Here is a 71,694-nt window from a genome sequence, read left to right on the forward strand (position 1 = left end):
TACTAAGTGGGATGGGAAGGAACAATGTAAGGGCCACAAAGTTGGGCTATCAGTTTGCTGTTATTCCTTCATTTGCTGACAATTCTGTAGTCTAAAACTAAAGCTTTCTTCCTCACCCAGAGAGAAAGTGCAAACTCGTCCTTGAGTCTTAGATGGGTAGCAATAATGGTTTCATGCTTCTGCCGCACTCTTTTGGATTAATGGCCGACTCAGGGAGCTTCAGGAAGCAAGAGATCCTTCATTGTATCTGAGGGCATCCTCAGTGAGCATTTTCCATCACTTCGCACAACACTCACTTGGGAAACCTAGGGAACTTAACAAGTAGCTTCCCCCTTAGGCGACCCTCGGAGACACTTCCGGCCTCAAATGCTCTTGTATCTCAGAGGAAGCTTCCCTTCAGACTCTGCACCTGACCCTTCCTTGCTTCAGCCCTGTGTCTACAAAAGAAAGAAGGAGCAGAAAGCTACAAGCATAGTGACACAGACACTGCAGAGAGCTCAAGGTGCGTATACACACAGACAGACACACGGACAGTCATCACCGTCCCTACACAGTCACACAAATATCAACATCCACCCACCCCATACCGCCCTCCACACCCAGCCTGCTAGCTCCGATCTTACCCTATAGGGACGAAGGCCAAAGAGCGATTTCTTCCACCTACAAGAAAAACCTGACTTTTCACGGTAGCGATGCACGACACCGGAATTCGATCCGTTACTTCCGGCGCGGTGGACCCTGGGAAATACAGTCCCTGCGGCGGGACTCCGGGAAGCTCAGTTCTCTGACGTTCCGGGAGATCCGGTCCTGCTACTTGGGCCAGCCCACCTGGGAGCTGTGCCCGGTGGTTTCAGGGATTTTTCCAAAAAGGCATAGCCTTAAAAGCTCCCGGGTGGTGCTCAAAAGGTACTTCGGGTTCTGCGCGCCACTGATGGAACTGAAGGGGATGGAACTGACTTGATTATGCCTTGCCTGAGTCCCACTGAATGGGATTCCACCTCGCTGTGCTCTGGTGGCGACTATGGTAAATTTGAAAAGACTGAACTAAAGAATTGTTGGTTTAAAACGTGGTAGTCTGAAAGCGATTTCAGAGAGCCAGATGTTCTGCACCCTCACAGAGTACAGTGTCCCTGTTATCTAGATGGAAAAATGTGAATGAGGAACACATCCGTATTTATCAGGAGAGCTGTGTTGGTTAGACAGTAATTTACCTCACGTGGGAGGGTGAAAACAATGAGCATTTGAAAATAAGTCAGACCCAACCAAGTATTAACTAGAGAAAATATGTCCAAGTTCAATAACCTAGCAGATTAAAAGTGACCATCCTCACGATAATGAAAAGAAGACTCAGGTTGGTTTGATAATCGAGAGCAGACTGGGGACACACAACACTGCCAGCATAAATGAAGAAGGCAAGTCGTCAAGCCAAAATAAACACGGCTGGGTATGGTGAGACATTCCTTTTAATCCCAGCAATGGGGAAGCCCAGCAAGCTACATGTCTGAGACTGAAGCCAATTAGAAGTACATAGTGAAACCCTCCTAAAGACTAAGATAAACTAAAAGTACTCCTAATAGCGCAGCTTCAGACACGGAAGGGGAAAGCCTGGTGAGTAATAAGGTAGTAGTAAGGAACGACTGCCAAGTCCACCATCACATTGAGATGGTTTCGATCTCAGTAAGGAATAGGACAGAGAAAAGCAACCGTGCATAGTTGAATTAGACAGCATATCAAAATGGAGACAGTTAAAATTTAATGGAATCCACACGCCATGAAGTTATGGCTTTCATTTACACACCTATAGCAAAAATGGCTCTTATTCTCTTTTGAATACCATACTTGTGTACAAGACCCATTTAGACTCTATACACACACACACAAAACTACTTCTGTGAGTGCATCTGTTGGTTAACTATAGATTGATGTCATCTTGTTATTGATTCTTGCAGGCAACGGTGTTTCAAAACAACTTCTCTGACTTCTATCTTAGTTTTCAAACCCTTGCCTTTCTTGACCTCCCTAAATAAGCCTATGTTCTGTTGTATGTACATCTTCCATATTGCAGTCTTCTGATGGTTCCTGAGTTGTCTTTAAGACATTTATTCTTTGTTTTTATTAATATTGACACAACCTACTTGTCTCAGTTTTATGCAACACTCCTTCCAATGACAAGAGAATTCTTACATGCACAGGGAACGTTTATTGACATAAGCTATATATTCTGGGCTATAAAACAAGTCTCAATAAATGTAAACGAATCTAAGTCATGCACATGATGTTTGGTTTTTGTTTGTTTGTTTGGTTGATTGGGTTTTTTTGTTTTCGTTTTTTTGTTTGTTTGTTTGTTTTTGGTTTTTTTTTTTTTTTTTTTTTTTTTTTTTTTTTTTTTTTTGGTTTTTCGAGACAGGGTTTCTCTGTATAGCCTTTGGCTGTCCTGGAACTCACTCTGTAGACCAGGCTGGCCTCAAACTCAGAAATCCGCCTGCCTCTGCCTCCCAAGCGCTGGGATTAAAGGCGTGCGCCACCACCGCCCGGCAGCACATGATGTTTAACAAATGAAATTAGATTAAAAATCAAGGACAGATGGCTGTATGGTAATGTATTAATTTTCCTGTTCTTAGGGCAAATAGCTGAGAAAGCAATGGAAGGAAGGAAATGTTCCTTGTTGCTCTTGGTTCTAGTGTTCACTCCTTCAATGCAAGAAGAGGTCATGGTGGGAGGAGCTTGGGGCTGATCTTCACACTGTCTGCAGTAGCAAGGGAGAGTGGCATGCTCATTTTCAGCCTGCTTTCTCCAAATTATGTAGCCTAGGATATCGCTTTCAAGGTGTGTCTTCTTACCTCACAGATCATCCCTTACTGACACATCCGGAGGCTAACTCATCCTCAGAGTCATGGCTAGTGGCTCCTCCCCCAGGGAATTCTAGATCCTGCCAAGCTGACAATATCACAGACATGTTTTCTAAGATACTAGAACCTTGAAAGTATATTAGTAATAAAATAACTGAAATTGTATAATGTTTGAGTTATCCCTTTATGGAATATAATTTTCGGTTACCTGATGTCTTTGTTAGGGTTTTACTGCTGTGAACAGACACCATGACCAAGGCAACTCTTGTAAAAGATAACATTTAATTGGGGCTGGCTTACAGATTCTTAGGTTCAGTCCAGTATCATCAAGGCAGGCATAGTGATGGAGGAGCTGAGAGTTCTCCATCTTCATTCACTGGCAGACAGAAGACTGGCTTCCAGGAAGCTAGGACAAGGATTTTAAAGCCCACCCCCACAGTGATAGTCCTACTCTAACAAGGCCACACCTCCAAATAGTGACACTACCTGGGGCAAACATATTCAAACCACCTCATCTCCCATGGAATAAAAATAACAGGTATGAATGGTGTGAGACCAAAATGAAGTCATTTATATCAGGCTCTGGATGGATGGAACCTCAAGGTCAAGAAGGGAGGTTGTAGCCATGAGTTGAGAATGTCTATGTTCCCTTCCACCTTCCTGGCTTCACATTCTTCTAAATGTATTCCATGTGAGTGAGCCACGCCTCTCCACAGTAGAGACAGATTTCCATCCTGGATGGATCTTGTGTGTGTATGTGAGTTTATGTCTCATGTCTACTTTGGAGGCCAAAAGTGGACATCTAATCCCATGCAGAGATGTACAGTATGAGCTATAGTATGTGGGTGTCAGGTGCTCTCACCACTGAGAAATCTCTCCAACTGTAAAATAAAATTAAGTTTCAAACACTGGACAAATGTTTGAAGGATTAAGAGCATGTATTGCTCTTCTAGTGGGACCTGAATTCAATCCCCAACACCCACATCAGGTGGCTTCCACTTGTCTGTAACTCCAACTCTAGATCTGACTGACCTGTTCTGGCTTCTGTCTGCACACACACATACATATGTCATGCATTTACACCGAGGAACAGCTGATTTTAAAAAAAAAAAAACTCTAAAGATATTTAGGGAGCTAGAGAGATACATCAGCAGTTAAGGGCACTGACTGTTCTTTTAGAGGATCCAGGTTCAATTCTCAGAAACCACAGGATGGCTCACAAACAACTTAACCTCCAGTCCTAGGAGATCCAAAACCTCTTCTGGCCTCTGTAGGTACAAGGTTTGCTGGTGGCCCACAGACATACAAGCATGCAAAACACACTACACACATAAAACTACCTTTAAGGAATTTAATTATAAAAAGGAAATAACAGTGACAATTCTATTTCATTCAGTGTGGAGAAACCCGGGTGTCTACAGATGCTGAAACTGGTTACAGACACCAGTCACTGAGTGATGGTGTCTGAGGATGTGGTGATGGGTGTAGCCTTCCACACTCAGACTGGAACAGGGATCCTGGAAATCCTTCCACTTGCCTCCTTCACATGGACCCTCTTTTTAGAAGACATGAATTGAGGCCATCAGAGAAAATAACCAACCATCCTGTGTTGGCCAGTATCCTTTAGATTCCTTGGGCAGGAATCCTACAGAGCATGGAGACATGCTTAGAGATGTGGACTCCACGAAGTTGACCGGTGGAGGCAACAGCCACACTAATGTCTCATGGGTCCAGGGCTGGCGCTCCTGGCTAGCGATGCCACAGTCAGAGCAGGAACTTAGAGCAGAAACATGGCGGTGGCTCATGAGCTAGCTGAAGCCGCCCTGTTTTTTAAAATTCTCCCGCTACAAGTGGCGCACCAACTTCAGGCAAGAATTCACTAGAAATTTAAGATGATTTACCTGAGAGCTATAGTTGTATTTTTTTTTATTTGTTTTAAAAGGTGATGGGGGCTGGAGAGATGGCTCAGTGGTTAAGAGCACTGACTGCTCTTCCAGAGGTCCTGAGTTCAATTCCCGGCAACCACATGGTGGCTCACAACCATCTGTCATGAGAACCGATGCACTCTTCTGGTGTGTCTGATGGCAGCTACAGTGTACTCATATAAGTAAAATAAATAAATCTAAAAAAAAAAAGTTGTTTAAAAAAAAGTGAGTAAGTAGCGCTAGGACAAGTCACATGGGACAAGTCCTGTGACTCCAGCACCGCTGTGACTCCAGCACCGGGGTGGGGGTGGGGGTGGGGAGGGGGGGGACTTTGAAACAAAAGAAACTGCTTGCAGGCTGAGGTCCTCTGCTGTGGAAATTGTAGGCTGCTTTTTGTTAGGAAAAGAATCTCTCTGCCTACTTTTAGGGCAGAAAGTTTTAAACTGTGATTATAATTAAGATTATTTGCTTTTAAGATAGATTTAGAAACAGTTCTGTCCGATTCACATGGGGTATCTGGCCTGCAGTTCAGAACAAAGATAGGGAAAATCTGTCTGTGGCTCTAGGCAGAGACCTACAGAAAGATGTATACAAGTTGGCTGCTCTGAGTCAGAGAGTTGGAGTAAGAATAAGCCTTCATATTGGGGCAAACTGATTTAGCTGTAAATTTCTTTTTTTTTTTTCTTTTTTTTTTTGGTTTGGTTTTTTGAGACAGGGTTTCTCTGTGTATCCCTGGCTGTCCTGGAACTCACTCTGTAGACCACGCTGGCCTCGAACTCAGAAATCTGCCTCCCAAGTGCTGGGATTAAAGGCGTGCGCCACCACTGCCCTGTGACTGTGAATTTATAATATAAAGATTATTTGCTTTTAGAAAAGATAAACAGATTTGTCTGACTCGCGTGGGGATTTTTGCCTGCGGTTCAGAAGTAAGATAGGGAAAACTAGTCACTGACTCTGTTGGACTCTACCGCAGAAGCACTCACAGACAGCGGATTCGATGCAATAACAAGAGGTTTATTGATTGATAACCAGTGCACTGGGGTTCCCTCGAATGCAGGCAAGCCAAAGCTAATACTGAAGACCCCCAAACTCAGGAGACCCTTCCTCAAGTCTCTGAAAATCACAACCACCCAAAAGTCACAAGAAACCATACCTGGATGCAATCAGCAGAGGTTTATTAGGGAAGGAAGCTGGCAGCCAGCAGTCAAACTGCACACTGCGCAGGAGTAGAGTTTGACAAAGCCAGTCAGTCTGAGAAGGGTTTTTAAAGGGAAAAACCACAAACCAGGGGAGTGGGAAGGGGGATGAGGGATTGTCAAGGATACATAACATAAAAATAGTGGAACATTTCAGAGAAACCCACCCTGAATGGTTAATGGCCATGGAAATTACTCAGTACACTCATTCTTCTCAAAAATGTGGTTTTACCATGTCACTGTGCCCTACCCTGTCATTACCAACTATTTCAGGTTAACTATTTCTCACTTGTCATAGCCCCACCTAGATGACTTGTATCTTTTTCTGTGGTCAGGAATATGTCTTCTTGCTTTGGGCCTTTCCCACTCTGAGGCTTGAGGAATGTTAATCTAGCAAGTGTCCTCTGGTTCAGGGATAATGCCCTCCACCCAGAATGTGTCTCGAGGCAGTGACAGTAAGGGCCTGAAATCTTACATCCAGTTCTGCGTTCTGGAACCTGCACTCTTTCTGCTCAGGTCTAAGGGCAAAGAAAAAGCCTGCATATATTTCACAAAATGGTCTTTATAATTTTTCACTCTACAATACCATTAGCTAATACCATTATCATGAGGGCAGTTTTACAATTACCTCTTAAACAATAACCACAAAGGCTGATCTCAAACACCCATTCTTAGTCTTAACCATTCTTAGTTACCAGTCTCTAGTTAACTAAGATTTGCACATTATCTTTATGACAATGAGTGTTAAGCTAAGTGGCTTCTGTTTACCCAGGTGTTTGGGCCCTTCTCCTGGAGTGTATGTGTCTTTGGAATCTGCTCCTCCCAGGATGTGTCCTGAGGCAGTTAATTTTTAAGTTTAAACCGAAACCTGAGATTCTTTTTAATTTTAAGTTTAAACTGCCGGGCGGTGGTGGCGCACGCCTTTAATCCCAGCACTTGGGAGGCAGAGGCAGGCGGATTTCTGAGTTCGAGGCCAGCCTGGTCGACAGAGTGAGTTCCAGGACAGCCAGGGCTACACAGAGAAACCCTGTCTCGAAAAACCAAAAAAAAAAAAAAAAAAAAAAAAAAAAAAAAAGTTTAAACTGAGACCTGAAATTCCTACAACTCCAGGTAGTGGCTATCATTGCCTGCTTTGATCAGGTATTAAAATCTGTGGCTCCTGGTGGAGAGACCTACAGATGGGTGATATAACTAGAAGGCTGAAGATATGTTACTCTAATTTCTCTTACAGGATACTCGGGTTCTGTCTAATGTGGGCTCCATGGGAATTCTGGGTTTCAATCCTGCTTGGCAAAATAGGAAAGGCCTAAGAATAGGCATATCCAGTACTTTACTTCATTTGTTTTAGATTGTTTTAATTTTCAAAATGGGTGTTATTTTCAGTTTTGTCGTTATACTTTTCCTCTGGAAAAGAGGTCAATATAAAGGTTTTTCTAAGCCGGGCAGTGGTGGCATACGCCTTTAATCCTAGCACTTGGGTGGCAGAAGCAGGCGGATTTCTGAGTTTGAGGCCAGCCTGGTCTACAGAGTGAGTCCAGGACAGCCAGGACTACACAGAGAAACCCTGTCTTGAAAAAATAACCAAAAAAAAAAAAAAATCAAAGGTGGGTGTGGAGTAGGGAGGGAGAGTGTGATTAGATTCAAGTTTAGGACATATACAATTCCAAACTTATTGATTTACTTTTTTTTAAATTTACAATAGTCTGAAAGTGATATTCATTCAACAAAAAATTGCAGTTATAATTTAGAATTTGGATCTTTATCTAGACTAGAGTTGGACTGGAAAGGTGTCTTAGCAGTTCAGAGCACATACTCTCTTGCAAAGGATCCGAGTTTATTTACCATTATCCATATTAGGCAGCTCACAATAACCTGTAACTATAGATCCAGGGAATCTGATGCCCTCTTCTGGCCTCTGTGTGTACCTGCATTCATGTGCACATAACCCCAAACAGATACCAAAACATAAACAAATATAAGTTGGGTTTATATGCAGTTTTTCTTTGTGCAGAGACAGTGAGCATTAATTACCAAGCAACCAGGCTGTCATATAGAGTATCTCAATAGTATCTGAGCACTCACTGTGTTGCTGGTTATGGTGGTTTGTAGGTGTGGTGGTTTGAATATGGATGTCCCACCCCAAAGACTCATGTATATGATGCCTAGTCACCAGAAAGTGGAACTCTTAAAAGATTAGAGTATGTGACCTTGTTGGAGGCTGTGTGTCACTGGGGGTGGGCTTTGACATTTCAAAAGCTCATGTGAGATCTCTCTCCTCCTCTCTCTTTTTCTGTTTATGAATCAAGATGTAGCTTTCAACCACTGTTCTAGCACTCACCTACTTCCTGCCATGCCACATGTCCAACCATGATGACAATGGACTAATCCTCTGAAACTGTAAACAAGTCCCCAATTAAATGCCCTCTCCTATAGGAGTTGCCTTGATTACGGTGTTTCTTCTTCTTTGAAATCAAGAAGCATCTGTATGGTCCAATATAGGGGATAAAATATTGGAAAAAGCTTCCTCAGATGTATTAGATTTAGTTAACATAGATTTCCAAGTTCTTCATATAAGAATGAAATAGAGGCATGAAAGAAAGAGACAATTAGGGGGCATGGGAAAAGAAAGATTCCCTTCACCCTGTAATATGACATGGAATCTGAAATTTTTTTTTTTTTTTTTTGGTTTTTTGAGACAGGGCTTCTCTGTGTAGCCCTGGCTGTCCTGGAACTCACTCTGTAGACCAGGCTGGCCTCGAACTCAGAAATCCACCTGCCTCTGCCTCCCAAGTGCTGGAATTAAAGGTGCGCCACCACCTCCCAGTGGAATCTGAATATTTTAACTGCCATAATCTGCACAGGATAAGGATTGACCTAACTGGGGCAACCAGTAATAACGAAATGACAGATACACATCCAGGAAAGCTGTGATCTGAGGGGCCAGATGCTCTAATGGATCAGCATAAACAACAACCCAGAAAATGTTGTGGGGAGTCCACTAGAGAAGACTACTGGATGTGAGTTTAAGGAAATACAGAGTCTTTATTAGCCAGCCAATGACAACACAGGATGTATGAGATCCCAATGTGATGGGGTCCACTTAGATCCAAAACAACTCAAAACACCAGGTCAAAGCAGATGACAAAAATTTATCGTAATCAAGCCACTACTGACTGATCCAGGCCACAGAACAGACCCCACAGCCGAACTGCCATCTTACCCCCATAAACATCTGTGCCAAGATACAATTATATTTTTTTTCACCAATCAGGATTTAGGGATATAGTCTTTCCTTATGTGTTTGATCTACATCAACCAATACAGAAAATAGGTTTTACAATCCAACCAATCAAATCCTTTTTATTCTTTTGTGGTTAGGAACAGTTATATTTTGGGGAACAAAAGATGAATATCAGAAATTGTGGGTAAGGAACAGTCATGTTTTGGAAATGAAAAGATGAATACAGGAAGCTGGTCAGCTACTGGGGAGCACCCAGATACCGTCAGCTATTGGGGAGCACCCAGATACCGTCAGCTACTGGGGAGCACCCAGATACCGTCAGGCCTGGGAACTTGAACTTAGTTTCATTTGTTATTAGTAATGGAGTCTGAAAACAAAATGGCAGTACTTAGGATACTTTTTTGCTTGTTCCCAACAAGTGTAGCCCAGAGCCTTTCTCAGGGTGAGTTTTAAAACCATGACCTGGGTTGACATACTTCAGTTATCAAGAACAGTTAGCCACAAACAGAACTACAAAAGCCAAAATGCAAGGTTACTACATTTGGAGACTTTCCCAGAACTATGGACTTTGATAGATTAGGCCTTAGTTTTTGTTTGACAAATGGTACAAACTATATACACAGTTTTATTGCCTGAAAGGCAATAAAACTTCCATGATGGAGTCGATGGTGACAAGGTCTGGGATCCGCCTAAGGTCTGGTGCCAAGTTTCATTTCCCACTGGTCTTGAAGACCCCCAAATTAGGGAGACCCTTACTCAAGCCTCAGGAAATCTCGGCCACCCAAGAACTCTCGCAAGACACCGTACCTGGATGCAAACAGCAGAGGTTTATTAGGGAAATAAGCCGGTGGTCAAACTGCAAGCTCTCTAGCAAGAGCAAGCAAGGTTTGGCCTGAGTGATGGGTACGGGGTCTTTTAAAGAGCAAAACCACAAACCAGGGGAGTGGGGAGGGGGTGAGAGGTTGCCAAGGATACATAACATAAGAATAGTGATACATTCCAAAGAAACCCACCCTAAAAGGTTAATGGCCATGGAAATTACCCAGTACAATCATTTTCTCAAAAATGTGGTTTCACAAAGTCACTGCCCTACCTTGTCATTTATCAACTATTTATTCTCACTAGCTCCAGCTGTAAAGCCACAGCTCTGTCACTGTGTTTTTACCACCTGAATGACTTTCACTCCTTACAGCCAGTTCCTGGAACTGGCCTGGCTTGTTTCAGAGAAAATTTTCCATGTCCCTAAAAGAACTTAAAAGGCATCTATATATGTATATATCCTATAAAAATGATTTTTATAATTTTTCATTCTTCAGTCTTAGTGCATTGGTCAAATTGTGAATTGACACTATACCAAAAGAGGTATAGTTCGTCTTAAGGACAATTAATGTGACTAAATTAATGCTTACATTACATTTTTTACATTACATTTTACTACATAACTTACATAATTGGTCACACATTTTAAGTCTCAGAACCCTACTATCATCTAGTCAGAATGAGAAGTACAGGCCCAACCAGTGCTGATAGCAGTTAGCCAGGAGCAAGAGAGAGGACTGGTACCAATTGTCTCTGTGGTTTTTTTTTTTTTTTTTTTTTTTTTTTTTTTGGTAGGTTTTTGTGTTTGTTTGGTTTTTGTTTGTTTGGTTTGCTTGCTTTGATTGTTTGTTTTACCACATGCCGGCCGGTCTTATGTCAACTTTGCACAAACTAGCTTTATCTGAAAGGAGAGACTCTTAGTTGAAAGGAGAGACTCTTAGTTGAAAAAAAGCCTCCATATGATTCTGCTGTCAGGCATTTTCTTAGTTACTGTTAGAGGATGATTTTGCACGCTGTGTGTTCAGATGCTAATTTCTGTGACCAGAGATCTGATTGCCGTCTGAACGTTGCCATTGTCATTACCACCATTGTCATTACCAGTCAAGCATTTCCTTTCTTTATGTTGTGCAAAAATTATTTTTCATCACCTCTGATTGGTTAATAAAGACCTGATCTGTAGGCTTAGATTTTTCAAAACCTACTCTAATTACAGTTCTTTAATGCTTCAACCTCCCTTTTAGCCCATCACCCACCAGAGTGTACTGGCCAGGAACAAAGTGGAACAGTTCTGGGGGGGTGGGGGAAGGGAAGAGGTGTTAGTGAGGATGATTATAGGAAAGACTGAAAAGAAGACTCAGAGACAAAGGTTAGAAATCTGGAGGACTGTGCAGTCAGTACTGCAGCAGCCTCGAGTTTAATTCTCTTAGGCTTTATATACTTTACAGTATCGTGGGAAACAGGGCCACAAGGTAACAGAAACAATTTCCTAAAATGTACACAAGACATTCCTTTCCATCCCGAAAGCCTCTGTTCTTTCCAATAAGGTCAATAGACTCTCATCCCCTCACCTTGAGCCCCAAGGGCACCTTCTCTTTTCACTCCGTGTCTCAGCAGGCTGGGAAATTTGCCAACAGGCCCTGACCTACCTTGACTCTGCCTGGTAGGCAGACTTTTTCTCTTTTTTCTCTGCTTCAGAGAAGTGGCAAAATGGTTCCCAACACCAGAGGTAGGAGAAAAGAAATGTTAATAGGAAATGAAGTTGTGGACCTGTTTAGAAATAGTTCTTTGGGGCAATTCTAATCTTTGTTGTCAGCAGTCCAGTCTACTAGCAAAACAAGCACATATCAGCAGTGGCAGTCCAGCCCGTTTGGCAAACACCAAACACGACTCAGTAGCAGTAGCTTGATCCAGAAGAAGTTGCAAGGTTCCCCCTATTGGCATAAGTCCACAGAAACAGCAAAAAGCAACTGGAACACCGTCAGAAGGTCTCTGGTGCATTTTTATGACGTCAAGACAAGTGAAGATCAGTGAAGAAAGCAAGGTGAACCAATGCCAGAGACCAACCTAAGTGAAGCCCAACGATGACCAGCAAAGAGTTGCAAGAGTGTCATTCGTTGTCTGTTGGGTTAGACTTATACTCTTTCCAAACGTCACACGTTTCTCAAACATGTTCCAGCAAAATATCACGTGCCCTCTCACTGGGCAGCTTGCAGAAAAACACCACGTCTGTTCTCAGCAAAACATCCTCTCACTTGTCTGCTTCAGCAAAACATCCTCACATAAAACAGCTTCCAGAAAAACATCACATGGTACAACTGATTCTCCAACAAAACCCAAAATTCCCACTTCACTCATCAGCCAGTAGCTGGGCAGTAGAGAAGAAGCAGAGAGAGGAGAGAGTCTCTAGTGAGGATTAGAGAGAAGAGGCAACTGTATGAAGAAGATTCACCATGAGCAGATTCCAGAAAGCATTTGCCATGAGCAGATAGCCAGGGGAGTCGCCATTAAGACACAGAAGGACCAGGAGTAGCCAGGGCAAGACTTAAGATGTCATGTAACCAGGTAAGTGGCTGGATAATAGATAGCTTTAAACAGGTTAGAACAGGCTTAGTATAGATAAGTATCTGCCTATCTATGGTGCTATGGTAACATATATTCATATGTTAATAAATATAAGGTCTCAATATCATTATTTGGGAACTAGAACAGACATAGAAAAACCCCCTGAAATACTTTTACAAGTTTACAAGTCATTGATGGGAGAGGGCACAGCCCATTGTGGATGGTGCCATCCCAGGGCTGATGGTTTGGGGTGTAAGCTTAGATTTTTCAAAACCTAATTAATTTTGGTTGTTAAATGCTTCAATCTCCCTTCTAGCCCACTGATCATAGGTAGGGAAGAAAGAAGGTTAATAGGAAAAGAAGGTTGTGGACCTATTTATTTACCTTGGGGGCAGTTCCACTCTTCATTTTCAGGATACCAGCAGTCCAGTCCAATAGCAAACACCAAACATGAATCAATACTGATGGCAGATCCAGCAAAAATAGCAAGGCTCTGCCAGATTGGCATGAGGTAGCAGAAGTGGCCAGAATCAGCCAGAAACCACAAGAAGTTCTTTGGTGCATTTCTTTCTACAAAGTGAAGACCAGTGAAGACCAGTGAAGACCAGTGAAGACCAGTGAAGACCAGTGAAGACCAGTGAAGACCAGTGAAGTGTTGCACCGTGTTGTAACAAAGCAAGAGCATCCTCTCACTGTTTGTAAGGTTCTACTTTATATCACATGTCCTCTCAAGTGTCCATTCTCAGCAAAACATCATATGCCTTCTTATAAGACAGCTTCCAGAAAAACATCACGTGATACAACTGAGTTCATAAAGATACCAGAAATTTCCATTTTATATACTCCTTTTGTGTTTTTTAAAATTGTCTTTTTTCTCTAACATTAATGATCCACACACAATAGAAATAAGTATGAGAACCATGAAACTAGAACTTTATATCACATTTTAAGTAAGCTGCTTGTGTACAACATATTAGACGATAGTCAAACAAAGCAACCTTCCATTTCTATCAAGATACATTAATCTATGCCATAGTAAAATAATTTTTTCATTGTTCAGCATGAAAATGAGCATTTTCTTTCCTTTAAAAAAAAACTTTGTTAAATTACTTCATTTATTTACATTCCAAAAGTTGCCCCCCTTCCTGGTCCCCCTTCCCTGAGTTCCTCATCCCTTTCCCCTTCCCCCTACCTCTGAAAGGGTGCTCCCCCACCCGCCTACCCACCACGACCTCACCCACACCAGCATCCCTCTTCCCTGGGGCATCGTTTCCAAAGAATTAAGTGCATCCTTTTCCACTGAGGCCATACAAGGCAGTCCTCTGCTACACATGTACCAGGGTCACGAACCAGCCCATGTGTGCTCCTTGGTTTTTGGCTTAGTCTCTGGGTGCTCTGAGGGGTCTGGGTTAGTTGACACTGTTGTTCTTCCTATGGGGTTGCAATCCCCTTCAGCTCCTTCAGTCCTTCCTTATTGGTCCCTTCCATATTGGTCCCCAACCTCAATCCAATGGTTGACTGTAAGTATCTGCATTTGTCTCAGTCAGTTGCTGGTAGAGCCTCTCCAAGGACAACCATGCCAGGCTGCTGCCTGCACGTTCAATATGGATTCAGTAATAGTGTCCATATTTGGTGTATGCATATGGGTTGGATCCCAAGTTGGGCTGGTCACTGGGTGGCCTTTCTTTCACTCTCTGATCCAATCTGCCCCTGCGTTTCCTTTAAACAGGAACAATTCTGGGCTGAAATTTCTGAAGATGAAGGTGCCCTGTCTCAACTGGGAGCCTTGTCTCTCTACTGGAGGTGGTCTCTATCTCCCTATTGTTGGGCATTTTTGGCTAAGGTCATTCCTATTGAGTCCTGGCAGCCTCTCACATCCCAGGGCTTGGAGACATTCTAGAGGTTCCCCTGTCCCCTAACTCCCACTGCTGCATATTTCAATTCATTCTCCTGGCCCTCTGGGCATTCTTCTCTCTCCCCATACCTAATCCTGCCCTTCCTTCTCCCCTCCCCTCTCCCACCCTATTTCCTTCCTCCCTCTGCCTCCCATGATTATTTTATTCTACTTATAAATGGGTTTCAGGTATCCACACTTGGGCCTTCCTTCTTGTTAAGCTTCCTACTGTTTGTGAGTTGTATCATGGGTATTCTGAACTTTTTGGCTAATATCCACTTATCAGTGGGTACATACCATGCATGTCATTTTGCATCTGGGTTACTTCACTCAGGATGACATTTTCTAGTTCCATCCATTTGCCTTCAAAATTCATGATGTCTTTGTTTTTAATAGCTGAATAGTATTCCATTGTGTAAATGAATCACATTTTCTTTATCCATTCCTCAGTTGACGGACATCTGTGTTGATCCCAGCTTCTTGCTATTACAAATAAGACTGCTATGAACATAGTGGAGCATGTGTCCTTGTGGTATGGTGGAACAATTTTTGGGTATATTCCCAGGAGTGATATAGCTGGGTCTTCAGGTTGAGCTATTTCCAATCTTCTGAGAAACCATCAGACTGATTTCCAGAGTGGTTGTATCAGTTTTCAATCTCACTAGCAATGGAGAAGTGTTCCTCTTTCTCCATATCCTCAACATTATGGTCTTAGTGATTCTGATTGGTATAAGGGGAATCCCAAGGTTGTTTTGATTTGCATTTCCCTGGTGATTAAGGATGTTGAACATTTTTTTAAGTGCTTATCAGCCATTCAAGATTTCTCTGTTAAGAATTCTCTGTCTAGTTCTATACCCCATTTTTAACTGGGTTATTTGAGTTTTTGGAGTCTAACTTCTTGAGGTTTTTTTTTTTTTTTTGTATATTTTGGATATTAGCCCTCTATCAGATGTAGGATTAGTGTTTTCCCAATTTGTAGGTTGGTGTTTATCCTATTGACAGTGTCCTTTGCCTTACAGAGGCTTTTCAGTTTCATTTGTAATTGTTGATCTTGGAGCCTGAGCCATTGGTGTTCTGTTCAGGAAAATTTCCCCTGTGTCAACGTTTTCAAAGCTCTTTCCCACTTTCTCTTCTATTAGATTCAGTGTATTTGGTTTTAAGTTGAGGTCCTTGATCCACTTGGATTTGAGCGTTGTACAAGGATATAAATATGGATCAATTTGCATCCTTCTACCTGCAGACCACCAATTAGACCAGCATCATTTGTTGAAGATGCTATATGGTTTTGGCTTCATTGTCAAAGATCAAGTGTCCATAGGTGTGTGGATTTATTTCTGGGCCTTCAATTCTATCTGTTGATCGACCTGTCTATCTCTATACCAATGCCATAAGGTTTTTAAACGACCATTTCTTTTTAGTACAGCTTGAGGTCAGGGATGGTGATTCCTCCAGAAGTTCTTTTATTGTTGAGAATTGTTTTCACTACCCTGTTTGTTTGTTTGTTTGTTTGTTGTTTTTCCATATGAAGTTCAGAATTGCTCTTTCCATGTCTGTGAAGAATTGAATTGGAATTTTGATGGGGGTTGCATTGAATATGTAGATTACTTTTCGTAGGATGGCCATTTTTACTATGTTAATCCTACCAAACCATGAGCATGGGAGGTCTTTCCATCTTCTGAGGTCTTCTTCAATTTCTTTCTTCAGAGACTCAAAGTTCTTGTTATACAGATTTTTTTACTTGTTTTGTTAGACTTACATCAAGATATTTGATATTTTTTATGACTATTGTGAAGGATGTTGTTTCCCTCTTTCCTTTTTCAGCCTGTTTATCATTTGTATAAAGGAAGGCTATTGATTTATATGAGTTAATTTTATATCCGCACTTTTCTGGAGTTGTTTATCAGCTATAGATGTTCTCTGATAGAATTTTTGGGGTCTCATATCATCTGAAAATAGTGATACCTTGACTTCTTTTACAGTTTGTATTCCCTTGATCTCCTTTTATTATCCTATTGATCTAGCTAGAACTTCTTGTACTATATTGAATAGATGGGGAGAGAGTGGGCAGCCTTGTCTTGTTCCTGATTTTAGTGGGATTGCTTCAAGTTTCTCTCCATTTAATTTGATATTGGCTGTTGGTTTGTGTGGGGAGCCAACAGAAGGCGGCTATCATCCTTGCAGCCATCTTGAGCCACATACCCTGACAAGAGACTGGATTACATCAGCCTATAACAGCTGAGCACACTCTGATAACATCTTGTTTTAGATACCCAGGATCTTCCCTTGGGTATGTGAGACTTAGAGATCAGATTTAGAGACAAGACCTAAGGTCATGACTTAAAGGTGTGACTTAGAGGCGTGGCTTAGAAGTAAGACATATAAAAGGAGAGAGGCAGACAGAAAAGTTCAGTACAACTTGGAGTAGGAATTAGGCACTTGAGTCTTGGCACTTGGAGGAAGAGCTTGGAATTAGACATTAGGCACTTAGCACTTGGAAGAAGTAACTTAGAACTTGGAGGCTCTAGGGACTAGGAACTAGGGACTAGGAACTCAAGACTTGGGACTTGGACTAGGAAGAGAGACTGAAGAATAAACAGGATTGAATTATACTCTGTCTGGTCTCCATTCTTCGAGTCCGTCCTCACTCTCTCTCTTGCTGAACCCCGACTCACGGACTGGAACAGCTTGGGGGCAGTGCTGGCTCTAACAGTTTAGCCCCCGAGGCTTTTGGCAGTGCGGGTTCCAACATTGATAGAGCAGTCCTTGACATTTTGGCCCCCAAACATGGGGTAGAGCAGTTCTCAACATTTCTGGCCCCCAAGCGTGGGGCAGCTCGGGCCTCGACAGGTTTGCTGAATGTTGATTTTATTATGTTTATGTGTGGGCCTTGAATTTCTGATCTCTTCAAGACTTTTAACATGAAGAGGTGTTGAATTTTGTCAAAGTCTTTTTCAGCATCAAATGAGATGATCATGTGGTTATTTTCTTTGAGTTTGTTTATATAGTGGATTACATTAATGGATTTTTGTATATTGAACCATCGCTGCATACCTGGAATGAAGCCTACTTGATCATGGTAAATGATAGTTTTGATGTGTTCTTGATTCAGTTTGTGAGAATTTTTTGCATCAATATTCATAAGCAAAATTGGTCTGAAGTTCTCTTTCTTTGTTGGGTCTTTGTGTGGTTTAGGTATCAGAGTAACTGTGGCTTTATAGAATGAATTAGGTAGTGTTACTTCTGTTTCTATTCTGGGGAATAGTTTGAGGAGTATTGGTATTAGCTCTTCTTTGAAGCTCTCATAGAATTCTGTGTTAAACCCAGCTGGCCCTGGCCTTTTTTTGGTTGAGAGACTTTGTAAATGACTGCCTGCTTGTATTTCCTTAGGGGTTATGGCACTGTTTCGATTTACCTGCTCTTGGTTTAACTTTTATATGTGGTATGTGTCTAAAATATTATCCATTTCATCTAGATTTTCCAGTTTTGTAGTAAGATCTGATGATTGCTTGAATTCCCTCAATTTCTGTTGTTGTGTCTCCCTTTTCATATCTGATTTTGTTGATTTAGATGCTGTCCCTGTGTCCTTTAGTTAGTTTGGCTAAGGGTTTATCTATCTTGTTTATTTTCTGAAAGAACCAGCTCTTGGTTTTGTTGATTCTTTGTCTTGTTCTCTTTGTGTTTAGTTGGTTGATTTCCACTGCAAGTTTGATTATTTCCTGCTGTCTACTCCTATTGGGTGTGCTTGCTTCTTTTTGTTCTAGAGCTTTCAGGTGTACTGTTAAGTTGCCAGTGTAGGATCTCTCCAATTTCTTTACAAGAACACTTAGTGCTATGAATTTTCCTCTTAGCATTGCTTTCATTGTGTGCCATAAATTTGGGTATGCTGTGTCTTCATTTTCACTGAATTCTGGAAAGTCTTTAATTTCTTTCTTTATTTCTTCCCTGACCAAGTTATCATTGAGTAGAGAGTTATTCAGTTTCCATGAGTATGTGGGCTTCTGTTGTTTTTAAAGTCTAGCCTTAGTCCATGGTGATCTCACAGGATGCATGGGATTATTTCAATCTTCTTGTATCTGTTGAGGTACATTTTGTGACTGATGATATGGTCAGTTTTGGAGAAGGTACCATGAGGTGCTGAGAAGAATTTATATTCTTTAGTTTTAAGGTGAGTTGTTCTGTATATATCTGTTAAATCTATTTGGTTCATAACTTCTATGTGTCTCTGTTTACTTTCTGTTTCAATGACCTGTCCATCAATGACCTGTCCATTGGTGAGAGTGAAGTATTGTAGTCTCCCACTATTGCAGTGTGAGGTTCATCATGTGTTTTGAGCTTTAGTAAAGTTTCTTTTATGAATGTGGGTGCCCTTGTATTTGGGCACACATGTTCAGAATTGAGACTTCATCTTGGTGTATTTTTTCTTTGGTGATTATGAAATGTTCTTCCCCATCTCATTTGATAGCTTTTGGCTGAAACTCTATTTTATTGAATATTAGAATGGCAACTCTTGGGACCATTTGCTGTCTTTCTCACTGAGGTATGTTTCTTGTATGCAGCAAAATGTTGAATCCTGCTTGCATCTCCTGTCTATTAGTCTATGTCTTTTTACTAGGGAATTTAGTCCATTGATGTTGAGTGATAGTAAAGACTGGTGATTGTTGCTTCCTATTATTTTTGTTGTTGAAGGTGTTATTATGTGTGTGCGATTCTCTTCTCTTGGGTTTGTTGTGAGATTATTAATTTCTTGTATTTTCTTTGGTGGAAATATTCTGCTTGCATCTGTGGCTCCTGCTATTTTTCCTAGGTTTTCCATCTCCAGGGTTGCCTCCATTTGTGATTTCTTTATTGTTTCTACTTCCATTTTTAGGTCTTTTACCGCTTTGTTTAAATCCTTCACCTGTTTGCCTGTGTTTTCCTGTATTTTTTAAGTGAGTTATTTATATCCTCCTTAAAGGTTTCTGTTATTTTCATGAGATGGGATTTTAGGTCAGCATCTTGCTTCTCAGGTGTGTTGGAGAATCCAGGGCTTACTGTGGTGGGAGAACTGGGTTCTGGTGGTGCCAAAACACATTGGCTTCTGCTGTTTATGTTCTTGTGCTTGCCCCCTAACCATCTGGTTATCTCTGCTGCTAACCTCTCCTGAGTGTCTCTGGAGTCTGCCTCCTTGGAGGCAAGTAGAGCTCTGTGACATGGATTAGAACAGACCTCCTGGGAGGCAGGCAGTGCTGTCTCTGTCTGGGGGCAGGAGGTGAGGGTTCCTGTGTCCCTGGTTGGAGCAGTCCTCCTGTGTCCTTGGTTAGGGCAGTTCTCCCATGACCTGTGTCCCTGGTTATAGCAGATCTCCTGAGAGATGGGCAGGCTGTGGGATGTGGGGGAGAAGCAGGCACACCAACTCTCCCCCCCCCCCAGCAGAGGAGTAGACAGGAAGGAAGATGGGGATCCAAGAGAGGGGAGGGGTCCCATGTCCATTGGGATCCGTTTGGGTGTCAGACTCACCTGTGCCCTGGGTTGCAGCAGATCTCCTGGGAGAACTGCAGATTGTGGGTGGGAAGAGGAACAGACATACTTATCTGCCCTGACTGAGGTGAAGACCAGAAGGGAGATAGGGTTTATGCAGAGGGGTGGGGTCTCATGTTTGCTGGGCTTTGTGGGATTCCCAGCTGGGGTGTTAATTTGGGTGGGGGGGTCTCACCTATCTTCCTGGTTGCAGCAGATTTCCTGGGATACCTGCAGACTGTGGGGTGGAGAGAGGGACAGACATGCAGACATGTCCTAGTGGAGTTGCAGACTGGAAGCCAAAGTAAAATATTTAAGACTAGTAGATTTATTTTTTTATTTTTGTTATTATTATTCCCTTTCTTCCTCCATTTCTCCATTATTAGATAGAAGAGAGTAATCCCTGATTTAAATTTATTTAGGTTCCTCCCTGACCACAACCATTATTATTTGTAAATCACCCCATAAAATGACAATATGTAACACATAAATTGACCAAAACCATCTACCCTGACTTAAGACACTATGATGACAGTCTTCTTGTAATTTCTTCTTGCTGAATTGGGGCAAAGAATTCCTTGGAGGGCCTAAAACAACAATGGAAAAAATGGTTAGTCTTAAGAAAGCTACCTGTAGCATTTTTCCAGTCTCTGTGTTGTCTAGTTTCTGTGTGATCGAAAGCCCTTTTGAATTTGATTTGCATGCATATTTTGGAGAAATTAGTAACTGAGACGGACTGTGAGAGTGAATAGCTATTTGCTATTAGACTATTTGCTTTGTGAAGACATTCATGTCTCAGCTTATAAGAGGTTTTCTATGGTCAGATCTAATCTTTATAATTTTTCTTGGTAACCATATGTTCTCATTTTCTATAGATATGTAAGCATAACCATGTCTTCATCTTAAAACTATTGCAGGTTTCTATTCTAATGTCATCACATCCTTATAGTATATTGGTTGACCTAGTTCCTCAGTTTTTTCAATAACCCAGTGTTTCTCAGCTGCTATTGTTCCTTTTTTTACCAACATTAAGAACATTGAGAATTAGCTGGGCAGTGGTGGCTCACGCCTTTAATCCCAGCACTTGGGAGGCAGGGGAATTTCTGAGTTCAAAGCCAGCCTGTTCTACAGAGTGAGTTCCAGGACAGCCAGGCCTACACAGAAAAACCCTGTCTCAAAAAACCAAAACCAAACCAAACCAAAACAAAAAACCCAAACAAACAAACAAACAAAAAGAACATTGAGAATTAATTAGTCTGCCCTGGGGGGTTTTACTCCTCCTTTTTGTTTAATAAGCATCTCTTTTAAGGTACAATTGACTCTTTCTACAATTGCTTGGCCTGTGGGATTGTTTAGTAAACCAATAATGTGTCTTATATTGTAATATGCAAAGAATTGCTTCATAGTATTTGATACATATGTAGGAGCATTAGCAGTCTTAACTCAGACAGGTATAATCATAATTGCCATTATTTCCAATAAATGTATATTTATACAATCAGATGTTTTAGAATGTAAAGCATTTGCCCATTGAAACCCTGAGTGCATGTCAATAATACAGTGTACATACCTTTGTTTTTAAAATTCTGCAAAATGGAAAACATCCATCAACCAGATGTCATTTCTTTCTCTTTCTTCTTCCTTTTTTCTTTCTTTTTTATTAGATATTTTATTTATTTACATTTCAGCTATCATCCCCTTTCCCCATTTCCCTTCCCTAGAAACCCCCTATCCCATTACCCCTCCTCCTTTTTGCTTTTATACCTTTTTAATTACATGCAAGTATTAAGGTCAGCTCTAGGTTGAGGAACTAGCAATACAATAGATGAAAAAGTCAAGTTACAAGCAAGACAATAAACACAAACAGTCAAAGAACAAGCAAGGCAATAAACAAAGTTCTGTGAATACTCCCGCGATCATTGTTTCTAAGGACTTATCAGGATGACCAAAATATCTGAGCCTACCAGATGTCATTTCTTTTGTTATCCCTAGGGTTACAACCAACAGGCAATGGGGGTTTGTCTGTATAGAGAACATGTAAGACTTTTTAAAATTTTTTTATATTTTTTTGTTTATTGCCAAGTAATAGAAAATATTTTCTTTGAACTTTTTCCATTAACATGCTGTTTCTCATGAAATTTTCAAGGTTTCTAACACTTGTCCTATTAGTCATTTCTTTGCCACTGGACCTGGAAAACATGTATGGAATCAAATATGAGTAATGTTGCTTGTTGTAATTGTATAAATAGCAAAGTTAATTCTGAGTTATCAGGAACAAATTCAGCAGTTTCTATATGCAAAACAACTCTTTTTGCATATAAAGAATCAGTGATGATGTAAAAAGATTCAGGATAATCTAGTAATACCATAAGGATTGCATACAATTCTGATTTTTGAACAGAGGTATATGGACTTTTGATTACCTTGCATATTTTGTCTGACTTATAACCTGCCATCTCCATCTTGTTTACAGCCAAATAAAATGTTGGTGCCTCTGGAATTGTACTCTTTACAATATGTTAAAGAATACAAATAGTTCTTTTTATAAAATATATGTTTGATTTTGGATATTTGTTATTAATTTCTCCCAAGTAATTACTACAATCTCTTTGCCAATCTTTATTGATCAGCCATAATGACATAATTTCATCATTAGTAATAGGTACTAGAATTTCAGGTGGATCTGTTTCTGACAATTGACATAGTTTTATTCTACATTTTATAATTAATTCAGAAATCTCTTCTATATATGTCTTCGATTTTTTACTTTGTTCATGAGCTAAGAAAGTCCATTCCAGGGCTGGAGAGATGGCTCAGTGGTTAAGAGCACTGACTGTTCTTCCAGAGGTCCTGAGTTCAATTCCCAGCAACCACATGGTGGCTCACAGCCATCTGTAATAAAATCTGGTGCCCTTTTCTTGTGTGTCTGAAGACAGCAACAATGTACTCACATACATAAAAGAAATCTTTAAAAAAAAAAAAAGAAAATCCATTTCATAATACTATTTTCCCTTTGCACAATGAGTCCAGTAGGGAAATGAGTTGAAGGTAAAATGACCAGAATATAATCAAGTTTAGAATCAATGCAATCCACATATGCCTCTTACAGCCTTTGTTCTTCAAGAGTCGACTCTTTATACTTCAGCTGTTAGACATTTTGGACTGTTTAAATTTGAATCTCCTTGCAATGTTTGAAACAAATTACTTAACTCCTAAGTAGTTAACCCAATTATAGACCTCAGCCAGTTAATATTTTTTACCAATTTTTGAAAATCATTAAGAGTTTGCAATTGATCCCTATGAACCATACCTTTTGTGGTCAATTTTTTTCTTGACTAATTTTGTAACCCAAATAATTAAGTGAATCTTCTCTTTGTATTTTTTTTCTGGAACAATCTGTAACCCACAGCATAGCAGAATTCTTTGTGTTTCCATAAACATTTTCTTTAAAGCATCTGTCAGAATCAGCCAACAAAGTGTCATCCATGTATTGATAAATATTAGACTGAGGAAATTGCCTATGAATTATTTCTAATAGTTGTTGCACAAAATATTGACATAAGGTTGGACTATTTAACATTCCCTGTGGAAGTAATTCCAATAGTATCTTTTTATTGGACCACTGTTTTTCAGAGTAGGTACTGAGAAACAAACCTTTCCTATTCTGCACATGCAAGGGTATTGTGAAAAAGTAATCCTCAAGTCAATTAGTATTATGGGCCATGCATGATCTTGGTTACAAAGAAGATAAAGGAAGTCCAGGCTATAAAGGACCAATTGGTTGAATTACTTTATTCACTGTTCTTAAATCCATTATCATCCTCCATTTTTCTGATTTTATTTTTACAACAAACACAGGGGAATTCTATGGGCTAGTAGACTCTTCTGTATGTTGAGCCTCAAGCTGTTCTTCTACCAGTTGTTCAAGTTGTAATTTTTCTTTTCTTATGGGCCATAGCTCTTGCCACATAGGTCTGTTTGATAACCATTTTAAGAGCAAGACTGTTGTTATGTCAGCAGTTGCCCTTTTTATCAATAGGAAACTCAATTCCTGTTATATCCTGTGTTTATGCAATGGGTACAGCTTGTGATTGTTCTTAATCACCCATATCAATACCTTTGCCAGGAGCATCTACCATATCATTTCTAATTTCCTCATTTGTTGTCCTTAGAATTGTAAGAATATTAATTTGAATACCCCATAGTTGTAAAAGAGCTCTTCCCCATGAATTTATGGGTATATCAGCCACATAAGGTCTCAACTTCCCTATTTGCCCTTTCTGGTCCTACACAGAGGACTAGACTACATTGGACACTTTGTCTTTTTCGTGATAATTTAGCAATTCCTATAAATTGTGTGTAAATCATCTGAAGTGGCCAATGTGGAGTCTAAGCCTTTTGGGAAAGTATAGTAACATCAGTCCCTATATCCATCAAACCTTCTATGTCAACACCATTCATTTGAACCATTAATTTGGGTCTCTGATCATTAACTACTGCTTTCCTGAACATGTATTTTTCCAGTACTCCCAAAATTCCCTATTCTTATTCTAGAGCAGCCTTGCCCTTGATGGAAGGAAACAACCATGATTGAGCAATTCTATTTCCTACAACAATTTGCATCTCCTTTTTCACATATGCCATAATTTTTTATTTCTTCCTTGCTATCCCCATCTACAATACCTGAATGCACAATAAATCCTTGAGAAGTCAATCCACTTCTTCCCAAGATTATTACCACTGTCCCTAAAAATAAAGAACTATAAACACCAGTGGTTAACATGTTGAAGACCCCCAAACTCGGGAGACCCTTCCTCAAGTCTCAGGAAATCACGACCACCCAAGAATCACAAGAAACCATACCTGGATGCAATCAGCAAAGGTTTGTTGGGGAGTTGGCTAACCAAAGTCAAAACTGCTTGTCCATGCAGGAACAGAATTTTGACAAAAGGCCAGCAAGCTGAGGGGTTTCTTTTATAGGGAAAGGGAGGAATTTTCACGAGGTTACACATGATTGGTTGTATTTTCGCACGGTTACACATGATTGGTTGCTTTACAAAGTTTGAACACCAACAGGTTGTAACACTGGAAAGACGGGGGAGGGGGGCAGAACCCAGAACAGTGGAACATTTCAGAGGAACCTACCCTAAACGATCATTACCAACTATTTCAGGTAAACTATTTTTCACTTCTTCCAGCTATAGTCCCACCTAGATGGCTTGCATCTTTCTCTGTGGTCAGGAATGCATCTTCCTGCCTTGGGATTTTTCCACTCACAGGTGGGGTCTATTCCCTGAGGCTTGAGGAATGTAATCCAGTAAGTGTCCTCTGATTCAGGGATAATGTCCTCCACCCAGAATGTGTCCTGGCGCAGTGAAGGTCTGAAATCTTATTTTCAGTTCCTCATTCTGGAACCTGCACTTTTTCTGCCCAGGTCTAAGGGCAAAGAAAAAGTCTACATATTTCATAAAATGGTCTTTATAATTTTTCACTCTACAATGTAACATTCAACTTTTGGGAATAATTTAAGAAAGCTATCTGTGGCCAGATCCAAGTTGCACTTCCTTCTGTAGCACATATAAGATCAAAAATACTTAGTTATGATTTTCTTGCCCACTTGGTACCTCCTGACTGGCCAAAGAAAGATGGCTCCTCTTGTTTGCTATGGGACCTCATGATAACAGGCCCCTCGGTTCCTTTCCCAATGGCAAAAAGTTTTTTGTATGTCTCTCTTGGATCTACAATCCTTAGACAAATGTTTGCCCTTTCCACAGTGGCTGCAATACCATGGAAACATTTGTGTTTCATAGTAGCCAGAATCTGCTTGTTCTCTTTTACAAATACCATATTCTCCAGAGTCAATGGATCTGCTATTTGAGCTCTGAATCTTTTAGCTTTACAGTTTCTAAGGAAATGCCAAATTCACCACAGTTTAACCATTGTGCATTTTGATTCCTGAGACTTCTAGCTATGGCTTGCCCTATGATATTGGCATGATGCTCCTGAATGACAATATCAGTTGTCTTCTTTATCCATTGTCTAGTGAGGCCCCTCATGCTTTCAATGGTCTAACTGCTCTCTTACATTCAGTTCTTACATTTTCAAATGCCAAGATTTCTATCAATGACTGCCTGGTTTCAGGGTCTGATATGATTCTATTTACAGCTGACCCCAGTCTATGTAATGTTGGGAGCCAACTTTTAGCAGAAAGCGGCTATCAGCTTTGCAGCCATCTTGAGCCATATACCCTGACATGAGACTTGTTTTACATCAGCCCACAATAGCTGAGCACACTCTGATAACATCTTGGTTTAGATACCCAGGGTCTTACCTTGGGTGTGTGAGATTAAAGGTGTGTGACTTAAAGGTGTGACTTAGAGATCAGATTTAGAGACAAGACCTAAGGGCATGATTAAAGGTGTGACTTAGAGGCATGGCTTAGAAGAGAGACATATAAAAGGCGAGAGGCAGACAGGAGAGTTGAGAACAATTTGGAGTAACAGAGATTCAGACACTAGGAGTAGGAGTAGACATTAGACACTCAGAAGAGAACAAGGAGGAGTACAACTAGGAACTAGAATGAGTACAACTAGGAACTAGGAACTCAAGACTTGGGACTTGGACTAGGAAGAGAGACTGAAGAATAAATTGGATTGAATCATACACTCTGTCTGGTCTCCATTCTTCGAGTCCGTTCGTTCTCTCTCTCTCTCTCTCTCTCTCTAGACCCTGACCCACAGACTGGAGCGGCAGCTTGGGCCGGGAAACAGTGGCCGCCAAGAGTGGAGTGGAGAGGGCCGCAACATTTTTGGCGCGGGAACAGGGACTAGTGCGGTTCTCAACATTTTTGGTTGCCTAAAGTGGGGCAGCTCGGGCCACAACAATGTAAGAAGTCAGTAAAAGCTTCTTTAAGACCCTGTATTACCTTAGAAAATGAGGTGGTATCCCCCGCTCAATTCCTTACTCATATCCCAAGCTCTTAAAGCTGCAACATGACATTGTTCAATTACAATATAATCAGATTATATTTGTTCTTATAGGTTAGCATAAAACCCTTCACCAAGCAATTTTTCTTTAGTAACATTTATCCCCCTTGCTTTATTATGTTGTTCATTTTTGTGGCTTCATGTTTCCATGATGATGACCATTGTAATTGTTGATCAGATTCCATCATAGCTGACACCAATCCCTTCCAATTTGGGGTTGGGGGGAAACTCTATGCTGTGTATCCCAGTTACTTAAATTTTTTTTAAACAAATGGATTATGCAAGTCATACAATACAATATCCTCTTTAAGATGGTTTAGATGTAACATTTCTATTGGATTCCATGTAAACTCATTATAAGCATGACCACCATCATTAGCAGGTATGTGCTGTACAAAGACTGGGAAGGCTGAAGGTGCCTGTGTAGCCCTAGGCAAATCCTCTGGCAATGAAAATACATTGAGCAGGGCTAGGTGGAGGTCTGCCTTCCAGCCTAGTTTGCTCCCCTCTTTCATCATATGGTAAATTCACAGTCTCAGACACCAAGCCTGAACCCTGTTGTTCTCCTCCCACTGGCTCTTTTTGCTTTCCAAGCACTTCTACCTCTATCTGGAAACTCTTTAAGTGCATATCCAACTCTGTAATCCTTCCTAAAACAAGAAAATTAAGTAAACATTCTGAGTTTTCAGCTGTCCCCCTAATCTTATTCAAAATACTATACATGAAAAACTATGGACCAAAACAAGAAAACCTGCTCTAGGAGCAAGGCAGGAAATCATCCAGCAACAGTAACTGTTGTTTTGCCAATCTCCTTAAACATTGCCAATCCACCAAAAACCTGCTGATTCCTCTACTTCATTAGAAACAGAGTTACCCATTATGCCTAAGCCATACCTTGGGCACCTCCTATAGGTTTAGATTTTTCAAAACCTACTTACGCCGGGCAGTGGTGGCACACGCCTTTAATCCCAGCACTTGGGAGGCATTTCTGAGTTCGAGGCCAGCCTGGTCTACGGAGTGAGTTCCAGGACATGGAGAAATCCTGTCTCGAAAAACCAAAATAAAATAAAATAAAATAAAACAAAAAACCTGGAAAAAAAAGAAAAAGGAAAATAAAAGAAAAGGGGGGAGTTATGGACCTGTTTAGAAGTAGTTACTTGGGGTGATTCCACTCTTCATTGTAAGAATACCAGCGGTCCAGTGCAAAGGCAAACACCAAAGGATTCAGCAGTAACAGCAAGATTTCACTGAATTGAAACAAGTCAAAATTGGAAACAAGTCAGCAGAAGCAGCCAGAATACCCCAAGAAGTTCTTTGTTGCATTTCTCTCTATGAAGTGAAGACCAGTGAAGACCAGTGAAGATCATCAAAGACCCATGAATCATTGCACAACATAACAATGTAAGAACATCCTCTGTGGGGTTCTATTTTTATTCTTTCTAAACATCACATGCCCTCTCAATGTCTGTTTTCAGAAAAACATCACATGCCCTCTGACAAGACAGCTTTCAGAAAAACATCACATGACACAACTGAGTTGATAAACCAGAAATTTTCATTTCACCTGGGTCTATACCAAAGCTGAACAAGCCATGTTGAACAGCCCAGCAAGCAGTACCCCCCCACCCCGCGCCTGTGCATCAGCTCCTCCTTTCAGGTTCCTCCTCTGAGTTCCTGTTCTGACTTCCTTTGATTAAGAACAGTAATATGGAAGTATAAGCCAAATAAATCCTTTCCTTCCCAACTAGCTTCTGGACTTAAATTTTTCTCAACCCTAACTTTAATAACGGTTCTTAAATGCTTTAACCTCCCTTTTAGACATACCACCTACCAGAGGTAGTGAAAAAGAAATTAAGAAATTAAGATATGGGGGAAGTGGACCTGTTTAGAAATTGTTCTTTGGAGAAAATCCAATCTGCATTGTCAGGAAATCAGCAGTGGCAGCTCGATCCACTAAAGGAAACACTTCACGAATTTACCAGCAGTCCAGTTCAGTAGTGTTGGGATAGCAAACATGAATCAGCTGCAGTGGCATGACTTAGCAGAAACAGCCAGGCCTCGGCTGAATTGGCACAAATCTGCAGGAGTGACCAGGACCACTGGGGACAACAGAAGAAGTTCTAGGCTGTGCCTCTCTCAGCACTGTCCACTGAGTCCTATTTATACTCCCTCCAAACATTACATGTCCTCCAATGGGTCTTGCCTCACCACGTGTCTTGCCTCAGCATGTGAGTCTGTCTTAGCAAATCTCCATGTGAGACCGTATCAGGTGACATCACTCTGCCAATTGGCCCGAGTCCATGGAAACAGCCAGAAGCCACCAGAACTCCACCAGAAGTTTTTTTGGTGTGTTTCTCTCTGTGGAGTCACAGTGGAGCTCAGCTATGCACTGTAAGGTGAAACATTACATGCCTCTTGTTAGTAAAGAATCTCTTTGCGTGCTTGATTTAGCAAAACATGCTTTCACCTGTGTCTGCTTCAGAAAAACACTCCAAAGAAACCGTAAGTTTCCACTTTACTTGGCTTTTGGTCATGGTGTCTTGTCACATAATAGTAATCCTAAGGAAGACACAAGAGTTCTTTTAATTGCTATGAGTTGATTAGCACAGTAACAATAGGTTTCTTGTAAAGCTATATCTAGTCTCCCTTGTTTATGGGAAGTAAATCTAAGCCTCTTAGATTTTGTATGTCAACTTATGCCAGGGACTTTAACTGCTGTTTTAATTCAGACATGGAAATTATTAATACCTCTGGACCCTGATCAACCTGTTTCTGAAAGTTTTTATCTCCTTTAATAAAGCTGATGTGTCTATGGACACATACCAGCTATACCAAGTCCAACTAGGAGTGGCATGAGGACAGTCACATTCTTTTTTCCTTTGTGGTGGTTCAGGATTCATATTAACATGTATTTTCCCATACACACACACACACACACACACACACACACACACACACAAATACACACATACATGGGACAGAATGTATACTTTTATGTGTAAAAGGTGGTTCCCAGTTTGGAAAGCATCAGAAGAGACACATTTAGTCAAGCCATTAGTACTCCCCCACCAAGTAGATGCAGGGATTCAGTAATATTGCTGTTGTCCAGACGAATTAACCCACAAGGCAGAACAGCAGGCTCAGATCCAAACCCCTGGTTGAAGGTGTAAGGCTCTCTATCTCATTAGCATGGAGAACTCCGGGTGTTACTTTATGTGACTGACTGCCCATGGTCCTCTCAATGGAGTCCCATGGTTACATGTTCCAGAGCAGGTACATAGACGTTAGGAATTGACTTCACTCCTACTGATCTCAGGTCTCTGAGATTCCCAGGATCTGGGCTCACTCAACTTCGCTATTTCTTATGTCTGTCTGGTAACACGGCCTCACAAGTCCTACAATTCCTCTATAGAGTGCATGGGTTTGGGACCATAGCATGGGTAGTGTTGATCCTCTTATTTTTCTCACATTTTGGACTATTCTATGATCAGAGCCCCCAGGTTTTATCACACATGAGAGGGGTGTTTCAAGTCTGTCTTTGATGAACCAGGCAATGTGGACTACAATTTCCCTTTTCATTTCCAGGGTAGTGTTTAATCTGATCAGGGGTAGAAGAACTGGTTAGTTGAACTTGGTGTTGGATCAGTCAGTGGTGGGGTGGGGATTAATATCTGCCATCTCCCATGAGAACTTTTGTTGTCAATCTGAAAGATGTATTCTTTGACTAGGAGCAGGACTTTAATAAGAGATATTCTTCTGACAGAGAGCAAGACACCAAAATTTTGCTGGTATCTATAGTCTAACTGTATCTCATTAATAGAGAAAGGAATGGTGGATTTCAATTTATGCAGAATGTCTTGTCTCTCAGGCTGTTTGTCTGTTTTGTAGTTATTTTTTTACCTACCTCCAGGAGCTGGGACCTATTTATACCTTTAAGTCTATGTAAGTTTTATAACTTTTTCCCCAATATATAGGGCTGAGTGAGTAAAAAGTGCAATCATTTTAGTAGCTGTCTTTAATTCTCCTAAAGAGGACTTAGTCTGGGAGCAGTTTCCCTACTCTTTTCACAGAATGAATGCACGTGGCTTTCCTAAACCATTTAAAGTACAATTATCTTTTCCTATCAGTTATGGTAATGTTGATGAAAGCAAGAACACTACAGAAGCCACTTTATAGAACATGAGTATTGACAAATACTCTCAAGGATTTTATTATCTACTATAACCATGTTGCTGCAACTTTGGCTGGTGCTGTGCTAGCCATTAACAAATTATGCAAAAACAAAGTAAACATCCACTCTAATATCACAGGAGCAGTGGAATATTAATAGTGACAATGAAGGCATCTCAGAACCTAGTTCCAGTGACTGGTCTCCCTAAGCTGACTGTCCTGGGTGACTAATGATTTCTAAATTAAGATTATATAACTAACAAGAGAGAAAATCAAAATAATGATGGCTCCCCTGTATTTATGACATTTAAAGACATTCTCAACAGAGTACCTCCTCTGAACAACAGACTTCCCACATTCACATTTTCAAAGGGTTTTTCACATTAGGAATATATAAACACTCTGATGCTGACCAAACCAAAAGGCATATTAAAGTTCTTCTCACAATCTTTTCAGTCATAGACTTAACAATGAGTGCTCTGATCGGCAGTAAATTTTTCATACAAAGGCTTATTTATATTCCTTACAGGTACAGGACTCCTGATGATCATGGATTTTCTGATACTGTGTAAACTCATCATTTACAGTAAAGGCTTTCCCAGTCTTTGCATTTATAGAGTTTCAGATCTACCTGTCCTCAGAAGAGCTCTAAGAGCTTTGCTGTTTCAGTATGCTCCTACATTCCTTGGATTCATAAGGTTTCACACCAGCATGGATTCTTTTATGTTGAAGAAAGCCTGATCTCCAATTAAAGTTATTTCCACATTCTTTACAGTGACAAGGTTTCACACTGGTATGAATTCTCCAATATGCACCGAAGGATGAACTCATCCTAAATGTTTTCCCATACTTCTTACATTCATAGGGTTTCTCACCAGTATAAATTTTCTAATATACGGGTAGCTTAGAATTATTGCTAAAGGTCTTTTCACATTCTCTATATTCATAAGGCTTCTCCTAATATGAACTCTAGAGCCCAACAAGCTTAATTTTTGACTAAAGGCCTTTATACATTCTTAATATTGATAAGGTTTCTCACCAGTGTGAATCACAATTGTGAGTTTTCTCATGAATTCTAAGGCTTGAACCGCAAAGCCTTTTCCACATTCCTTGCACTGATAGGGTTTCACATTCATATGAATTTTCTGATGTTAAATAAGTTGGTAGTAAGTCTAAAGGCTGACCAGCACTACTCACTCACATTCGAAGAATTTCTTTCCAGCATGAATGTTCTGGTGCCGTGTGAGCTGTGCCAGAACAGTGAAGGCTTTTCCACAGTCCTTACACTGAAAGGGTCTCTCACCAGAATGAATTTTCTGATGCTGCACAAGGTTTGAACAATTAAAGGTTTTCCCACACTCATTACATTCATATGGTTTCACAGCAGCATGAATAGTCCTATATCAAATAAGAGTGGAAACATGCTTGAAGGACTTCCCACAGTCCTTGCATTCAAACATTTTTGACCTGAATAAATTATTTTATGGCTCATAAGATGAAAGTCCTCTCCACACTCTTTACATTCTCACCATTATGAAATCTCTGGTGGCGAATAAGATGTATATTAAGTCTAAAGACTTTTCCACATTTCTTACAGTCAAAGGGTTTCTTTCCAGTGTGAATACTCTGATGCTCAGTAAAATTTGAACTTCTACGAAAGAATTTCCCACATTGCTCACACTGATATGGTTTTTCACCAGTATGAATTCTCTGATGTTGACTAAGCAGGGACTGAAGTCTGAAGGCTGATCCACACAGCTTACACTTGTAAGGCTTCACATTAGTGTGAATACTCTGATGCTCAGTAAAATTTGACCTTCTACGAAAGAATTTCCCACATTCCTTGCACTGATATGGTTTTTCACCAGTATGAATTCTCTGATGTTGACTAAGCAGGGACTGAAGTCTGAAGGCTGATCCACATAACTTACACTTGTAAGGCTTCACATTAGTGTGAATACTCTGATGCTCAGTAAAATTTGAACTTCTACGAAAGAATTTCCCACATTCCTTGCACTGATATGGTTTTTCACCAGTATGAATTCTCTGATGTTGATTAAGTAGAGACTGAAGTCTGAAGGCTGATCCACACAGCTTACACTTGTAAGGCTTCACATTAGTGTGAATACTCTGATGCTCAGTAAAATTTGACCTTCTACGAAAGAATTTCCCACATTCCTTACACTGGTAAGGTTTTACTTCGGTATGAATTCTCTGATGTTGATTAAGCAGGGACTGAAGTCTGAAGGCTGATCCACACAGCTTACACTTGAAAGGTTTCACATTAGTGTGAATACTCTGATGCTCAGTAAAATTTGAGCGTCGGCGAAAGAATTTTCCACATTCCTTGCACTGATATAGTTTCACATCAGTATGGATCCTCTGATGTTCTGTAAGGTGGTACTTACGTCTGAAGGCTGATCCACACAGCTTACACTTGAAAGGCTTCTCATCACTGTGAGTTTTCTGGTGCTCAGAAAGGTATACTTGAAGCCTAAAAGCCTTCCCACATACATTACACCCAAAGGCTTTCTCACTTGCATGAATATTCTGGTGTTGCATAAGATAGGAGCCACTATTGAATATCTTTCCACACTGTTTACATTCAAATGATTTCTCTCCAGTATGAATGTTCTGGGGCTGAGTGATGAGCTGTGTTAGAACACTGAAGGCATTTCCACATTCCTCACACTGAAAGGGTTTCTTACCAGAATGAACTTTCTGATGTCGCATGAAGTTTGAGCGACGATTAAAGGCTTTCCCACACTCATTACATTCATATGGTTTCACACCAGCATGAATAATCCTATGATGAACAAGGCTGGAGTCATGCTTAAAAGATTTACCACATTCATTACATTCAAAAGGTCTCTCACTACTGTGAGCTTTCTGATGTCTTGTAAGATGCTGTTGTAGTCTGAAGGCCTTGCCACAAACCTTACATTCATAGGGATTCTCTACAGAATGAATACTCTGATGCTGAGTAAAAGTTGAACTACAACCAAAGTACTTTCCATACTCTTTACATTCATATTCGTTTTCTATACTGTAAGTTAGAATGTGGCAGGTATAAGTGGGCATTTTTTCCTCGTTAGTAATCTTTTGATCAACAACTCCTTCTTGACAACCCTGTAGACCCTTGAATGTACTATAGTTGTGGCCATTACTACAACTGGAGCCCTTGAGTTCAAAAGTTTCACTTATATGCTTTATGGTCTGTTTGGGTAAATTTATAGTATATATATGGTTGTCTGGAAATATTTTTTGAGCTTCATAATCTGACTCCAAATCTGAAAAAAAAGAAGAAAACAAGAATATTTTATTTTTCTGTAACACACACATACAAAATCCATTAAATGAATGGCCTAACTCTAAAGCATTTTTCTAAGAAGCTAAACTCGAGCAAAGAGAGCAGGAATAATGAACTTTTTATTAAGAAAATACTCTTTACAGTAGATCACTTGAAAATGGGAAGGCATGTCTGCTTAATGAGACTATAATTATACTGAAATAATTTTACATATGATTTTTTTTTGCATAATACACACTTTTTGGTGAAGTTTTTTGAACCAATTAATAAGAAAATAACATATCACACAAATACAAAATATCCGTCATATATTAAGAAAACTATCAGGGACCTGAAAACCTCAAAAAGGGGGGGAAGGGTAAAAATCTGTGGTGGTGGTGGTGGTGGTGGTGGTGGTGGTGGTGGTGGTGGTAATAATACCAGCAACAACAAACCAGAGTTACCAGGGTCATGAGTTCCAGACCAGCTTGGACTATATACTGAAACTCTGTCAAAGAAAAATAAAAACAAGCTAAAAAGAAAACAGAAAGAAAGCAGGAGAGAATTTATTGGAATTTTTTAAAAGAATAAGGCTCTCTGGCCAGGGAAACAGGTAGGCTAACTTCAGATCGTTACCCATCCCTCTTCTCCTCCAAATCCAGTCATCTAATCTCATCCCTAGACCTGTACCAGACCACCTGCCGCAGCCTCCCTGTCCCCATCATGCACATCTACATCTCCAAACTTAACTTTCACTCACTCACTGCTTGATCCCAATGCACAATCCCAACAGGTATGCCCTGGAAATTTGAAGGTCACTCTGGTCAGTGAAACAGGCAGGCTAACAGCAGATCTTCACTCCTCCTCGATTCCCCCAACTCCAGTCCCCAGTCTCATTCCTAGCTCTGCAGCAGACACCTGCTCTAGCCTCAACTTGTTCTTAGCCCCATTCCCAGGGTCTGAGCAGACCTAGTGGAGCACCTGCTTTCCCCTCCTATGGATCCTTCAACACTCCTAAGTGTCAGCTCCCGATACATAGAAATACATTTAACCTAGAACCCCTACATGCAACACCTGTCAGGACCCCAGAAAAATATCCTACCAGGCAACACATAACCACCACACTTTCCTAAGAACCAAAGAAAGCAAAGAACACCCAAGAAAGACAAAACCAGACATCAACACCTAGAATTATGATTTTCCCAAACCCAAATGTCTATATGCCATGTTATACAAAAACACAATACCAGTCAGGACAGTATGTCTGCAATAGGGCCTAGAAACCCTACTATAGCAGGACCTGAGGACAAGCACAAGAAAAAACCATTACAATAGCTTTTATTTCTATGATAGAGCCCATTAAAGAGAAAATGAAATAAATCTATGAAAACACAATTCATAAATGTGAATCAATTAATTAAACAGTTCAAGACCTCAAAGTACAAATAGAATCAATGAAGAAAACCCAAACTGAGGGACATCTGGAAGTTAGGAACTGGAAAAGAAAACTTAGAGGAAAGTCTCACAAACAGAATACAAGAGATGGAAGACAGAGTAGCAGACATTGAAGACATGATAGTAAAAATGGATACCTCTGTCAAAGAAAATGGTAAAGCTAAAAATGTTCCTGTATGAATCATCTAGGAAATCAGAGACATCAAGAAAAGACCACATCTAGGAATAAGAACAGAGGAAGGAGGACAGACCTAGGTCAAAGGCAAGGAAATATTTTCAAAAATAATAAAAGAAAATTTCCCCATTCTAAAGAATGAGATGCCTGTCAAGGTACAGGAAGCAATCAGAACACCAGTTACACTGGACCAGAAAAAGAAAGTTCCCTCAGCACATAATAATCAAAACACTAAACATACAGGACAAAGAAAGAATATTAAAAGGTGTAAGAGAAAAAGACCAGGAAACATAAGAAGGCAGACTTACTAGAAAAACACATGGCTTCTCAATCCAGACTTTAGCAACCAGAATAGACTGGACAGATGTACTACAAACTCTAAGAGACCACAGATACCAGCCCAGACTAGTATACCCAGAAAAAAATTTTAACACCATACATGGAAAAGATGCATATTTAAGCAAAATATATATAATATGTAATATTATGTGTGTGTGTGTGTGTGTGTGTGTGTGTGTGTGTATGGTTTTTCTTTTTGTTTTTTTTGTTTTTTTTTTTTTTTGAGACAGGGTTTTTCTGTGTAGTCCTGGCTAACCTGGAACTCACTCTGTAGATCAGGTTGGCCTCGAACTCAGAAATCTGCCTGCCTCTGCCTCCCAAGTGCTGGGATTAAAGGCATGCACCATCACTGCCCGCTCTTTTTGCTTTGTTTTTTGAGCAATATCTATACACAGATCTACCCTATAGAAGGTACTAGAACAGTGGTTCTCAACCTTCCTAATGCTGTGACCCTTTAATACTTTTTCTCATGTTGTGATGACTCCCATTGTAAAATTCTTTTTGTTACTTCATAACAATAATTTTGTTACTGTTATGAATCATAATGTAAACATCTGATATTTCTGATTGTCTTAGGTAACCCCCCTGTGAAAGAATCACAAGTTGAGAACCACTGCACTAGAAGGAAAACTCCAGGTTAACCACACCCAAGAAAACACAAGTAATAAATAATCCCAGATTAGCAAATGAAAAGATGAGAAATACACACCAGCAAAACAAAGTAAGAGAAGTCAAGAACCACTGGTCACCGATATCTCTCAACATCAATGGTCTCTATTCCCCAGTAAAAGGACACAGACCAACAGAATGGATTCAGAAACCTTCTGCTGCATCCAAGAAAAACACACTAACACCAAGAATAGACATCACCTCAGGGTAAAAGAATGGAAAAAAATAGTCCACTTCCAAGCAAATGAAATTGCTTGAGCAAGCTAGTGTAGCCATTTTAATATCTGACAAAATAAGAGTTCAAACCAAAACTAATTAGAAGAGATAAAGGACAAGACATGATCACCAAAAACAAAACACTCACATATATACACCAAACAGAAATCACTCAAGTTTGTAAAAGAAGCAATATTTCAGCTTAAATTACATATGCTAACGTAGTCTAGCATTAATAATAATGGGAGACTACAACACCCCATTCTCACCAATAGACAGGGCAACCAGACAAACTAAACAGAAATGCTGGCACTAACTGACATTATAAACCAAATGACCCAACAGATATTTACAGAACACATCACCCCAAAACAAGAGAACATATCTTCTTAGCATCCCATCAATCCTTCTCCAAAATTAACCACGTACTTCGACAAAAAGCAAGTCTCAAAGGACACAGAAAATTTAAATAATAACTTGCATTCTATCTACCTGCTATGAATTAAACAATTACAGAAAGCTTACAAACCTGGAAACTGAACAACTCATTACTGAAAAAAAAAAAAAAACATGGGTCAAGAAAGAAATTAAGAAATTAAAAAACTTTCTAGAATTGAATGAAAATGAAGACTCGACACACCCCAACTTAGAGGATAATACGCAGATGGTTTTAAGAGCAAAGTTCATACATTAAGTAGCAACTTAAAGCAATTGGAGAGAATCTTAATACTAGCAAGTTAACACTACACCTGAAAATTCTAGAACAAAAAAAGACAAAGTTACACCCAAAAGGAGTAGATGGCAAGAAATAACTAAACTCGGGACTAAAATCGGTAAAACAGAAGCAATAAAAACAATTTGGAGAATCAATGAAACAAAGAGTTGGTTCATTGAGAAAATCAATAAGACTGCCAAGCCAATAGCCAAATTACGTAAAAGGCAGAGATAAAAGATCCAAATAAAATTAAAGATAAAAGGAAGACATAATCACAGACACCAAGGAAATCCAGAGAATCATTAGGACATAAAAAAAAAAAATGTACTCCATCAAATTAGACAATCTAAAAGTGGGTGATTTTTCAAATACAAACTACTTATCGAAGTTAAAACAAGACCTAATAAGCAATGTAAACAAACGTATAACTCCTAGTGAAATAGTCAGTAATTAGAAACCTTTCCAACAATAGGAAGTCCAAGGCCAGTGGTCTCAGCACAGAATTACACCAGACTCTCCACGCAGAGCTCATGCCACTACTCCTCAAATTAAAAACAGCAAGAACACTACCTGCCTTAGGGTTTTCTTGCTGTGAAGAGATACCATGAACAAGGCAATAATTATACAGGCAAGCATTTAATTGGGGCTGGCTTACAGTTTTAAAGGTTTAGTCAATTATCATCATGGCAGGAAGCATGGCAGCATGCAGGTAGACATGGTGCTGGAGGAGCCAAGAGTTCTACATTTTGTTCGAAAGGCATCAAGGGAGAGTCTCTGATTCCACACTGGGTGGAGCTTCAGCACAGGAGTCCATTTACACAGTGATGCACTTCCTCCAACAAGGTTGAGTCTCATCCAGTAGGGCCATACCTCTTAACAGTGTCACTCTCTATGGACAAGCATTGAAACATATGAATCTACAGGGGCCAAACCTATTCAAAACACCACAATGTCCAATTCTTTTGATGAGGCCACAGGCAACCTGATAACAAATCACATAAAGACTCAACAAAGAGAACTACAGACCAGTTTCCCAATAAACATAGATGTGAAAATTCTCAATAAAATACTTGAAAACTGAATTTAAGAACACTCAAGGCTGGGCTGTGGTGGCACACGCCTTTAATCCCAGCACTTGGGAGACAGAGGCAGGCGGATTTCTGAGTTTGAGGCCAGCCTGGTCTACAGAGTGAGTTCCAGGACAGCCCAGGCTATGCAGAGAAACCCTGTCTTGAAAAACAAAAAACAAAAAACAAACAAACAAACAAACAAAAAAACCACTCAAAAATATCATCCATCATGATCAAGTAGGGCTTCCCAGAATTCCAGGGATGGTTTCACACACATAAATCAATAAATGTAATCCACCATATGAACAAAATGAAAGACAAAAGCAACAGAGGCAGAAAAGACCTTTGACAACTTTCAACACTGCTTCAGAATAAGAGTCCTGGAGAGATTAGGGATACAAAGGACAGACACTGCAACATGATAAAGGCAGTATACAACAAGCCCAAAGACAGCATCACCTTAAAGGAGAGAATTCAAAGTGATTACCCTAAAATCCATTAAAAAAATAAGGCTGTCCAAACTCTCCAGACCTACTCAGGGAAGTACTTGAAGCTTTACCTAGAGCACTAAGACAACTGAAGGAAATGGAAAGAATGCAAATTGGAAAGGTCAAAGCATCCTGACATGCAAGTGATATGACAGCATATATAAGTGACCCTGCAAATTCAGTGAGAAGCCAAGAGAAGCCAGATTCAGTCAGCTTAGGAAGGAGTTTGAGCCAGAACATGAGTTGACTCAGCCACCCAGAGTTCAGGAAGAGTTAGAGAGAGTAAGTTTAGTCAGATGACCATGTAGAGTAAGGGGACACCAGATGACAATTACAGCTGGCAAATAAAAGATACTTTCACAAGCATAGTATTGGCACAAAAAGACATGTTGATCAAGGGAAATTAATTGAAGACTCCAACATAAATCCACGAACCTATGGATACCAGACTGTTGATTAAAGAAGCCAGAAATACACATGGGGGTTGGGGGGAGGACAACATCTTGAAAAAAATGAGGCCAGTCAAAAAGTACAGCTACATGTACAAAAATGCAAATAGATCCATGCTTATCACCCTGCACAAAACTCTACTCCAAATGGACCAGAGATCTCAACGTGAAACCAAATACACATAGAAGAAAAATGTCAAACAGACTTGACCTCATCAGCACAGGAAGACTTCGACTAGAATGCCATCAGCACATTCAGAGATCAACAACTAATGAATGGGGCTTTATAAAACTGGAGAGCTTCTGTACAGTAAATGACACTGTCATTCAGACACAGTGGCAACGTACAGAATGGGAAAAGACTTTACCAACTACACATCGCATATAGGGCTTCTATCCAAATTGTATAAAGAACTTAAGAAACTATGTATCAAGAAAACAAGCCAACTAAAAAATGAGGTACAGACCTAAAGCCATCAGGGGAAAATGCAAATCAAAACTACTTTGAGCTTTTATGCTATACCCATCAGAACGGCTAAGATCGTTAAACAAGTAATCACTCATGCTGACAAGCATGTGGAGTAGGGGACACTCATCCACTGATGCTGTGTGTGGAAATTTGCACAGCCACTATGAAAATCTGTGTGGTAATTCCCCAGAAAGGTCCAACTCTCCCACTCCTGGGCAGATGCCCATCCTAGCACTGAGACACTTGCTCAATCGTGTTCAGTGCTGTTTATTCACAATACTCAGAAACTGGAAACAACCTGGAAGTCTATCAGTAGAAGTATGAATACTGAAAATACAAATGGAGTTGAGGGACTATTGAACAAATGAAATTATGAAATGCTCAGGTACGTATTAGATGGAACTAGAAAAAAATCATTCTGAGTGGGGTATCATAGACCCAGAAAAAAACAAAAATGGTGTGTATTCACTTATGGACCATACTAGCTGTTAAAATTAATGATAAGCTATAATCCACAGAGCTACAGAGGTTAGAGATAAAGGACTGGGGAACACAGATTTTATTTGAAAGGCAAATAGACAGATAGTTATAGGTGGATGGGGTTAGAATGGAAGGATCAGTTGGGGAGAGAGAGAAAAGAAGGGGACAAGGGAGGAAAATGAGGAGAAACAGGTAAAGTTAAGGGTCACTGGAGGAGTATGGATAATAACACTGTAGAAACTTCCTAAAAATACACATATATGAGGGCCATCTAAATGAAATAGCCAAATATGGGGGGAGACAAGAGTCCCAACTGACCACATCTTGTCCCCTAATAAAGCTTATAGTCCCAGGATTGGGTTACATACATCCAATTGAGTTGTGGGCCAAAGGGGCTCCATGCAAACCAACACACAACCCAGGCTGCTGCCAAAAGCTGATGGCAAAGCTTGTAGGAGTAATTAGTTAATATGTGATTCTACTTAAGGCCCATTCCCTAAGATGCAACCCATTCCTGACACAGGCTGAGTCACCAAGAGCCTGAAACTAGACAGGCTTCTAGAGTAAAACCAAATATTCTGCTCTAAAACTGTTCTAAGAACACAAAAGCAAAAACAAAAATATAGCAATAAAAATGACTCCCAAAGACATTGCTATACTTAATAGATCAGCCATTTATATGGTCAGCCATTATCAGAGAAGCTTCCTCCTGCAGCTGCTAGGAACAAATACAGAGGTCCACGGGCAGACATTATGTAGACAATTAGAGACCTTGGGATACTCAGCCCTAAAAGGGCTGTCTCCATCAGCTCCCTTCCCTCGGCACTCAGGGGAAGAGGCAGAAAGAAGCAATGTAAAAGCCAGAGTGATATAGGACAGCAAGAAAACAGGTCCTCTAAATAAACATGACCAAAGCCCATGTGACATCAGAGACTGAAGCAGCACGCACAGGGCCTGCACCACCCAATCTGCACCAGCACCTTTGTGTGGGAATTAATTATGGCTTCCAGGTTAGTGTTTTTATGGGATCCGTGAGGGTGCAAACAAGTGGGTCAGTTTCTTTTGCCTTTTCCTGGGCTACTTCCTTTTTGTTTGTTTTGTCCAATTCCAATGGTTAGTTTTTGGTTTAGCTTATTTTATTATATTATTATTATCCCTTAGAAGTCTGTTTTCAAAGGACAGACAGAAAGGGAGTGGATGCAGACAGGAGAGATGGGGAAGAACTGGGAGTTCTACTGTGAGCAGAGGGAGGAGAAGCCATAATCAGCATACATTATGTGAGAAAAAAATCTATTCTAAATAAAAAAGGAAGAAAAAAAGATTATGAAAATCTAATAAGTACATCCAAGAGGTTTGACAATGAAATGTTCAGAAAGCTAAAATCAACCCCAAAAGTCATTTAACATGGAAAGACTCATAAAGGAAACTCCTGGGCTGGAGAGATGGCTCAGTGGTTAAGAGCACTGACTGCTCTTCCAGAGGTCCTGAGTTCAATTCCCAGCAACCACATGGTGGCTCACAACCATCTGTAATGGGATCTGATGCCTGTTTCTGGTGTGTCTGAAGACAGCAACAGTGTACTCATATACTTAAATAAATTTTTTAAACAAAAAAAAAAAAGAAAAGAAAGAAAGAAAGCAAGCAAGCTCCTTCTGATGATCATGTTGAGATGTTAATTTTATTAGTATGAGACTAACAAGGTTGTTTACACTAACTACGATTGATGGAAGTGTAGATTATATCCTACAAAGGGATGCATGGAACACTTAGTATGAAGTGTTACATTAATAACTTAACCATCCAACAATTTAAGAAGTAGTGTCTAAACGTGGAGTTGTAGACAAAAATACAGCACATAAGGCAAAATGCTGTCAATGTTTCATTTACATAATAACATGTTCTTTTTCTTTTGCTGTTTAATTTGGGAAGGTTTTATTGTTGCTGTTATTTCGTCAGCTTTTTGTTTGTTTTTAATGGTTCAGTTATCTTCATTTTATATCTTTCTGTGAGTATATGTATGTAAACATACCATTTCCAGGCCTGGTGTCCAAGGAAGCCAAAAGAGAGCATCAGATTCTTTGGAATTGGAGTACAGGAAGTTGCAAAACTGCATGTGGGTGTTGGAAACTGAGTGGGTATTGGGAGCCAAGCCCGGGTACTCTGTAAGAGCAGGAAGTACTCTTAACCACTACACCATTGTTCCAGTCCCTCTATATTTTGAGAGGATCTCACATGGAACCTCTCTGACCACATGCAGTGCCTGGCAGGGCTGCAGGCTCACCTCACTCTTACTCACCTGGGCTCAGCCTGTCTGTTTCTTCCTTCACAGCCATCCAGGGCTCTTTCTCCTGCTCTAGTAAGGTGATCAGATCTGGCTTGGAAATGCAACTTCCCACTTAAAAGAAAGAAAGAAGTGGCTCATAGTGTAAACTTTTTTTTTTTTTTTTTTTTTTTGGAGACTTAGTCTAATTATCCCAGGATGTCCTAGAATCTGATACGTAAACAAGGCTGGCCTGAACTTGCTTGATCTGCCTCCCAAATGCAGAGACTGAAGGCGTGTGCCACCATGCTCTACCTGTGCAGATTGTTAAAACACAGACTTATTATAAAAATCTATAGAGCTTGGCACAGTGGATCATGCCTGTGAGCCCAGTGGGTGGGGGCAGGCCCTCTGGGCTGCAATACAAGACCCTTGTCTCCAAAAAACAAATAAAAATTCTAAAAGCTAAACTAATGCTGAGGAAAGACTTCAGAGAAGGAACAACCTGGGCAAGAAACCAGCTGCTTCAAAGTAGGGTTTCAGTCTCCCTGAAATGCAGATGGCGGCTTGTCACTTAAGAGGAAAGCATAACTGAGTACTGAGAACACGGATGCTTAGATTACACTGTCTAGTGTGACCCCATCTCTGCAGCTCACGAACAATGACATTCATTTAGGCAAGTGCTATAGGATTCTATGCTCAGTTTTCCATCTAAAACTGGGCATGGTGGCGCACACTGAGTCACACTTGAAGAGCGTAAGCAGACAGAGGAGAAGTTCAAGGCTGGGTTTAGTTTCTTGGCAAGTCCAAAGCAAGCCTACACTATATGAGACCTGGCTTCAACAAAAGCAATTAATAATAATAACTAACAATAATCAGTAGTATTCACGAGGAGTTTATGATATCTATTGGGTAGGGCCAATATTAACATTAAATACTATTTCAAATATTTGAATCTTTATTTGATCTATACTAAAACATTTTTTAATTTTAAAATAGTTAAAACATTTTAAATATTAAATATATAAAAATATATAAAAAATATTAAATATATAAAAACATTTTAAAATATTTGATCTATACTAAAACAAAATTATTGTTTTTGGTTTTTTTTTAACTTTTCATGTACTTATTTAGTAATGATGGGATGGAAGGAGGCCTCGGACATGCTGGGGAAGTGTTCTACCACTGAGTTACATCCCAGCCATGAAAACTGTTATCATCGTTAAACAAGTCCTCACCCTACAGACTAAGCTAGCCTGGAACTCGAGATGCATCTGAGGGTGATGCTGCACTCAAAACAAACTTCCTGCCTCAGGCTTCTCAGTGAAGCAATGACTGAACTTGGTCACCATCCCAACTTCAGCTACCACTGGAAAATGGTACTGTCTTTTAATTCCGAGTGAGGAAAGCACACAGTGTATGGGACACATCCCCCATTCATGACACACAGGCCTTACCCACGGTGACGAGGTTGCTGTAGGTCTCCAACATCGTGTCCCTGTATAAGATCTTCTGAGTAGCATCCAGGCAGGCCCACTCCTCCTGAGAGAAGTCAACAGCCACATCCCTAAATGTCACTGACCCCTGAAAGAGCAAACACAAGGAGAGTGAAATTGGGGAAGCTTTCAAGATGGACAAACAGAAGGGAAAGGACTCAAGCGTGGGAAGGGAGCCATAAGGAAATGCTCAAGGCACCTGACTGCACGAGCTCCCCATAAACGACGGCTGTGCATATCCACCTACATATCCAATAACTGTGCCTCTCCACTCCATCCTCATCCTTCAGGTTATCCCCACAAAGGAGAAATGTCACCTGGGTCAGGGAAATTACACAAGGAATGCTGTGGGCACTTGAGTTTATTATACTATCATATGATATCGTTAAATCAGTGTGTCTTAGGTCTTTCTAAACTCTTGAGACTTCAATCACCTCCCTATCACAGCCTGGATGACTTTTCCCTCTGATACCTGAACTCCATCCTAAAGCCTCCTCAAGCAGGTCACCTCTTCTCACACATGCACAGGGGACACTCACACCCTGGGTCATCAGCCTGACAGCACCACAGATGTGAATCAGGTTTCCCAGTGCAGTCAATGTTTCCCTGTGAGACTGATGCCTCAGCGGCAGCGACAGTCCTCCCTCACCACAGACCAAGCAGAGAGCACATGTGCAGGAATGCATGCAAAGACAACCCCAGTACCAGCTGGGAAGAGGCACAGACAGGAAGGGCTCAGACCTGCCTACCCTCACTGTAAAGAGGCAGACTGGGATGGGGGATTCTGGATCCCTGGGAAGCTTCAGGAGGGACAGACAAGGAAGGAGTCACCTGACCTGAAAGTCCCCCTATGTCAAGAAGAGACATACAACTTACACAGACCATGTGTTGAGAATTGGAGCTGGCCATTCTTCTTCAGGCTTCCTCCCCTGGGGACAAAAAGAAAGCCTTTCATTGGATTGTGACTTGATGTTCCCAGACTGACTTTGTCACTGTGATTTCAACAACTCCATTTATTTCTCCTGCATCCCCAATCACTCTCTACCCTCCCCCCACCCCACTGCTTTCATGAGCCTTGATCCAGATGTGCTTTGGCTTCCTCTCTTGGTGGGGTCTGTATCACAGCTACATAAATGATGCTGGAATGAAAGCAGTAGTGTAAATGCCTCTTGAAGGCACTGGTTTTATTTCCATCGTGTGACTCTACTCCATAGTGGGATTGCTGCATCACATACCAGTTCTAGTTGTAAACTGAGAATCCGCCATATTGTTTTCTACAATGATTGTATTAATTTACATTCCTTCCACAATGTTTTTTTTTTTCTCTACATCCTCCACTTTAATTTTTTTTTTTTCTTTCTGTGAAGGAAAACTGTTTTTTAAAAAAGATTTACTTGTTTTATATTTCTGAGTATTTTGCATCTGTATGTGCACCAGCAGATCCTATACCTCTGGTCTCTGAGCTGTGCTCATGTTCACATAACCCCATACACAGAATTTAAAATTGAAATAATCTTGAGACAAAACCCAAACACTTACAATCTTATTTGTGTAGAATCTGATACTGTTATCTTATAGAACCAAGTGAAACACTGGTTAATGGAGTCCGAGTGGCTGAGGCTGGACGGTTAGCATCGTGATTGGCAGTGGGAGACATAGATCCATCCTTAAGGGAGTTCGGAAGATGCTGATTACACATTACAAAATTTCACCTACAACAAACATTCACGTGCTATATCATGTAAAATGGTGACTATGATTAATGGTTTTGAGTAGACATTAAGCATATTCTCTACAAAAGTGTGACAGATTTAGTCATCCCAAAGTATATAACACTTCAAAATATTATGCTATACACAATATGAAGATTTTTCATCTGATGGGTAAAAAAAAAAAAATGCTCTACATCAGCACATTCGTTTTCTTTTCCTTGCTTTTGAAACAGTGTCCAGTGTGTGACCCAGCTAGCCTGGACCTTGTGTGTGGACCAAGCTGACCCTGAACTCAGTGATCCTCCTGCTTCTCCTCTAAAGTGCTGAGATTAAAATGCACACCACAAAACCTAGTTTTTCTTTTTGAGTCACTTTCTTAAATATCCAACAGTAATCAAATTATTCCTCACACCCTCTTGTCCTGCAGAACACTGAGGAGAATGAACCCAAAATGGCCTCACGGAACAACAACTAAAGCTCACCAGATCCTTAGTATCTGGCGTCACTGCACTGACAGGCTTCACCACAGGCATCCTAAGGTTCAGGACAGGACCAGAGAGGCAGCAGGGGACAGAACCAAGACTCCAACCAGGTTAGCACAGATACACACGCCACATTCAACGACAGCATTGCTCACCTGGATCTGACCAATGCTACCCATTTCAAACACAGAGAATAGCCAGCCCTCAAAGATGCAAAATTCAGTGCTATCACGTTCCCACTCCCGAAATCCTCAGGAGTGAACAGATCATTTATCGCCTACATTCTTGCCCTGCTTTGAAAGACAGGCTGTAAAGATCAAAGGCCATCTGACGTGTGACGTCATCCAAATAGGAATTGATTTGGCAAATGGGAGTTTGAAAGCCCTAACGTTAACCTCTGGAGGTTCCTATCTAGAACGTCTTAGGAAAAAGGGTATGACTGCAGAGAGAAAATGGCAAGGTTCATTGAAATGATGAGGTGAATATTAAGTGGGAAGGGAAGGGACAACGTATGGGCCCCAGTGGTGGAGGTATCAATTTTCACGTTCCTCCTTCATTTACTGATAATTTCATATTCTAAAACTAAAACCTCACCTCCAAAACTGAAACACCAAACTCGCTCTTGATGTGTAGCAATAACGACCTCGTTCTTCTCCAGCTCTCCTTTTGAGACCGACTAGGGGAATAAGCATGAGATCCCAGACTGTATCTGAGAGCATCCTCACTGAGCACTTTCCTTCGCTTCCCTCAACACTCACAAGGCTAGGGCTCTGAAAAATTTAGCGAATTCAACCAGTAGCTGTCCCTCGCCCCAGGCGACCCTCGGAGGCACTTCCAGCCTCAAATGCTCATCCCAAGCTCAAGTCTGTAACTCAGGGAAAGCTTCCCTTCAGACAGCACACCTGACTTCTCCTTAGTGACTCTTGGTCCTCTCCTTCAGTCCCCATGGCCGTGAGAGAAAATGGCAAGCACGGTGACAAAGATAATGCAGAGAGTTCAAGGTGTGTATACGCAGAGAGACACGTACACGCTCACACACGTCTCAACATCCCCATCCACCCTACACCAGCGCCCACACCGATACCCAGCCCGCTGGCTCCCGCCTTATTCTGTGGAGACCGACGTCAACCAGCAATTTCTTCTTCCGACCAGGAAGATCAGACCTTCCGTATTAGCGGTACCACGATGCCAAAGACCCTTCGCTGCTCCTGGAACTCGCGGAGCCTTCAAGAAGCCCGGCGTTTCAGAGAGATCCCAGCATGCAACCTAGCCCTGCCCATCCGGGAACTGGGCCCAATGGCTTGTGGGAGTTCCTACGGTGAGGGGTGGGGGTGGGGGGAGCTCCCGGTGCTTATAGTGGAGACTCCCTCCTGTGATTGAAATGTAGTTCCGGGTTCCGTGCATAAACCATTTCCTCTCCTGCGGAGTGGACAGCTGAGCTGAAATTTTAAAGTTCAGAGTAGAAAGTAAGATCAGATCGGAATGGACGCTTTGCCTGAGACCCACTGAGTGAGGTTCTACCTCTCTGTGCTCTGGCAGGGGCTGTGGTAAATTTGAAAAGACTGAACTAAACAATTAGTTGGTTTTTAAACTTGGGTAGTTCCCATTAGCGATTTCAGAGAGCCACATGTTCAGGACGCTTCCAGGCTTCAGTGTCCCTGTTATCTAGATAGGAAAATTTGAGTGACGACTACATCTGTATGTATCAACAGAACTGTATCCAAAAGATAGTTATTTACCTCACGTTGGAGGATGAATGACTAGCATATAAAAGTATCCTAAAAAAAAACAACAAAAGCATATGCCTCATTTTTATAAGATAAACACATTTATTGTAACATGACACTATTGAACTTTCATAACCACTTTTGTTTTGAAAACAAAAAACTTTTTGTTTATACAAAGAACTTTTTCCAAACGTGATAGAAAGAAATTGTAAAAAGACTAGACAATCCTAGTAATAAAACCAATTGCATTAACTATACTGTAAATTATGTAAACGCTAAAGTATAGGTGTCACATAAGATTTGAAGATAAGTCAGACTCAACTTTTTTTACAGATTTATTTATTTATTTATTTAATATATGTGAGTACACTGGCACTGTACTCAGACACACCAGAAGAGGGCATCAGACCCCATTACAGATGGTTGTGAGCCACCATGTGGTTGCCGGGAATTGAACTCAGGACCTCTGGAAGAGCAGTCAGTGCTCTTAACCACTGAGCCATCTCTCCAGCCCCAACCAACTGTCAACTACAGAATATGTTAAATATTTTAGCTGATTCAAAGTGACCATTCCTACAATAGTCAAAACAAGACTTAAGCAAACTTTAAAATCAAGACAGATCTGGGGGCAAAGAACATTGCCAGTGATAATGGCGATCACAGAGAGAGCAAATCATCAAGTGACAATAAACTTGGCTGGGCATGGTAGTACATGCCTTTAATCCCAGCAATCGGGAGGCACAGCCAGGTGAGCGTCTATGAGATGAGGCCACCGAGAACTATTTAGTAAGAACCTGCCTAAAATCTAAAATAAACAGTATACTTGTAATATCACAGCTTCAAAACATGAAGAGGGGAAAAAACCTGACAGAGGAATAAGGAATGACAGTCAAGTCCAGCATGACATTCAAATATTTTCATTGTCAATAACTGATGGAAGAAATCCAGAAAAGCAACAGAGCATAGCTGATTTAGACAGCTTATCATCCTTGAATGCAGACAGAATAAAAATCAAGACGATTAAACTTTAATGGAATCAGGGGGCCTTGAAGGGAGGGTGTTCTTGTATACACACTCATGGCAGAAATGTCTATTACCTGGAGGTGCTCCTGTTTAAATCGTCCTTTTTTTTTTTTTTTTTTTAATGCTTTTTCTTGTGGGAGGGCAATACCTTATATATTGTGTACCACACTTTTAAAAATTAAAGACCACATCTATTTTAAGATATTTCATGGTCTGATGATTACTAGAGACTGTAGGCAAGGAGTCCCCAGCCAGACCCAACCGACTGCTTCTGCAAACCTTACTGTTTTGTTCTGTTTCGATGGCTTCTGGATCATTGATAAACACAGTTTTCTGTCATGCCAGTGTATTCCAGTCTTCCTTTCTCTGCACAGTGCGATTTTGGTTGGTCTGCTCCATCTTTCCTGTGTTCAAAGTTCTTTTCTTAGTGTTATCCCTTATCCCTCATGGAACAAAAAACTTAGATAATTATGCCCTCTTTTCTCTAAAGCTGATGTATTGAAATTGGTGTAGCTGGGTACGTAACTAGAGAGATTAATGTCCACCATAAGTGTTTCCTTAGCTACAATAACTTGAATTCCTGCTGGGGTTCTGCAGGCCACACCCCCAGTCTCAGCTCTCAGCTCTTTCTGCCTTTGTCTCCTGCTCTGTGTGTGCATAGCTTCATCCCCCTCACACAAAGATGCATCTGTGTTTCTTTTCAAATATTCTTCCCTCCTGCGTCTAAAGGTGACAGTAGCCATGTGTTGAGAAGTCCCTCCATTCCCTTCCCCCTTCCTGATGGATCCTCACTTCACACCCACCCTCTTCTAGATCTATACTGTGAGTGAGCCGCCCCTCTCCACGCTGAACACTGATTTCCATATTTCTGTGATGCTCTTGCGTGGGGGTTTGTTGTGGTTGTGGTTGCTTGGTTTTGGTTTTGTTTGGTTGGGTTCAGTTTTTTTTTTTTTTTTTTTTTTTTTTTTTTGAGACAAGATTTCTCTTTTTTTCCTTGGCATTCCTAGAACTCTCTCTGTAGACCAGGCTGGCCTTGAACACAGAGATCTGCCTGCCTCTGCCTCTCAAATGCTAGGATTAAGGTGTGTGCCACCACCTGGCTGGATCTTGTGTTTTAAATAATGTCACACCTTGTAGTGGTTTGAATGAAAACCATCTCCATAGACTCAGGGAGTAGCATTATTGGGGATGTGACATAATTGGAGTGGGTGTGGCCTTATTAAAGCAAGTGTGTCATAGGAGTGGGTGTGGCCTTGTTAAAGCAGGTGTGTCATAGGAGTGGGCGTGGCCTTGTTAAAGCAGGTGTTTAAAATTAAAAAGCCTTTCTAAATTGCTGTTTGACTCTTAACTTTTCATACTCCACTGACATTCCCTATATTTCACAGGGACATGCTATTGTGGTATGAGCGCATCAGACCTTAAAAGACATAGATATCTAAATTACAAAACAAGATCATAATTATTCATCTCCTTATCATACATTATAAAACAAAAAATAAGTACATTTTTAAACATCTCAAGCCTCTAATAAAACAAAGACCTACTAACTGGATAATAGAAAAGACTGGATGTTTTTTCAGGAGAAGTTCTGTTTATATATTTACAGAACTTATAGATGCCAGATCAGCTGATTGTGCCAGGTCTTCTCCATGGACAGAGACTTCCACACCTGCCACTTCCTTCAAGCCTGCTTCAGCCATCATCATCTACAGACTATCCACCTCAGCAAAAGAAGATACTGCAGACATGGTTCCTGATTACATCTGATTGGACTTTTAATACTATGTCCAGGGGATATAAAATTGTTAAATATACATCTGTATATCATTTCCTACCACAATACTATTTGACTAGTTGTATAATTTCACCGTGGGTCATAATGCTTTTTTTCATTGTTTACTAGCTACCTTATATTTTGTTACCAATTACTTTCTGACAGCTTTGATGTACTGCTCTTGCTGTTTGCATTGATACAGACTGTTAATTCTCTTTTATGGACTAAGAGATTTATAGCCAAACTGTTCAAAATATTAAAACATGTTTAACTACCTCATGCCATGCCAATTATAAATGGATTTATGTCACCCCTCTGCCCTACAATGGACCTGGGAACAGATACAAGCACATGTCCTGGGATACAAGAAATGTCCTGGGAACAGATACAAGATACAGATACAAAATACAAGAAATGTCCTGGGAACAGATACAAGCACATCAGCATGGTGTGTGGGACAATTCACAGCTCGCTATTGATATGGATACTTTACATTCCCAGATCAGTGCCATCAGCCGCTCCAGACTGCAGAGTTCTTCAGCAGAAGAACTGGCTGATTATTTTTTCAATTTTTCAAATTCAATCATAAATTTTGTTAAAGATAATTCTTTAGGAATTTTCTTATAAATTTGGGAATTATTTAGGAGTAATTATTCTGCTTCTGTTTCTTCTTCCAGTCACCAGTGCTTAGGGTCTGCTATCAGGTCTGTTCAAAAGCATGGGCTAATACTTAGTGATTATCATATATTTAACAACAATAGGAAAAGCATATTAATAGCAGGAATCTTTCCTAAATGATTTTCTCTTGGGCTTTGCCTATCAGAGAAAATCCATTATGGATTTTTTTTTAATTCAAGACAGACCATCTCAGGAAGACCACATGCTAGCTATTAGCTTGTCCTATGATAAAGCCTGACAGAGTTAAAACTTGTAGCACAGGGGTTGGTAGTTAAAACTCTATGCTTAGCTAATCTTGAAGGAACCATGTGATGTGATGCCATCTTGGGATATAAGTAACGTGTGGCTTGCTGCCATCTTAACTTCTTTTTCCCTTCAGAATGGAGGCAGCACTGTGGCTGGCAAGTATCTTTGCTAAGTTGGAGATGGTGAATGTCATGTGACTTCACTACCATCTTGATTAAAGGTGACCACATGGTATAAACCAACCAAGGAGATAACAACATGTTTCCAATATATTTTGGATTAGGATAGATTTTTGTATGATAATTGCTGTCTGGAAAACAAGTGTTATGAAAGATAAGATTTAAAATCAATGCTTGCTTAATAAGATATTATGAAGTGGAAATTTCTGGTTTCATTGGAGTCTCAGTTGTGTCATGTGATGTTCTTCTGGAAACTGTCTTATGAGAGGATGTTTTGCTGAAGCAGACACATGGCGTTTTCTGGAAGTTGCCTAATGAACGGGCATGTGATGTTTTGCTGGAGCAGATCCTTGAGAGAACATGTGATGTTGGAAAGAGTATAAGTAAAACCCAGCAGACAGTGGACAATGCTCTTGCATTGGTTCAACTCTTTGCTGGTCTTTGTTAGATTTCACTGAGGCTGGTCTTCACTGATGCCATTCTTGCATTGGTTCATCTTGCAACATTTTGCTGGTCACTGTTGTGCTTCACTGATGCTAGTCTTTGCAGATCACAATAATGACATTGCATTGGTTCACCTTGCTTTCTTCACTGATCTTCTCTTGTCTTGACTTCTTACAGAGAAATGCACCAAAGAACTCCTGGTGGTATTCCGGCTGCTTCTTGTTGCTTTCAAGGACAGCAGAACCTCGAGGTTTCTTTTTTCTTTTCTTTTCTTTTCTTTTCTTTTCTTTTCTTTTCTTTTCTTTTCTTTTCTTTTCTTTCTGGATTGAGCTGCCACTGCTGATTCATGTTTGGTGTTTTGCTAGTGGACTGGACTGCTGACAACAAAGATTGGAATTACCCCCAAAGAACTATTTCTAAACTTGTCCACAACCCCTATTTCCTATCTAAAGTGGAAACTTAAAGGTTCTTTGGAAAGCCAGTTGGATGGTGTTTTGCTGGGGCAAACCTATGAAGGAACTTTTAGCTGAAGTCAACACAGGTGGAAAGGCTAAGGCAGACTCGTGAAGGAACTTTTATTTTTCACTGAAGCAGACACAGAAAAGAGGATGTTCTGCTAAAGCAAGCATGTGAAAGGACATGTGATGAAAGATTTTTTGCTAATGACACACATGTATTGATCTGCCTTACATTGTGTAGTTGAGCTGCATTTGTGAGGACTCCATAGAGAAAAAATGTGCCAAAAACTTCTGGTGGTATGCTGCAGTTTCTTGCCACTTCTGTGGACTCAACAATAAAAGAACTTCCAGGGGAATCACCATCAAAACCTCAAACTGTACTACAAAGCAACATGGTATCAGTACAGAAAAAGATAGGTTGATCAATGGAATAGAATCAAAGACTCAGAAGTAAACCCACACACCTATGGACACTTGATCTTTGACAAAAAGCCAAAAATATACAGTGGAAAAAAGAAAGCATCTTCAATAAATTGGTGCTGGTCTAACTGGAGAAGCTGGTCTGTATGTAGGAGAATGAAAATAGATCCACGTTTATCACCCTGCACAAAGCTCAAGTCCAAGTGGATCAAGGACTTCCACATAAAACCAGATACACTGAATCTAACAGAAGAAAAAGTGAGAAAGAACCTCAAACACACTGGCACCAGGAATTTCCTGAACAGAACACCAATGGCTTATGCTCTAAGATCAACAATTGACAAATGGGACCTCATGAAACTGAAAGGCTTCTGTAAGGCAAAGGACACTGTCAATAGGACAAAAAGACAAACCACAGATTGGGAAAAGATCTTCACTAACCCTATATCTGATAGAAGGCTAATATCCAGAATATACAAAAAACTCAAGAAGTTAGATTCCAAAAAATCCCAAATAACCCAATTAAAAATGGGGTACAGAGGCCGGGCGATGGTGGCGCACGCCTTTAATCCCAGCACTTGGGAGGCAGAGGCAGGCGGATTTCTGAGTTCGAGGCCAGCCTGGTCTACAGAGTGAGTTCCAGGACAGCCAGGGCTACACAGAGAAACCCTGTCTCGAAAAACCAAAAAAAAAAAAAAAAAAAAAAAAAAAAAAATGGGGTACAGAACTAAACAGAGCATTCTCAACAGAGGAATCTTGAATGGCTGAGAAGCACTTAAAGAAATGTTTAACATCCTTAATCATCAGGGAAATGCAAATCAAAACAACCCTGAAATTTCTCTTTACACCAATCAGAATCACTAAGATAAAAAACTCAAGTGAAAACACATGTTGGCAAGAATGTGGAGAAAAAGAAATTTGAGAAAGAAAAAAAACTCCTCCATTGCTGGTGGGATTGCAAGCTGGTAGAACCATTCTGGAAATCAATCTGGAAGTTCTTCAGAAAACTAGAAACAGTTCTACCTGAAGACCCAGCTATACCACTCTTGGGCATATACCCAAAAGATACCCCACCATACCACAAGGACACATGCTCTACCATGTCCATAGCAGCCTTATTAGTAATGGCCAGAAGCTGGAAACAACCCAGATGTCCCTCAACCAAAGAATGGATACAGAAAATGTGATTTATTTATACAATGGAATACTATTCAGCTATTAAAAATGAGGATATCATGAATTTTGCAGACAAATGGATAGATCTAGAAAATATCATCCTGAGTGAGGTAACTCAGACCCAAAAGAATATGCATGGTATGTACTCACTGATTAGCCGCTATTAGCCAAAAAGTACAGAATACCTAGGACACAACCTACAGACAGTAAGAAGTGTAACAAGTAGAAAAACCCAAGTGAGGATGTTTCAATTCCACTTAGAAGCGGGAAGGAAATAATCAGGGGAGGCAAAGGGAGGGAGGGAGGGACCTAGGTGGGAGAGGGGAGGAGGAGGGGAAAAGGGGAACAGGATCAAGTATGGGAGTGAGGAGTGTGTGTGTGTGTGTGTGTGTGTGTGTGTGTGTGTGTGTGTGGCCAGGGGTGGGGGTCGGGGGACAGGAGAGAAGTCCAGAGGGCCAAGAGAGTGAATGGAGATAAGCAGCGTCAGAGGTTGGGGGGAACCTCTAGAAAATCCCAGAGACCCAGGAGGTGAGAGACTCTAAGTACTCAATGGGGATGACCTTAGCCAAAATGCCCAACCTTGAGGAGAGGAACTCGAAGAATCCACCTCCAGTAGATAGACAGGGCCTCTACTGGAGGAACATGGTTACTAAAGTCAAAATTTCTGACTCAGAACTGTTCCTGTCTAAAAGAACTGCAGGGATAAAAAGAGAGAAGACACTGAAGGAAATGTGGTCCAATGACTGGCCCAACTTTGCATCCATCTCATGGGAGGACACCAAGGCCTGACACTATTACTGATACTATGATGTGCTTACAGATGAGAGCCTGGCATGACTGTCCCCTGAGAGGCCCTACCAGCAGCTGACTGAGACAGAGGCAGATACTTACACCCAACCATTGAACTCAACTTGGAAAAGGATTTAAGAAGCTGACGGAGAGAGCTACCCCCATAGGAAGATCAGCAGTCTTAACTTACCCAGACCCCAGGGAGCTCCAGGGAACTGTGGGAGGGGACACTGACAGTGGGACAGGAATGTAAATAAATAATAAAAACTGGGAAAAAAACAGAAAAAGAAAAAGCATGTATCAGTGGCAGGTTCAGAGGACAGCCAGCTCAGTCTTTAGCTCACAGGGCTCTGGATTCTGAGGCTGGCCTGGCTTCTGCGTGATGCTTCTGCGCTCGGCAGGGAACAACTCCACTGGGAGCTTGTATATTGCCACATTAAGTGTATGCACCTTGAAATTCCAAAGAAAAGGGCCAAATGTCCAAGCAATGTTGAGGAAAAGTTTGTTGTGAGGGCAAGTCTAGGGGATGATGGAGTCCTCAAGACAGGGAGCATCAAGTTCCAGATGAAAATTCATGTTTCATCTCTCTTTTCTTCCCTCATGGAAGACCGTGTTTGAGTAGTCTTGGGATGGTTGTGGCATGGTGTGTGTCATTGTAGCATGTCCCTGGTCTATGTAAACTTAGTGACATCATCATGTTGGTACTCTATGATTAACAGAATCGTCTTCAATTACTTAGCAACATGCACACTGCCACTTCACCTGACGTGTGCTGATGGGAAGTAGAAATGTTACTAAAGAATGCATGAAAACTGCCACAGGCTCCCAGACCCCAGTTCAACAGAATCCATGATGCGATTCAGGCCGTAAAAAGTAGCAGGTAGACAGCACACCTGTCAAAATGGAATCTGAGTCCTAATTATCAAAGTCCACAGTTCTGGGAAAGTCTCGAAATGCGCTAACCTTGCTTTTTGGCTTCTGCAGCTCTGCTTCTGGCTAACTGCTCTTAGTAACTGAAGTGTGTCAACCCAGGACATGGCTTTTGTGTTTAAAAGGTCACCTTGAGAAAGGCTTGAGACTGCATTGGGATTTCAAAAATAAAATGTAGTCCACAGTTGGCTTTCTGTTGGTTTAAACCTGAGTCCCAGTGGTCTTCTCTGGTGAATCTGTAGGATACGCTGAACACATAGAAGTGTATGCCAAGGTTACTGTTGACTAGTAGTTTGGGTCCTTTTACTTATATGAAAGGGTATAATTCTCTGTGAAGCATCAAGTGAACTGAAAGAAGAAAAAACTAAAAACAGGTTCATCATCTCAGAGATGTCCCTGATTCAAGGTAAGTAGCCAGGGAAGATTGAGTTCAAACACTAGAGAGCATTCTATCTGAATTGTTTTTCAGGTCCATTGCTAAACTCCATCAAGAAAAAGTCTTCTGTACCATTAGCTCAGAAAACTGTGGTTAACTGACCCAAAGGCTGAAGCAGCATAGTTTGACACCAGGAAGAGTGTACAGCTATTAGGATAATAAAGTAAGACCTTAAGAAATAGATTACTAGGTTGGTTGTCTTTGACAACAGAGACAGAGTCTGACTCAGTTCCTCTAGTGCACCAGGGAACCATACTGAGTAAGCAGCTCTCAACAGCAAAATCAGCCGTGGTGTTTGCAATCCTGTTGAGGGCAGCCAGGCACAGGGAGGTTGCTGCAGAAGCCCTGGGTGTTGGAAAGCTGTGAGTGTCCTCTCCCGTACCAAGAGCTCCATGCTGGTTATGCTGGCAGATGACTTCATGGCTCTCTTCAGAATTGCTGGGACTTGGGTTGTGCCCATTTTACTTAATGATGCTTCAAGCTACACAGCCATGGGAAATGGGCAAGGTTGTGGTAATACCCCGGTGCCCTTACCTTGAGAGCCTGGTACCTGCTTTCTGACTCCTCTAGCGAGGGAACATGTTTCTCATTGTGTAGGAAAAAATATGACTGGGGAACCCAGGGTTCCTCCCGCCATGCTGTGTTGTGGGTAGTCGGCTGGGAATGCTCTGGGTTCCTCCAGCTGGAAGTTGGGCCCGGCTGCTCATTAACTAAAGGCCTCCCCACAGTTCCTCACAGCGGCGCGGCCCCAACACAGGAGGAAGTCCTTGGGTTTCCAAAACCAGTTTATTGACACAGCGGATGGTGGATGGATCTGGATGCATACCCCACAAAACCCAGGGTGGACCTGAGTTAAATAGGGAGGGGAAGAGGGGGGAGGAATGTTTAATCAGCTCCACTCTCTGGCCTTCAGGTACCTTATTAGGATGTAAATCTCTCTAGGGCCTGGATCACGCCCTCCACATGACTGAAGGGTGAAGGCAGAATGGAGATTAGACCCCGTGTTAGGCCCGACATCATTGCCTTTCAGCTCAGGTTCATTTTCTCAGCTCTGCTAAGCAAGTGCTCAGGCAGCCACCGATCTCCACAACTACGTTCTCAGTTCTACCTCATTGTCCTGTAGTTTACCTTACTCTTTGACTCATTTACATGTGGTCTGGGGTGGGGGTGTCTTTTCTGTTGTCCTGCCAACTATGGAAAGATCACCTCCTTCCCCTCAAGGACTTGATATTCTCCAACGATTTTTCCTAACATTCACTTTTTAAGTTTAATTTTAATGTGTGTTGCCAACGTGTATGTCTGCAGACTACATGCATGGCTGGTGACTGCAGAGGCTAAGGACATCAGATGCCCTGGAACCAGAGCTACAGTTGTGAGATATCCTGTGGTGCTGGGAATCAAACCTAGGTCTTCTGGAAGAACAGCAAGTGCTCTTAACCACCCGGCTATCTGTCCAGCCCCTTCTCTTTCATTCTTCATTGGAGGATAGCACTGTTTTTTGAAATACATGCTAAGTTTTGAAATATTCACCATGTGTAGGGGACAGTGGTTGCCATTATAATCAATCTACACTCCCAGACAGCTTTATATTCTTGTCTGGAGGGCATGAGAAAGTAAGTCAAAAGCAGTGGTTCTCTACTGTCACAACTCCTTTGGGGGATGAATGATCCTCTCACAGGGGTCACCTCAGAGCAGTGGGAAATAGATATTTAATTCTGATTCACAGCTAGCAAAATTAGCATTATGAAATAGCAATAAAACTAACTTTATGGTTGGGGTATCAAAACAAGAGGAACTGTATTAAAGGACCGAGGCATCAGAAGGTGAGAACTTCTGTCTAAACTATGGTGGTCTTCTCCAAGCAGAACATGGGCAGGCCTACAGAGGATGGCAAAGGGGCTCCTTCCTGACTTGGGTGAGTGGGAGCAAGCTGGGTAGCTTTAGAGAGGGAGACAGATCTAAAGAGTATTAAGGGGAACTGGGATTTGGCCTTAGTCTTCAGAACCCTGCAAAGGCAAGCAGACAGACAAGGTACTTGAAAGCCACATTAAACTGTGGCTAATAGCTGAGAAGGTGACAGAGGATTGCAGAACAGACATCCTCTTCAGACAGTGAACCAAGGATGCACCACATCCAGGGCAGGTGGGCAAAGCTTAACAGACACAGAACCCTGGAAACAGCAAGGCAAACTGAGCATAAAGTCTTAAGGTGAAAGACATTTTGCTAGGTTACAAGTGACTCACAAATAGTCTCACTTGCCTCAGGAAGAGCATTTAGCCAGAAGTTTAGTCTTCATACACAGGGTAACATGCCCAACAGACTCAGTGTGCCCAGGCATGGAAGAGTGCATCTTGGGAACTTGCCCCTTAATGAGCAGACAGATATGTGCACTGGGGTTTAACTGTTTCCTTGCAACCAAATACACCTGTGCTCTCTCTGACACTGCTTTGTACAAGAAGAGACTAGGGGCCAACACTGTCCCTGGTCCTTGTGCATAGAAGGAAGGCAGAAACTACTGAAAACCCAGTGACCTTGTAGAAATGTCAGAGGAGCTTCAGTCTGTGGCCAAGGCTTTGGTTGAGGTCCACTTTCTATCCCATTTTTTTAAATCTTGGAAGTCATTTGGTTCACATTCTTCGCTCTTCTCCCAGGCTGCAATCCAGGCCAAGAACCTTGTCTCCTTATTTATCAGGAGACAAGGAGGGACCCAGAGAATCCTACTCAAGGTCCATATTCCCTAAAGGAGTTAAACACCTAAGAAGAAATGAAATAGATCCAATCACGTCCATTTATTGACTAAAGCAATCCTGGGTAAAGAGAAAACTAGCCTTTGGGACAGGTGCCTGGGGAAGTGTGGGGAAGGGGGTCACTTGTAAAACTCATGTTCCTGCTCATCTTTCTTGATCACGGTCTTGTATGCTTTCTCGAAGTCCTTGGCCAGAACAATGTAGCGGTTCTCTCGGACAGCCAACATTCCACTCTAGGAGGGATGGGAATAAAAACTGTTCGTCACTGACTGCCCTCCCTGACCCTAAACCCGGTGAAGGAAGAGAAATACAGGGCCCAAGAACCCAGAGAGGCAACAAGGGAAAAGACTAGAAAAGGGGAAACACCTTCAAACACACCAAAGCAAGTCAAAGAGACTACCGCTCACCTCCTGACAGATGGAGTTGATATCGGCTCCTGAAATCTTATCTGGACGAGCCACATCTGTAGCCGCTGAGTTAAAGAAACCTTTCCTCACATGATGGGGTCGATTCTTGGAATGGATGCTGCTTTGGTCATCACTGCTCTTCCCTGCACCTTTCCCTGAACCCCCAAATAGTGGTAGTGACAAAGACCACCCAACCTTCACTTCCAAAGGATACAGTCTTCCAGGTCGACCTCTTCAGAGAGGTTCATCTTGCTGGTGATGGTGGAGAAAATCAACCTTTTCTGGCGACGGTCAGGGAGTGGGAATTCAATTTTGCGGTCTAGGCGTCCTGGCCGCAGTAGAGCTGGATCCAAGGTGTCTGCTCTGTTTGTAGCCATGATTACCTGACAGCAGGAGGGCCCAGCTTAGGCATCTGCCATCCCTACACCCTTTTTCTGTCATGACATCTGGCCCTCCTGAGCCATCCTTCCCCAGTCCTTATGCCACACCGCCCCATGCCAATCCTGAACACCAAACCTTCACATTGACGTTCTGGTCAAATCCATCCATTTGATTCAGTAGCTCCAGCAGGATCCTTTGAACCTCTCTGTCAGCTAAGAGTAAGAAACATGGTCAGTTCAGAACACATCCTTTGACAAGCCTGCACAAAATCCAAGCCATTCGGGCACTCCTCACCTCCTGTCTGGGCATCAAATCTCTTGGTGGCAATGGCATCAATCTCGTCTATGAAGATGATGGCAGGTGCATTCTCCTTGGCCAGGCGGAACACATCCCGGACCATCCGGGGGCCCTCACCCAGGTATTTCTGAACAAACTCTGAGCCCACCACACGGATAAACGCAGCTGAGGGCAGAATGACAAGGATATTAGAATGGGGGTGGTCCTCCTCTGGGGTCCCTTGTGCTTTACCTGACTCTGGGAATTCCTGAAGATATTCTTTTCTTAGATAACTACCCTTAGAAGCTGCACAGGGTTGGGTCCCCACACCCAGCCACTGCTTATGCTTCACAGTGAAAGATAACATCAATCACAATCCCTCTATGTACATGTGTGTGGGTGGTTCTTAAAAGAACCAAGATTAGTACAAATCAAAAACTAAAAGCCCAAATTTCTAAAACGCATGTAGAATCAGTTAACAAAACAGAAATGTCTGTAGACTAAGATGTCTGGCCAACAGCGCCAAGTTCATGTTTGCTCTCTGAACCACACTTCTTTGTTTGTTTGTTTTGAGAAAGGATCTTGATACACAGCTCAGCCTTGCCTGGGATTAAGTACACAGCCAGGTTGGCCTTGAATCTGTACTTCTATTGCAGGCTCTGCAGGGCCTAGCTCTGTCCCACTCTTTCCCAGCCTGGAAGAATCCAAGGCCCTGAGGCCATCATCTCACAGAGCTGACAGCTGGCAGCAAGGCTGAACCAGGTTTACTCTGGGCCCTCCGTCTACACTCGTTTCCTAATGGGTGGACAGCTGCATGCTATGTGGAACAGACTCCTGGGACTCTCCTTCCTGCCACCAGAGCAAGGAGACATAACTCCCACACACAGGCCAAGTAGGAGCTGAGCAAGGCTGCAGGCTGTGGCCCAACACTCCCTCGGGCCCACACTTCCGGTTTGGCTGAAGGTATGAATATGTACCCACACACTTCCCTGCATCACCTTGGGGCTCACACACATCCTAAGCTCAAGGCTGCTGACTCAGCCCCAGATACACCTCACCACTTTCCTTCCTCATCTCGGGAGTGGCCTTCACTTGCCTCATCCCTGTCCCCCATCACCCTCCCCAGCCTCCTGTCTCTTTTAGACTGCTCAGCCTCTGCCATTCCTCCCACCCACCCTGGAACACTCCCCTGCTTAGTCACGTCACTCACTCTCAGTCACTATCAAGACAAGTAGACGAAGTCTGGTCTCGACCAGGGATTTCTTTCTCCAAGGAGACAACTCAGGGACTTTCCCATTGCGCTACCCCTGCTCCATCTTTCAGTGAAAAAGCCTTTCCCAGATTCACTCAGAACAGAGACACCCCTCACTTTCTGTCTTTCTTGGCCACTCGCACCTGTCTGCAGTGAAACTCAGTCAGAGAGAGGATGCTAATGGACGGCTGGTGGATTTCAAAACTGTCTATTTTCCAGCTCAGAGCACCTTAGCAATGCCAACCTCTTGCCTGTTCTAACTGCTCTGTGACTCTAGGGGACATAAAGTAACATGGAGGAGTCTGGGTGAGGGGTACATAAGAACTTTCTAAAATCAGTTTCCCTAAAATTATCCTCAAGAAATACTTGAATAAAAAAAAGTTTTAAGGTGGCAGATTTCCTGAATCCCAGATGTCTTCAATAGTCAGCCATCCTCTTACCAAAGCATGAGAAATGTACCCTCTGTACCATGCGTATGGCTTACACATCCCTGTGTCTCACTGAGCTCAAAGAATCAGCGGAGCATCAAGGGCCAGCAGTTTAGGGGTCAGAGGTCTTGGCATCAAATCCTAGCACTACAGCTGGTCAGCCGGTGACCTTGAACAAGTTGTAAGCCTGCTTTCTTATGCAAGGCATTTCTTTTTCTACAGGGCTGCAACAATAAGCAATACCTGGTTCAGTGCCCAAAGCTACTCCTATTCAATGGCATAAATGGGATGCAGTAACAACACCACACGAACGCTCTACCATCATGGAGAAACGCCAGAGAACAGAACAGATAGTGCCAAATTCTCATCAGCCTACCCTGGGTCTTGAACCACCCTGCAGTCTGTCTCACAACAATCTTGCATTTCCACGGGAGGCTTTTAAACCATCCACAGACCATTGCCCCCTTCCATCTGCCTTTCTGATGTCACCATAACCTAAGTTGCCACCACAGAGACCTCTGAGCCCTCAGGTAACTGCTCAGCTCCCGTCCTTCTGGCCTTCCCTCACCCTTCTGTACCCTCCTGTCCCTCCACCTAAACGCCATCTCCTACCTCTCCAGGCGCTCTTCCCACCTACCACCTTTCTTTGTGCTTGGATCACCAACCTTTCCAGCCAACTAGCTCCTTCCAGAAGACAGTTATAACAGCAAAATCTTCCCCAACTTAAAACCATCTACATCTATCCTTTCCTGGTATCTCCCACCCCTACTTGTCCTCGAGGATGCAGGCCCCAGAAATGGACACTTGCTTATTGCAGAGTCTCAGGAACTAGAGCACATGGCACACGGCACAGGGTGGACACTCAGCAAATATCCAATGTGGTCCAATGCCAATTTCTGAAAGGCATATGCAACCCTGAGGAGAGCAGAACGCGACAGATGTCTAGCTAGCACGGTGACATTTACTTACCACTGCTATTACCATTTTTATTTCACTTTTTAAAATCCTGGCTTACATCCATAAAGATGAACTGAAGAGGACATACATTGATGATTCCCAAACCTCCACTCACAGCCCGAATCAAAACTCAGTGCATCCGTGTTTTACGTTTCTGGCTGAATGTTCCCCGGTAGTGAAATCTCAGTGTGTCCTATAGTGAAGTCACTGTTCCCCATGCCCAGGTTCATCCCTCTATCCCGAGAAAGTCAATAAGAACCCTAGGGTGGCCCAAACCAGGAACTGAGACCTGCTCTTGAATGACTGCCTCTTGCCAGCTGCACTAACTCATTAGTGAATCTCAATGATGCCACCCCTTCACTGTCCATCCCTAAGCACACGGCATGAGGTTAATATTAGGGGTCCCCACAACAAGTTTTCTGGTTGGCTGTCAGGTTTTTTTTAGACTAAAACTATTTTAGTCTATTTATAATCAGGCCTTCCAATCTTTTCTGCCTCACCACCTGCATGCTGCCAAACATAGCTCATACTCAACCAGCCACTCACTAGGAAAAAACAGAAAGTATGAGTCTGCTTTAGTGGCATCTGTATGAGTCTGTACATGAGTTCCTCTCCACCGCTGGGCCTTTGTATGTATTTATTTCCTGACCTAAATTCCCTCTCCCAATCTCTGTGCCTGACAACTCCTCGACCTCTGCTTCCTCTGGAAACCTCTTCCTGAGAAGCCCATGCAGGATTAAAAGCACACCCAGGACAAGCTCACTGTCCACCCCTATTCCCTAGAGTACCCTGTGGGCCTGATCTCGAACCACCTGCCCCTTTTGCTTCTGCCCAGCATCCAGTTGAAAAGCACTGAGTCTGAATACCCTGCATGTCTCACTAACTCCTCGTCAGCACCCTAGAGAAATAGGATGGGACGTTTGTATATTGGCTTGGCTTTTGGTTGTCTGGAGAAGGGTCTCACTACGTAACTATGTAACCCAGGATAACCTTAAATGTTTATCTTAATGCCCCAGTATATTTGCCAGAATATCCAAGTGGGCTTAAAAATTTTATTTTACCTTATTGAGACAGGATCTCACTATTTAGCATTGGCTAGCCAGGAACTGCCATACAGACCAGACTGACCTTGAATTCACAGCAACTCTCCTGCTTCTACCTCCTTGGCGCTGGGATTATAGGTATGTGACACCACACCTGGCTCATTAGTTTCTAATTTTGAGAAAACCGAGGCACAATGAGGTGAAATCACCTGCCAGGGACTGCACATCCAGTAAAGGCCCGCCGTCTGGGCTATGGCCCCAGAGCCTGTATTTACGGACACTACTGCTATGCCACTTCCGATGGAACCCAAGGAAGCAGGAGGCAAGGTGGGAAGAGCACTGGGGCAGCCGTGAGAGGCTCACCTGTGGTGTGATGTGCCACAGCCTTTGCTAACATCGTCTTCCCACAGCCAGGAGGGCCGTACATGAGGACGCCTCGGGGAGGGTCGATGCCAATCTAAAACAGATAGGAAAAGGATGAGCCAAGGGATCCCATCACCAACGCTAGGCCCAGAGAGACCTCTACCTGCCCTGCCGCCTTTCTCCTCACCTGCTTGTAGAGCTCGAAGTGTGTCAGTGGAAGCTCCACAGCCTCCCGCACCTCCTGCTTCTGGATGTCCATGCCTCCAATATCGGCATACATCACGTCTGGCTTCTGGTCTGGTGGGAGAGCGGAGCTAGGGCTTGCGGCTTGGCCCACAGGGTCCCCTTGGGACTCACACGGCCCTGGGTGTCCCCCTCACCTGAGGTGAGCATCATGATGCTGCTGTCGGCCTCAGGAGGCAGCACATCCACCAGTGCATTGCTGTGCTTATGCAGGGCCACTGAGGCGTTGGGTTTGAGCAGCTCCCGATCAATGGTACTTAGGATGCGCACATAATAGTTAGAGCCTTTGGGAAGCAGACAGGAAAGGGCTAGAGGCTTGACATTGATCCTTCCCCGTTTCCCTCTACATCACAGCTGGCACTTCCCACGTTTCCCACATTTGGCCCTAGATCATCCCCTCCTAGCCTCCAGTCTCCCCTAATCCACCCCCCCACCCCCCCACTCATACCAATGACTTCCCTGCTGGTCTTCAGCCCTGATTCTCTCTTGAGGTCCAGCTCTGTGCATCTCATATCTGGTCTCTTGGGTAGCCTTGGGTATCTTTCAATGTGTCCCAACACAGTCCTGGTATTCTCCGCTAAACTGTGCTGTTCCTCCTAGATCTGCCTCAAGGATACCCACTGTCCCTGAGTTGCCAGCCAGGGGACTAAGCCTCATTCTGGCCCCTTTCTCATTCTTTCAGGACCCCTCAGTCACTCTTTCTACCCCACCTCCCTCTGCTCTCACCTAGCCCACAGCCAGACTCTGCCCTCATTTGGGCCTATTTCCTGCTCCAGTCTCCATGTAAGTCCCTGCTTACCAGCCTCCATCTCTCTTCTCCAATGTACTCTCTACAGCAAGACTCGAGTGTGCAGCAGCCTCCCAGACATCTTCCACAACAACCTCGACGTCCCTCACTGCCTGCCTCCAAACCCACTCCTCCGATCACACCGCTCTCTCAGGGAGCACACTGTCTTACGTCTCACTTTCAAAGACACAGGCTTCGTCTTGGACGTCACTCTCCCTTCACTTCCTCGAAGCCCACCTGTCCAATCCCGCATGGCCACACGACTTTGTCTAGAACCTTTATACACATGGGGCTCATGGGTAAGACAGCAGAGTCAACAGCCAGTGTAAGAGCAGGGCATGGGTTTACGTTATTAGCATCTGCTGTATGCTGAATCCTCAACAGAGCCCAATGTCATTACACGTAGCCAACACTTTCACACAGCAGCTCCAAATCCAGCAGTGGTTGTAACTCAGGGGAGGAGAGTGACCGTGATTGTTTAAATCAAACAGACTAGAGCCACAAACATCAAAGGTACTCCACCCGCAGGGTAAATGTCCATAACAAACTTCTTTCCCTTTTTTGGAGACAGGGTCTCTCTGTATATTCCTGGAAACACACTATGTAGACCAAACTCACAAAGATCCTCTTGTCCCTGCCTCCTCAGGGCTGAGGTTAAAGGTGTATACCATCACACCTGGGCAGTGAAACTTTACATGTGCACACGTGAATTAAGAGACATTCAGAAAATAAAGTACGTATCTACTTTTGGATCGGTCAACACTCTGACCACTATATCACCCTGCCTTGCTCCCAACCTACCCCACCACTCACCTGTGGTCGAGCCCACAATGGCTGTGTTTTGATCCACAGCTTCCAAAAACTGGCCAATGACCAACGGAATGCTCTGGATTCGCTTTACTTCCTCCTGGGCATGGAGGAATTCCTTCTTCAGATTCTTCTGCTCGTCTTTGATATACTCCTCTTGTACCTCCAGGAACTCCAGCTCTTGCTGCAGCTTCTGCAAGCACAGAGAGACCAAAGGGTTGGTTGGAGGCGTTGCTGCACCCGAGTGGGAGGTGGGGACACTGTGATGGGGGACACTAGGTAGGCAGGATCCAGGTTAGGATTGAACACACCTTGTAGCGGCTGTACAGGTCCTCCAGGTCCTCAGGTTCAGGCCCCAGAAAGGACAGGCCGGTCTGTGGCCGAGACACGGACAGTGCTGGGATCTCATCCTATAGACAATAAAGAAAACTTGGTGTTGTAAGTAGAGAATCATCTCACGAAATCAGTGACAGCCTTCTTCCTAGTTCACCACTTAGTCACTCTGTCTGTAGTACCTGACTTAATTCATTATCTCTCAATAGACACAGGAACTGCTCAATGCCCTGTGTGGGTTTCTAATACCAGGTCCCTTAAACAAAACTTTTCATTGTCAACATCTCCCATCTGCGACCATAATGCCCCTAACTACGATAAAGTTCCAGTCCCCTCAAGAGGTTCTAAAAGTCACATGGATTTTAAAGAGAATACATTCAGAGACTCCCAAAGTTAGGCCAAAGCTCACTCTGCCAAACCACAACCAATACTTAACGCCTCCCCACAGTCATTCCACTAGCCCCTAGGCCACGGACATACCAGGCCACAGGGCCCCATACATCCATCATTCTCCACCCGGTCCAATCCCAAAACCGAAAAGCTATTAAGCACAGCTCTCCAGGCCTCGAAATCGCTCAGTCTTAAAAGAGTCCGTAGGTTTAGCACCACTTCCCTCCCGCTTTGCTTTTTTGAGCTCTGCCGCCCTCCTGACAACACGACTACCCAGCCAGGCCTCGGGACCACTCAAAGCTCTACACCGAGGCCTCTGAAACCACCCAGTCCCGAGCTGGGATCCTGAGACTCACTCAGCACCCCATTCGTGTCTAGCTCCTGCTAAGAAACCCAGATCCCCCACCGCACCTGAATTTTCTCCACCAAAATGCCTATCTCCTCCATAGTGACCAAGCCGGCCTCAGTGCAGCCCGGCCAGTCACGGCTTCCGCTGACGCCAACGGAAGTCCTTCACATAGAGCATCTTGGGAAATGTAGTTTAAGGCATTACCGAGGGTTGACCAGACAGGCGGGATAGCAGGAAGGGCGGGAAACTCTTAGCCCTGGACTCCGCCCCCAAGCTGCGTTCCTCGTATTGCACTCCTGGCTGGCGAGCGGGCCCACGAGAATATTGCGCGTGCGCAGTAACTCGCGTTCTGGCGCCATCTTGCTTCGCGGCCCCTTGCGCGTTGTGGAGGTTTTTCCAGTAGGTGGCGGGGCTGCGTTGCTCTTGAAGAAAATCTCCATAGGATTTTTTTTTTTTTTTTTTTTTTTTTAAATATTATCCACTTTTTATTTTCTTGTCTTTTCAAGGCCAGTCCTGAATTGAGAATATGAAGATTATTCAAGTCCTGTCCTGCCCTGACTGTTTAAAAACTCCAGAGATTTGTTAGAAGAAAATTTCAGATTTAGCAAAGTATAAGAAATGAGAGGCGCTAAAGAAGCCTTGAGTCTAGTTCCACAGAAGAATGTCACGACTTTTTCTCGTCGCCACCTGCAGAGAGAAGCTGAGGTCACAGAACGGTGAGGAGCCAATCAGATCGCACCGAAGATGGAGAAACCGAGGCAGCCGTGGGTGCAGATCTTTGCCATGTCCTGTCAAATCTTTTTCTTCTCCTTCATCTTCACTTTATTTTTAGGAGCTGGAGAGATGGCTCAGTGCTGAGGAGCACTTGCTGCTCTTCTAGAAGACCTGAATTCGGTGCCCAGGTCCCAGGTGGGGCAGTTCGCTAGCATCAGGCGAGGCCTGATTTCTGCAGGCACCTGCACTCAAGCACACAATCCCCGCTTGCAGACACACCTACAGATAATTAAAAATAATAGAAATAAAATGTTGAAAGGATTTTACATTTAATTACGTGTACATGTATAACGGAGTGCGAGTTTGTGCACATGGATTCAGTATATGCAGAAGCTAGAAGAGGACATAGGAATCTGTGACACTGGAGTTACAGACTGTGTGCCATCTCTCCAGCCTCCTGTTGCATTTTTATTGTTGTTGTTTCCCTCTTGGGGCTAGTGATGGGGCTCAGGGACTTTGATATGCTTTAAGCAAGCCCAGCTAGAATTCTTACTATGTATTATGTTTTGTTTTACAGAGAAGGAAGCTGATGTCAAGCCCTGACGTCACTTGAGCAGCTGGTAAAGCAGGGTTAGAACCTGGGTCTGTGTTCCTTGTACCGGGGACATGCATTACCATGCTTCATAACAGCTATAGTTTTTGTTAAGTAAACTTTTTATTGGTGCACAAATAGATAGCAGGCACAAATCATTATTTCCTAGGTACATAATTCTGCACAAATTGAACATATATATGAATATGAGAATGATTTATAATAGCTGTCACACTGGCTAGCAGGTGGATTCCTTTCAACCATCATTTGAAGAATTAAAAGACAGAAAAACAGTTACCACAAAGTAAAGGTGAAGTTTATTGGCAAGCAATGCAAATATCTGAGGGAGGAAGCTGTCCGACTATTAAGGGAGGCTGTGTTTTTATTTGGTTTTAGGGTGTCCAACTGGTGATTTCCACTCCACCTGTCCTCTATTGGTCTAATGGTGTTTGTGTGCCCCTTCTATAGCAGGTCTGTTTTGCTCCACTGGCATGGAAATAACTGGATTGTCAACTGGCTGAGGTAAGTGTGGGCATCCCAGCACTCTCTCCTCTTTGTGGCGTAACAAGTATAGAGAGATCTGCTGTACATGAGAGGGGAGTGGCATATGCTTCAGAGGAATGGAAATTTACCAATGGGGCAAAATCCTGACCCGGCATTTGGTCAGTCAATGGGGTCTGCAAGGGAGAGAGTGGGGATGGAGGGGCCAGAGACACGAAGAATGGAGACAAGACAGTTGTCTGATCAAGTCTCGTTTATTGAAAAGTAATTATGGGTATATAAGTACAAGCAGGGTGGTGCAGCTGGAGACACTTAACCACGAGTGCCTTGCAGGTGGGGGCACTAAACAGCAAGTCCAGGATATGTCTGAGAAAAACAAGATGTTTATTAGAGTGTTCTCAGCTGTTATGGGCTGCTTGCAAAAATATCATGCTAGAAAAACAAGTCTCTTGTCAGGGTGGAAAAGTACAAACTTGCAAATATATGGCCCAAGATGACTGCAAAGATAATAGCTGCTTTCAGCTAGGAGTTGGCTCCCAACAGGTCCCCTTTTTAATTTTTCAAAAGAGAAGGCTGGGAAAACTTATGGAAAACGTTTGTCTGTTTTAAGTTGCAACAGACCCTAGCCTCCCTTTCCTTTCCCATCTCTGGATACTCAACAGCCAGTTGGTTGAGCTCCTGTCTTAGGTTGTTAAGGCCTCCCAATTAGACGTAGGGGTCTTGAGGTCTCTTGCCCATCATTGACTATCTGGTTTAGCATGTAAGTTAGGGGCTAATCCTCATTGGTTTCGATGACAGAGGTTTCAGAGTCCCCTACTTCCAGCCTGTGATAATGGACCTGTATGGGTTTCATTGGAATAGTGTCTATTTGTTGTCGTACAAAAGCCATCAGTTTGTTGAACAGTATGGGCCCAAGAGACAAGAGAATAAGTAGACCCAAAAGGGGTTCCAAGATTTATGGGAGTAAACTGGAGAGCCATGATAAGGTACTAAACCAAGCCTTGAACCATCCCTGTTCCTGGTCACGCTGGTGTTTGCTGTTCTCTAGGCCCTCTCTGACCTTTTTTTATAGAATCTTTAACAATGCCTGAATGGTTGGTATAAAAGCAGCACTCTTCTTTAAGGGAGACACACATTAAAGAGGAGGAGTAAAAGGTCTAAGCCTCTTCTATTCTGTAGCACTACATTTGAAAATTTGATATAGCAGATTCCATTCTTTCTAGATCTAAATCTATAGAAGTACAGAGCTGATCATAGCTTTGATCTTGCAAAACAAGCAAGAAAATCCCCATCCCTGCCCCAGTCAATCCCAACCCCCAAAAGACAGCCACAGTAACTGTAGTAATGAGTTCTCTCCTGAGTCTAAACAATGTACCCCAGTAAATCATAAGTTGGGAAATCAAGAGTCCAATGGAGCCACCTTGGAGGTGCTGGAGATGATGTCTCCTTCAGCACTGAGGACTCTTCACATCAGGGTATATGGCATATGCTGGTTGATCTGTTCCTGTTTGAAAGCAATTGTGAAGGGCAGTAGCAGCATCAAGATGCAGAGAATCTTCTTGTTTCCTGCAAAGAAAAAAAGAGTGTTCTCAGGGGGCTTCTCCTCCCTGGATTTGTTATTATTGTCTATTTGTTTAATCAGTCTCTCTGGTAGCCAGTGTGCAGCATCTGCTGTTTGGGAATATAAGCAGACAGAACCTCTTCCCCAGATAAGCACTGGGTCTGGCCCATTCCAGGTTCCGGTTAATGGGACTTTCCAGAGGACTGTTGCAACTTTTTTTTTTTTTTTTTTTTTTTTTTTTAATCAGGATGCCAGAATCTATCTGCAGCAGATTTTCCTTCAGAATCAAAAGTTTAAAAATTTAAAATAAAGAGTGCATGATAAAGGATATTTCTGGGGGATTCCTTGGTATGGTACAATTCCCCCTTTTAAATTTTT

At 42.2% G+C, this 71,694-nt stretch overlaps 3 protein-coding genes and 1 long non-coding RNA gene across 12 annotated transcripts in view; 1 reads left to right on the top strand and 3 right to left on the bottom strand.

Moving 5' to 3' along the window:
• LOC117704580 (uncharacterized) overlaps window positions 1-759 on the bottom strand; it is a 23,479-nt gene extending 22,720 nt beyond the window's left edge. The window contains exon 1 of the mRNA XM_034496780.2: window positions 624-759. The gene's annotated coding sequence lies outside the window, so the exon portion shown is untranslated. The remainder of the gene's footprint in view (window positions 1-623) is intronic.
• Window positions 760-31,137: 30,378 nt separating this feature from the next.
• On the bottom strand, window positions 31,138-48,201 carry LOC117704586 (uncharacterized). Of its 8 annotated transcripts, none has more exons than XM_076930498.1 (7): window positions 47,990-48,201; window positions 47,500-47,581; window positions 46,251-46,377; window positions 45,588-45,640; window positions 44,673-44,799; window positions 43,249-43,347; window positions 31,138-34,428 (listed from the first exon to the last, which is right to left on the bottom strand). In XM_076930498.1, exons 4-7 carry the CDS (start codon window positions 45,618-45,620, stop codon window positions 32,627-32,629), a joined length of 2,061 nt encoding a protein of 686 aa, XP_076786613.1. In that variant the 5' UTR covers window positions 45,621-45,640; window positions 46,251-46,377; window positions 47,500-47,581; window positions 47,990-48,201; the 3' UTR covers window positions 31,138-32,626. The 8 variants fall into 8 exon arrangements, with proteins under 8 accessions (XP_076786613.1, XP_034352683.1, XP_076786623.1 ...); XM_076930501.1 differs by having other exon boundaries at window positions 32,341-34,428; window positions 47,061-47,581; XM_076930499.1 differs by having other exon boundaries at window positions 32,341-34,428; window positions 46,906-47,581.
• An 11,758-nt stretch (window positions 48,202-59,959) lies between these two features.
• Psmc4 (proteasome 26S subunit, ATPase 4) lies at window positions 59,960-68,169 on the bottom strand. Its single transcript, XM_034515532.2, has 11 exons — window positions 68,011-68,169; window positions 67,188-67,286; window positions 66,883-67,069; window positions 65,420-65,566; window positions 65,227-65,336; window positions 65,040-65,133; window positions 61,015-61,182; window positions 60,856-60,932; window positions 60,554-60,722; window positions 60,340-60,395; window positions 59,960-60,165 (listed from the first exon to the last, which is right to left on the bottom strand). The coding sequence occupies exons 1-11, from the start codon at window positions 68,044-68,046 to the stop codon at window positions 60,052-60,054; spliced, it is 1,257 nt and encodes a 418-aa protein (XP_034371423.1). The 5' UTR covers window positions 68,047-68,169; the 3' UTR covers window positions 59,960-60,051.
• Window positions 68,170-68,408: 239 nt separating this feature from the next.
• The window catches only part of LOC143441628 (uncharacterized), an 8,958-nt gene continuing 5,672 nt past the window's right edge, over window positions 68,409-71,694 (top strand). The window contains exons 1-3 of one of the 2 annotated variants that reach the window (XR_013109196.1): window positions 68,409-68,712; window positions 69,240-69,282; window positions 69,723-69,776. This is a non-coding gene — a long non-coding RNA (uncharacterized LOC143441628). The remainder of the gene's footprint in view (window positions 68,713-69,239; window positions 69,283-69,722; window positions 69,777-71,694) is intronic. The other variant, XR_013109198.1, reaches the window with a different exon arrangement.

The sequence above is a fragment of the Arvicanthis niloticus genome, chromosome 1 (assembly GCF_011762505.2).
Source record: "Arvicanthis niloticus isolate mArvNil1 chromosome 1, mArvNil1.pat.X, whole genome shotgun sequence".
NCBI classification, from domain to species: Eukaryota; Metazoa; Chordata; class Mammalia; order Rodentia; family Muridae; genus Arvicanthis; species Arvicanthis niloticus.

Excerpts from the sequence above, each read along its gene's own strand:
- LOC117704586 (XM_076930508.1), bottom strand. The coding sequence starts at position 45,620 with ATGGCCAGCTCCAATTCTCAACACATGGTCTGT. Across the intron at positions 44,800-45,587 it reads ATTCTCAACACATGGTCTGT|GGGTCAGTGACATTTAGGGA; the intron begins GTAAGTTGTATG and ends TTGCTCTTTCAG. Across the intron at positions 34,429-43,248 it reads AACAGACAGGCTGAGCCCAG|ATTTGGAGTCAGATTATGAA; the intron begins GTGAGTAAGAGT and ends CTTTTTTTTCAG.
- Psmc4 (XM_034515532.2), bottom strand. The coding sequence starts at position 68,046 with ATGGAGGAGATAGGCATTTTGGTGGAGAAAATTCAG. Across the intron at positions 61,183-65,039 it reads TGTGGCACATCACACCACAG|CTGCGTTTATCCGTGTGGTG; the intron begins GTGAGCCTCTCA and ends TTCTGCCCTCAG. Across the intron at positions 60,933-61,014 it reads ATTTGATGCCCAGACAGGAG|CTGACAGAGAGGTTCAAAGG; the intron begins GTGAGGAGTGCC and ends TCTTACTCTTAG.